Source organism: Rana temporaria, chromosome 2 (assembly GCF_905171775.1).
Source record: "Rana temporaria chromosome 2, aRanTem1.1, whole genome shotgun sequence".
NCBI classification, from domain to species: Eukaryota; Metazoa; Chordata; class Amphibia; order Anura; family Ranidae; genus Rana; species Rana temporaria.
Genome location: NC_053490.1, coordinates 419,287,702 through 419,359,790, shown reverse-complemented (window position 1 = coordinate 419,359,790; position 72,089 = coordinate 419,287,702).

Below are 72,089 nucleotides of genomic sequence, written 5' to 3'. Positions count from 1 at the left end.
TGATCTCTCCATAAAGAGGACCTTCCATTCTTATTTCTATTACAAGGGATGTTTAGATTATTAATACTAATACTAATGTAATAGTAATAAAAGTGATAAAAGTGATAAAAAAATGAAAAAATAAACATCCCGGCATTGGACCAGCATGCTGTATATCAAACGAGCTGGTCCAGGAAGCGGGACATCGCCAGACTGTGGCCGCCAGGCAATTCAAATCAATTCTGTCACAGTGGGCGATCCCCGCTCTGTGTAATGATCCAGCCGGCTCTTCTTTGACTCTCTTCTCTCGTCCCCTGGCCGATCGTTGTGAGAATGGCTCCCACTCAACCCCTCCTTCCTAAAGGTGCTTGCCCCTCCTGCCGGTGGTGCTTGCCCCTCCTCCGGAGGTGCTTTTTCTACTTGCCAAATGCAAGCAGGTAAGTGGAAAGTTTGAGGGCTGCCCTATAGGACATAGTACCTTCAAGATGGGATTAGAAATATTTAAAGGTATGGTAGAACAACACTTTAAAGGAAGCCTGTGCCAAGAAAAAAATAAGAAGGCTTCCATCACTTACACTTATCCTTCTAAAAAATATACTAAATGTAAGTTTCATTACTTACTGACTTGGTTGAAGCAAGCAGTTTAGAGGAGTCAAAGCAAAGTCATAACTCAAGATCTGTATTTTTGTTCTGTCAGTGACCCAGGGTGTGCTGCAGATATTAGATAACTATGACAGCCAATGTACTAGTTTTTTTCAGAATGCAAAGTCAGTCATAGATGCCTTATACTATCACAGCACAAGGTCCCTTTAATGACCAGGGATGAGCATGGGTTCAGTTCTATCTTGTTTAGGTGAAATTTGAAGAACTTTGGATGCCTAACTCGAACAACATTAAAATCAATAAGAACAGAATCTGCCAAATTAAAAATGACAATTTTTTTGAGCTAATAAGCAAGCAAGTATTAAAAAATAGCATGGGAGGTGGGGGGCAGGCACTTCCCTTGGGAACATGCACCAATACAAAAACATTTAATAAAAAAAGATCAATTCGAGCCAGGAGCAGTGATTTTGTACATGCCTAAAGTGAAACATTAAAAAAGCACAATGTTTGTCCAAAAAAAAAAAAAAATGTTTTTGCACGTGATTGGATGTTAGAAGTCAGCAGAGTTTTTATCCATTCACTAAGCTTAGTAAAAATTCTGTTGCAAAGTAAAAATGTCCTTGCAAACTGAGCAGCCTATTTGCTATTATTAAATCAGCCCCAAGGAGTGTGGAGTCAGTATTCTAATATGATAGGACCACAACGTCACATTTCATACAGCATTCATAATAGGGAAATGGATTGACTGTGTGGACCAAAAGATCTTAATAAAAAACGTTATGTAGTAGTTTTAAATATGGAATGACTTTTTCCTAAACTGTTAAGACTTTATTAAGAAGATTAAAACCTACTAAGTATTTTAATTCAATGTTTTGAAATCTGTATTTCAGAATAATTATATCTTGATGCTTTGTACTACATTACTATTAAATCTTAACTCATTGTGGATTTTGTTACTGTAATGTCACCAATGGCTTTTTCCCTGACTCTTTATTGCTATCATATTTATTAAAATGTTCAATTTTTAACATGAACGTTAACAATACAGGGCATAGCTAAACATAACTTTTATTGTGTAGATTGTATTTAAAATTGTTATTGAAATATTTCATGCACAGATATTTATACAGTGTTGGCTTAGGCAAATACAAATTGACAATTACATGTGTCATAACACAAATATGTGTGCATTGTTCAGCAATTTCAGCAAGGCACAGAGAAATTTCTAGCATGTTTAAAAACCTTTTTGATTATTACGTGATTCTTCCTGTTTCTCTGTAGAAGATGGATGGGTCCCTTTACTATGAACATGCTATATCTGAACAACGTTGGAATTGGGATAAAAGTATCAGACAGTAAGAGAAAGATGTTGGTGTAACTGTATAAATAGTTACTGGTAAATTTCTAGTGTAAAGCTAAATAGTGAAAGCATGTGGATGAGGCCAAGACTATTCAAGGACTGTATTATGATGAGGAAGTTTAAACTGAATTAGGGAATCAGGACAATGCCATCAATACCATAGTTCTTGATATTGCTATTGCTGAATAATTTCCTTTCCATTGGCTTCCTTGAAAGGAAGAATTTGAGGTGTATTATATCAGTAGATAGAGAAGACTTGGAAAGCAGAGTCCACAGAGCACTGATTTAATGGGTATACCCAAATAAAAAGAAACCAGCAACTCTATTCTTTCTATAAAATCACTCTTCTTTATTTGACCATGGTAAAGTTAAGGGTTTCAGAAATGTTGTACTTATTCAAAGTAAAGTCAAATGCATTGAAAACATGGATAAAATGGAAGAAATGTATTAAAGTGGTAGTAAAGACTCCTTTGTGATTTTAACCTACAGGTCAGCCTATAATAAGACTTACCTGTAGGTAAAATGAAGATCTCCTAAACGTGAACCATTTAGAAGATATTCATCCTGCATACAGCCAGTGACATCACAGGCACATGTTCTCTGAAGGTTTGGCGTACCTTGTCAGGGCTTTTAGAGCTACGTTCCGGTACAGAGGCTCCTGTGCGCATGCTTTGGAGTGACATCATTGTTGCTCCAGCCAATCACAATCGCTCCGGGGGAAGATGTCAGCCCTCTCAGCAGCGACAGCGGTCCACAGAGAGCTTTGTTGTAAGGTAAGTATTCCATAATGTGCTAGTATTAAATTATATATATATATATTTTTATCAGCCGCGATTTACAACTGCTTTAACTCCTTCCTTCTCTACGTCCCTGCCATAGTTCCTAACTTTACCTGCAAGTTAAAGGTAGGTAAGGGTAAAAGATGGCTTCAGCACCTGTTCTTCGCCTGTAGAGAACTCCTCACATGTGTTCCACCCTTTTTGAGGCTTAAAGTGGTTGTAACCCTCCTTCCTGACTTTTAACTATAGGCTAACTATAGAATAAGGCTTACCTATTGGTAGTGGAAATATCTCCTAAACGTGCGCCGTGCACTGTGAAGAAATGGACCTCCGTGTCATTTCTTCCCTAGCGTGTGCCATGAAAACCCATTAGGGTTTTCTTCCTCTTTAATCATATAGGTCTCTATGATTAAGCATCAAAAAGGGCAAAACTCATCTGAGGAGTTCTTTACAGGTAGAGGCAAGAGCTGAAGCCATCTTTAACCCTTACCCACATCTCTTGTTGAAATTACCCTAAAATAAGATAAACTATAAAATCCAACAGGGTGAGTCCCCACCTCATAAATGGCCACAGCAGGTAGGTAGGCCTGGGGACTCAAGGCAGATATCACTTGAATAGAGTCCCTGAAAGATATAAACAGTGTAAATTCAGCATCTACCAATATTTTTTTTTCTTAATGATGTTTCTGCATTGTGTCATCAGAAAGAGCCACATATAAGACCAGTCCAAGAGTGGTTGCTGTGCTTAAAGCCATATAGTTCTGCTTAAAGCTTTCATCAAGTTGTCATGGTGCTACTGATTTGAACCCACAGGCGAGCAGGTGACACGGGATCCCCCGGCGTGGAATCTAAGGGCCAGCTGTATTCTGCCAGGGACCCCCTCACAAGGGTTTGGGCTTAGCTGCATGCTGACCCCAGGTCACGACCCCCAGGTTCACATTCCTCGCAAGGAGAGTACCAGAAGACACTGTCAGACATGGATGATGAAGCAAAATGAGAGCCGGATAGAGAGCCAGGGTCAGGGCGGGCAGCAGACAATGTAATCAGGAGAACTAGCCGAGTCAGTACACAAGAGATCAGTTCATGAGAAGTCAGGTTAAGTAGGTTACACAAAGGGCGCTCAGGAACAAGTGTTGCTCAAGCAACCAGAAACTGGTCCGAGTGGAATTTAAATAGAGAGGCTCATGGGAGGCTGGACAGGAAGTAGCCTGAAGGAAGGATATATTAAGCAACAGGTGAAGCCGGCAACACCCATAGCTGCTGAGTGCAGAACAAGCTGAACACAAGATTGTGGAACCACAGGTGTCAGCCGACCTACAACAGTAAAAGGTGAGTGAGTGAGTGAGAGACTTGTAAAGCGAAACACATGCGAACTGAATCGCCTCTGGGCGCTGTATCCATTTCATGGGTAAGGAACCCCTTGACCTCAGAAGAGATGGGTTTTAATCTTTCTCCTGAAGGCCAAGTGGTCCGACTCCAGTCGGATGGTGGTTGGTAGTGCATTCCACAGGCGGGGTCCTTGGACTGCAAATCTTCGATCTCCTTTGGACTTGTATCTGGCTTTGGGTATCTGGAGGAGGTTTTGATTGGTGGATCGCAGAATGCGATTGGGGTTATGGGCTTTTATTTTTTCGCATAGATATTGGGGGGCGTTGCCTTGAATACACTTATGTATTAGACAGAGTGCCTTGAAAGTGATTCTGTCTTTTACTGGCAACCAATGAAGGGATCTCAGTGAAGGTGAGATTGATTCCCATGTTTTTTTCCCAGTCACTAGTCGAGCGGCCGTATTTTGAACGACTTGCAGACGAGTGATTTGGTATTTGGGGAGTCCTAGATAGAGGGCATTTGCGTAGTCGAGTCTGGAATTGATGATTGTTCCCACCACGACTGCAATGTCCTCTTCCGGGATAAAGGGCATGAGTCTGCGTAGTAGGCGCAGCAGATGGTGGGATCCGCTGACTACTGACCCTATTTGTGCGTCCATTGTCAAGTAGGTATCGAAAATGACTCCGAGACTTTTGACTTTGGTGCTAGGGGTGATAGTTTTACCCAGAATGGGTGGGGGAGTCCATGTTGACGCGGGGTGATTTTTCCGGTTAGCGTGAAACAGGAGAAGTTCTGTTTTCGAACCATTGAGTTTAAGATAACTGTTTGTTTTCCAGTTATCTATTAGAGTGAGGCATTTCTCTAGTCCAAGAGAATGATCCTTTTTGTTGCAGATGCGGAAATATAGTTGTGTGTCGTCTGCATAGGAGTGGTAAAGTAACTTCTGGTTACTGATGATTTCAAAGAGAGGGCGAAGATAGATAGTAAACAATACGGGCGATAAGGGAGATCCCTGAGGGACTCCGCATGACACCATACGTTTTTCAGAAGTGAAAGACCCCAGTTTCACTATTTGTGATCGGTTTTCCAAGAAGGAGTAGAACCAGGGTAAAACACCTTCAGCGACTCCGGCTACCTCAGCTAGCCTAGCCAGTAGTAGTCCGTGGTCTACAGTGTCAAAAGCCGCGCTTAGGTCCAGCAGTATCAGGAGACAAGATTCTGCTTCGTCTGCGGCCTCTTGAGCATCATCCCATATTTTGAGCAGCGCCGTTTCTGTTCCGTGACCCGGACGGAAGCCTGATTGAAAAGGATCGAGTAATTTATGGGTGTCTAAATGCAGTTGCAGCTGTTGTACAACTACTTTCTCCATTACCTTGGAGAAGACATTTAGAGCTGTTATGGGCCTCCGGTTGTTTGGGTCTTTGGGGTCAAGGGTAGTTTTACTACCCCTTTAATAGTGTTATTTCCTGTATCATTCTACTAGAACTAGGTGCTTACATTATTAGCCGACATTAACACTAAACTCTGGGCAAACAGGTGAATACAAAGATGAAATTCAAGGGAACTGTTTTATTTGCCAAAAATGTGTATCTGCCTGTATCTATAACAACAATGTATCATAGGTACAGTATACTGACAACAGTGCATGTGTATGCATACCAGGAACCTTAATCTAAGAGTTTTATTTTATAAAGTATGTAGCATGAAATAATAATTAATTTGACTAACAACAACCTGGATGCTTGATAATAAATTGGTACTTTTCAGTTTTTATATAACAATTTTCTTGTAGTTGTCTGTAAGTTAACTTGGGTAAAGCTGGTAATAAAAATGTCAAAATATAGGCTTTTTGGACAAAGTTCAGTGAGTTCACTCTCTCAGGAATTGTGACTGTGACCCCACTAAGACCTGTGTTCCAGTTCTTCCACTATGCACATGCATAACGCTAATTGCTTATGTAATAATAGGTACATTAACATAATATGTCATCAGCTGGGTGAATGGTCAGGGCAATTCCTAGTTTTTCCCCGTATTAATTGTGCTAAGTGTGCGGCATTTGAATGAATTCAATATTGTAATTAACTTATAAGTTTGTCATTTGATGTGTTTTAAACCCAGGCAGGTATATTTAATAAAGAATGTACTATTCTTTACAAAAAGCATTGGAGTGGGTTACAAAGCTCATCACCATGCAAAAAAAAAGAGAGTTGGTGTTAAAAAATGAATAGGTTTTAGTAGTGCAAAATCCTTTAAGTCAAAGAATCTCCCACAATGTGATTAAAACACAGATGACATTATCAGAAAATTTAAAAGGATAAAAGATTCTTGGTTTTCATTACTATTTCCAATATGGTACAGAAGTGTAATATCTTATTTGTACAGCACAGGACACCGGCTGGACATTCATTAAGCCTAGATTAAAGTGTTTGTAAAGCTTCCCCTTTTTCTATGAAAAATGATAAACATGTAATTCATACCTGCTTTATGCAATGGTTTTGCACAGAAGACCCTCGATCCTCCTCTTCTCGTGTCCAGATCCTCCTCTTCTCAGGTCCCCTGCTGTCGTTCCTGGCTCCTTCCCCCTGCCACTTGTGTCTACTTGCTCCTGAGCCCCTTGCTTTTTGTCCATTGACTCACAGGGCATGGCTCAGCCCCGCTCTCCACTCCCTCCTCACTGGCTGTGATTGACAGCCAATGGCTCCCACTGCTGTGTTTGAGCCAATAAGGAGGAAGAGAGCCCCTGCTCTCATGCACATCGCTGGATTGAGAACGGGCTCAGGTAAGTATTAGGAGGGTCTTGGGGGAGACCAGCATGCAGATGTTGTGGAGAATGCATAAACCCTGTGGGGCAGATCCACAAAGAAATTACGCCGGCGTATCTATTGATACGCCGTCGTAATTTCAAAATTCCCGCGTCGTATCTTTGTTTTGAATCCTCAAAACAAGATACAACGGCATCTCGACTAGATCCGACAGGCCTACGTCTTCGTACGCCGTCGGATCTAAGCTGCAATTTTTCGGCGGCCGCTAGGTGGCGTTCCCGTCGAAATCCGCGTTGAGTATGCAAATTAGCTATTTACGGCAATCCACGAACGTATGTCCGTTCGGCTTTTTCCGGCGTATAGTTAAAGCTGCTATTATGAAGCGTACTCAATGTTAAGTATGGCCGTCCTTCCCGCGTACAATTTTAAATTTTTTACGTCGTTTGCGTAAGTCGTTCGTGAATAGGAATTTGCGTAGAATGACGTCACCGTCGTAAGCATTGGCTGGTTCCGGTTTAATTTCGAGCATGCACACTGGGATACCCCCAGGGACGGCGCATGCGCAGTTTAAAAAAAACGTTGTTTACGTCGGGTCATGACGTATTAACATAAAACACGCCCCAATCACAGCCATTTGAATTCCGCGCCCTTACGCCACGAGAGATACACTACGCCGCCGTAACTTATGGCGCGGATTCGTTGTGGATTCAATTTAAAAAAGATAAGTTACGGCGGCGTAGCGTATCTTAGATACGCTGCGCCCGGCGCAGATGTATGTGGATCTGCCCCTGTGTGTATAGAACCACTTTAAAAGCTGCTCTGTTAAGATGATTGGACACTGCAAAACCTTGGTAATACCTTGAAAACTGTACCTGGAACCAAAGCTGTAATGTTGCTTCGGGCACTGGATGCTGGTTTGACTCTAGTTCCCAGACCATGAAGACCCCTTTAGGGGTATGCTCACTGTGACTGCCAAGGTCTGGGATGAGCAACACGGAAAGGTAATACAGGTTAATTCTGGTTATTGTCTTGATACTGTAGTTTCACAGCAAATATGAGACTCAATATTCCTATTGCTTGCAGTACACTTATGTACTGTAAATGTCCCAAATAGAAATCACTTTGTGCAAAACTATCAGGAAGCTGTAAATATGTTAGAGTTTATTCACTTATCAGGTGTTTAAATTTTCAAACATGGATGTTAAAAATCCATCATTTAGAGCTTAGTCTCAGGTGGATGAATAGGTGTTACAACACACCACAGGTTGCGCTTTTACTACAACCATCCTTAAATACTTAGGCACTTCCTTCCACAATGGCAGAAACAAGACGCAAGGGAACCACAGCAAAAACCCAGGCAAACACTTACTTTTTCAAAGGTTTGCAAGACACTCAAACTGTGTCTACCTACTCTGCAAAAGATTTCTAACCCACAGACTTCTATACACCAGATACTATGGCTTCATCCAAAATGCTTGTTAATGTAAATATTCTCAATTCTGCTGCCTGCAAAAGCCTCAACATAGTTACATTTGATTATTTTCCATCTCGCCATGTCCCTCTAGGTACTAAGAGACCTGGAAAATCAAAAGTATATTCCCCAGTTATAAACAAATAGAATAGACAATTTATGATGCTTGGAGAACTGAAAAGATTTTCACTTCTCTGAGAATCATTGCAGAGCTACAGTATATCAGATGAAAATTTGAGACACTCTTTGAAAAGTCTCAGGTTTTTTCTAACAACAAATGTGTTGCACTTACCTGCTCTGTGCAATGATATTGCACAGAGTGGCCTAAAACCTCGTCTTCTGGGGTTCCCCACTGGTGCTATACATTTTAGCTTTAGAACCACTTTAAAGGCTGTCTTTGCTCATGAAGGTGCAGTGCTGCAACTGGCTATTGCTACATTTTCGTTTTTGTCAAACTGCAGTTAATTAGACAAGGTCAATGAACAATCAACAGGATCCTATATTTCAGGATTGAGTTCTGGCAGAACACTTTCAAAAATTTATGTCTGCCATACCTTTCTGTGTTAAAGCCCTTTAAGAGGTTTTGACACAAATTTCAATAATAAATCAAATTTCAGCTGAAGTTTCCTGTAAGTATGCCTTTTGAGGTAGAATTTGAGCCACATCGACCAAGTACTTTTGTTACATAGTATCAGATGAGTGAGCCCCTGTGCATCAACACATTTCTCTGGTCAGCTTCATCAGGACACACGAAGGGGTGGTACAGGAGAAAACAGGTAAGGTTTTCTTAAGGCCTCTTACACACGATAGGTTAACCAGAGGACAACGGTCTCAAGGGCCGTTTTCATCAGTCAAAACCGATCGTGTGTGCGCCCCATAGGTTATTTAACCATAGGTTAAAAAAAAGACAACTTGCTTTAAAATTAACCTATGGATTGGTAACCGATAGGTCAAAAGCGATTGTTAGTAGGCACAACCATTGGTTAAAAATCCATGCATGCTCAGAATCAAGTCGACGCATGCTTGGAAGCATTGAACTTTGTTTTTTTCAGCACGTCGTTGTGTTTTACGTCACCGCATTCTGACACGATCGGTTATTTAACCTATGGTGTATAGGCGTGACGGACCATCAGTCAGCTTCATAGGTTAACCTATCGTGTGTACGAGGCTTTAGAGGGTAAACAGGGGTGCATCTGTTGCAGAGGATACATCTGTTGCAGTTTGCATCCCTCTGGGTCACAGATGTCCCAAACCTATGGCCTAATTGGTGGTCTCAAAGGGCACAAAATAAATTTTCAAATGCTGCATTTGAAAATCTCCTCCCCTTTTCTCAAAACATCCAATATCTGCCCAAAGACAGTAAAATTCGCAGACTACCCTGAACCATCGTTTGTTCCAGGGAGTGGCCATGTGATCTCTCTAGTGGACAGGTGAAACGGATTCTATTTAAACCTGTTCATGGTGCCAAAACCCAATGTGAGTATTTGTCCTATTCTGGACCTAAAATCCCTAAACAAGTTCCTTATTTTCCAAAGTTTTGCATGGAATTTGCAAGATCAGCTATTGCCTTTCTGAGACTGGGAATATCTGGCATCAGTAGACATTCCGATTTATTCAGTTCACCAGCACTTTCTACACTTCGCAATATGACACTTCTACCTTTGTGAACACTCTGACCCCTGGGCATTTCCAAAGGTGCTTGCACCCCTGCTTGCCCCCCGCAAAACTATCTGCAAATGTTAACGCAACTACCCCGATTCACCAGGCCTTCAGCTGGGTAATCATCTTTCAAAAGTCTGCTCTTCAGCTTTCCCTTCACCTAGAATTTGTAGACTTAATTCTGGAAATATCACAAGCAAAAGTTTTTCTTCCAGTAAACAAACTTGCCTCCTTAAGATCCCACATTCAGACCCTAAAATAAAACTATAGGTAAAAAGTTTTATTTAATTTTGGATTGAGCAAGGGAGGGTTATAACCCCTGTCAGGTGTTTTTTCCCCATCTGTGGACCATTGCAGAGATTTCCCTTCACTTCCTGTCTCAAACAGGAAGTGAGAGGAAATACCTACAAATTAAGGGAATTTCTTGGGGACCCCCAAGTCACCAGAACTAGTGTCCCCTTTTGAAGATTTCCCCTCTATTACTTTTCTGGGGACAACCCAAAATCTTACTTTCACTTTCAATGATAATGGTAAATAGGACAAATAGAGAGGGTGAATCTACGGGGGGGGGGGGGGGGCACAGACAGCAATTAAAACTAACAAGCATTCTAAATCCCTTTTGCCTTTAGTTATATTTTAAGCTTAAAAAGACCGCAAGGGTCTTGGTCCTTATGGTGGTCTCATACAAGGCTGTTCCTTTTACTCAGTGCCTCTCAAGGCTTCTTCAACACAACATTCTGTTTTTATAACAAACACACCAATTTTTTGATCTCCTTATGCATCTCTACAGTCAAGCAAGGAACTTAATAGCTTAGTGGCTTTCCAACCCAGCCTTGGAAATTGGAAAGTGCTTTCTTCCATAACATGGTCATAACAACAGATGCCAACCTCAGAGGCTAGGGAGGAGTGTTCCAATCTCTCATTGTTCAAGGATCCTAGCGAAGCTCCCCATCAATATCTTGGAATTTAGAGCAAGAAAACGATCTCTGTGTCACTGGACCACTTTTCTTCAGAAAGATGCGATAAGGGTGCAATCAGACAATGGTATCAAATCATAGGGGTAGGGAGGGGGTGTGCCAGGGGTCATGCAGCCTTAAAGAAAGACAGTCTGATTCTTTCATGGGTAGAAAATCACTGTTCAGCAATCTCTACCGTTCACATTCTGAGAGTGGACAATTAACAGGTAGAGTTCCTTAGCCCTCAGTGGCTGGACCAAGGGAAACACTCTCTTTATTCTGACATGGCCTCTAAGTTTAACAACAAATTACCCCTGATTGTGGCCAGGACCATGGATCAACACTTTCATTGCATGTCCTGGTAATTTCCTGGACTCCAGGTTAATATATACGTTGCCTCGAGTGTGTATTCTTCCTCGATTTCTGTGCAAAATAGAGGAAAAGAAAATATTGGTGATTGTCATTACACCAAAAACCTCCCAGAAGAACCTGGTACACAGACATACTCAAACTTATGGGAGATGACTCTTCAAAACAGGTTAAACCTGCAGTCTCAAGGATCACTATTAAATCCTGCTTCTTAGTCACTAGCTTTAACAGGATTACTTTCGAAACCCAGGTCTTGAAGGACAAGGGTATCTTTGACTTTGTCATTCCCACTTTACCCAGAGCACTGTGAGTTGGTTCTTCGACCCTTGTTCATTTTGTTTGGCTTGTTGGCACTGTTTTGCTGTTAAGGGACATCCCAGGGTCTATGAACATCCAGTCTGTGTCCTGTATGTACAGTTAAGATAATAGGAATTTTAATCTCCTGCATATTCCTTATCTTGAAGTACAGTACAGGACTCAGGCCGCCCTCCCCTCCCCTCTGTTCCTGTGTTGGAGGGGGTTATAGGAGTAGTTCAGTGGATGGGGGGGAGGGCATGGTAAACATTAGTGTCCAATTACCTGAGGGTAGCAGCCTGTAACTCAGGGTCTATGAATATCCAACCAGTGTTCTGTACTGTACTCTAAGACATGAAATTTACAGGTATGTCAAAATTCATAGCGTCCATTGACACAGAGAGCAGGACTCGGCCCCACCCCTGACTCCTGTGTCACTGGATTTGATTGACAGCAAGGGGAGTCAATGGCTTCTGGTGCTATCAATCTATCGTCCTCATACCCATCGCTGGAAGATCATGGTTCAGGTAAGAAACGGGGGGGGGGGGGGGGGGGGGGGCTCTGGCACAAAAGTTTTTTCAACTTAATGCATTCAATGCGTTAAGATGAAAAACCATGAGGGTTTACAACCCCTTTAAGTCAAATATGCAATAATCACTGATAGAGGTAGAAATAAACACCTACATTCGCTGACAAATTCACTTCTTTGTGCATCCAACACATATTTCAACAGTATTTCAACAGTAATAAAGCTGTGTTTGTGTAGCAATTCAGTGTAGTACAGTATACAGCATATGCAATCTTACTACTGCATAAAGATAAAGGCCAAGTAGTTATATTTAAATATGGCCCAGCAAGGTTCATCTTGACAAAATCTGCATGTAAGTAGGTGAAAAGCATCATAGCTTGCTGACAGGATATGCACATGTTGCCTGTGCACTGGCAAAATCTGTGCTTCATAGCATGATTTTCTTCTGGTCCTCAGAAATCCTTTGCTGTATCACTGCATCTGGAGCATTACTTCAGTCATGACGGTGGACCCAAATATTGCTTGCCAAAAGTTGGTTGATTAGTAAAGTGCAAGGTCAGTTCAGGCATACCCCACTTTTAAGTACACAATGGGGTTTATTTACTAAAGCTATAAAGCGCAAAATCAAGTTCACTTCTGCATAGAAACCAATGAGCTTCTAACCCCAGCTTGTTCAATTAAGCCAGGTAATAAAACCTGGAAGCTCATTGGTTTTTATGCAGAAGTGAGACTGATTTTGCACTTTCCAGCTTTAGTAAATAAACCCCCATTGTGTACTTAAAAGTGGGGTATGCCTGTAAACTACTTGTTTTTCTTTTTGTAGACCTTATTGGGCTAAATTCAACTGCAAGTGGGTAACCATTATCTTGCACAGTAGTAAAATTGGATATATGCTAAGAAAGGGCAGCACACTCAGTGCATGCTCCAATGCACCACTTATGGAACTTCTACATGCATTTAGCTTTATTGACATTGAAATAAATGTTGGATGCACAGAGAATGAATTTTTCAGTAACTGTGGGTGCTCATTTCCAACTTCCACCTCATTTTCACATGTATCAGTGATTACTGCATAATTTGAACTAATGCTTATAGGTCAATCATGGACTGTGTTTATACTATGTACACCATTATCGTTGCAGAAATAAATGATGGCTCTTTGGAGATATTGATCTTTTCAGGATTGTTGAAGACTGTTACTAATCCTGCAGAATATAAGTTACTGAGAAATTGAGAAGACAATTTAGGTGAGTTATAATGCAGGTTTGTGCTGTGGTAGAGATATTATTGTGCATGGGGCATATTTTGTTTTTTTCTGACAATGTTATCTGTATTTTAATCAGATTGTGGGAGATTCTTTGACTGGACGACACAGCTAGTATTCAATCATTGAATAGAAGAAAATCTTCTGCTCTGGCCAAAATGAATGATAAAGGATCTAAACCAGGGAAAATGTGTAATCTAATGGGAATGCTGCTCAAATCTAAAAGTGTACAAAACATAAAAAAATTGGAGTGAGAGAAAAAAGAGTGATGAACACAATCCCCTACACACTAAACGTGATAAATGATATGTATATATAAATATACACAGTACTATGTAAAAACAGTGAGTGTACCAATACAGTGCAACTAGCAGTTTGGAAGACAACAATGGCTATTAATTAGCCAGTTAAATGATGATGGTAGTAACAGCTACCAAATAGTGCTGATAACAAACAGAGTGTCGATGTATCAAAAAGAAAGCAAAACAGAATCCAAACAGTGAATAAAGTCCAATAAATGCTGTCAAATGCGTGCTTCAAATAGTTTCAGAACATATAATGCTTCAAATGCAGATCTTCTTTAATCAGTGGGCTCACAGAGCGCTTACCTCCAACATGAAAGACTTGGGCATGAAGTAACTGCAAACAAGCTTCCTGAGCAAATGATGTCTTAGGAACTGTATCCTCCCAATGTTCCTGATGGCAGTGTTGGTCTCTGGCAAAATGGAGGCTCACAGTGGAATGTGATGGTTAACCAGAAGAAAAAACAAAAAATATGCTCCCATCCTGAAGTACATTAAAAAACAGACAAATTTATTAGTATAAAATGGATGCTTACAAGCATAAAACCAACCAAACGCGGATATACAATGAAACTTTGGACGGACAGGCGGGCTCCATGTCACTTCCGGTCACGTGCTCCTTACACGTTGCGTCAAGTCGCGTGACTTCATCAGAGGTCCTCTGATGAAGTCACATGATGTGACCATATCATTTTTTCAGTACTTCGCTGTATTCTATACAAAGTTTAACCAAAAGTCCACCCAGAGTACACCAAAACACCTCAAGGAAGGAAACAAATGTGTAAATGGAGGGAGATTGCACAATGGTAGAGTTTGGCCAATTGAGAGGTGATCTGATCTATGCCATGTTAAAGAGGAAGGTTGATATGACAGCAGTAGAAATGCATTACTTCTTAAACAAAGTGGTTGGAGGACTTGGTTGGGTACATCCTCTAGACATGTTGAGTGTATTGGATTAGTGTATGCAAGACTATATTTGTCTGGGCAAGGGGCCATAGGTAACTCTAAAAGAGAGATTAGGCTTAGAGTGGTGAAGTCTTCCTCCAATTTGATCTAATGTCTTTTTTTTTTTTTGGGAACCAGTCTTTAATCCTAATTAGAGAGGTCCACCTTTACGTTTCAGTTGCGTGGGAATAATTTGTGTATCCTAGGTTTTTTAATTAACAATTTTTTGTAGTTCCCTTTAAAATTACTATTAAGGTCATTGACAGTTTATTTTGACTGGTCACATATGTTAGAGTTCTTATCCAATGCAATAGGTAAATGCTCCAAAAGTAAGGACTTAAAGCCAGGGTGACAAGGGACATCCCTGTTGGGTGTCAGTGAAAATCAGTAAGGAATCTGATAAAATCCCATTAGTGCGAATACCCACTGTCAGGTTATGATAGAATGCCATTATTTTCTGAAGCTTGTTTGGACCTAGACCAATCTGAGAAAGGGTTTCCCTAGAAATCCCCAGCCTTCCCTATTAAAGCCTTTCAGTGACTAGTGAAATAAGTCAGGTTGAGGTATGATTTTTCTTGGCGTATTCAATCAGAGAGATTGTTTTACTTCTGAATTGATTATATTAGGGATTCATGACTTAAGTCTGTTGGTCATGATTTTCAATTGTGGAAGAATGTCAATGCTGGTGAGAGTAATTTGCCTATAGCTGCCACAGGAGGAGGAGTCCTTACTGTGTTTTTTGTATAATATGAGTTTGTTTCGGAAAGGTCTCAGCTAGATTAATAGTTGTATCTTTTGATACGGATAGAAGCCAATACATCTTTAAACATTCTATATAAGCAAGGGTAGAAACCATTGGGGCCTGGTCTTTTGTCCATCTTTAATGTAGCAATCATAATTAGTACTCTGTCTCTCTAAAACTGTTGTCCCAATGTCTCTACTTTTATTGGAGAGATAGTAGGGAGAATAGTTTTCTATATATACAGTGTGTACTAAGCTTACATTCAAGGGAGGAAGGGTCAATATCATGGAAATGGCCCAAAATATTATAAAGCATTTTATAAAAGAAATGCAATAATTTAACTAATATAATTGGGTCATGAGCACTGCTGCTTTTTAAATACTTCAGCATAGGGCTAGCCACAATGCTGTTTTTAGCGTGAAGAGCCGTTTACCAGGTTTATCGCTTTCTTCATAAAAAAACCTGACAAGTGTGGTTGAAAATCTGCAGAAGATATTATCTAGCACCGAACATTTTAAAAGTGTAGTAGGATTAGGATATTTCTCATGTGACCTTTTTAGACCTGCAGTTTATTGGAGGAGGTCATTTATGTTGGTGGACCTTTTTTAAAAAAAAATTACAGCGTGTTTAATAAATGCATCTCAAAGGACACATTTCAATGTTTTCCATTGCAAGACTCGTGTAGTTTCTTGATGGTGATGGTCTGAGAGAAAATGAAGTTGATTTACTAAAATTGGAGAGTGCAAAATCTGGTGCAGCTCTGCATAGAAACCAATCAGCTTCCAGGTATTATTGTTAAAGCTTCATTGAACAAGCTGAAGTTAGAAGCTGATTGGATACCATGCAGAGCTGCACCAGATTTTGCACTCTCCAGTTTTAGTAAATCAACCCCAATGAGTCATGGTCATAGAGATGTTGGAAAGCACACAAGGCATTCAGCAAGAGATAGTAATTTAGGGCCAGATTCACAGAGCAGATACGACGGTGTATCTCCTGATACGCCGTCGTATCTGTTGTTCTATCTATGCGACTGATTCATAGAATCAGTTACGCATAGATAGCCATAAGATCCGACAGGTGTAATTGTTTTACACTGTCGGATCTTAAGATGCAATACCGCGGCCGCCGCTGGGGGGAGTTCGCGTCGTAAGCCAGCGTTGGGTATGCAAATTAGGAGTTACGGAGATCCCCGGCGGTTTTTCTCGTTCGCTATGCCGCCGCTAGTCTAGTTTCCCGTTGCAAATTTAGTCGTTTTTTTTGGTGCCTTAACTTTACACAGCAATCGTATTGCTGTATAAAGTATGGCTGTCGTTCCCGCGTCGAAATTTAAAAAATAACGTCGTTTGCGTAAGCCGTCCGAGAATACGGAATTACGCTACGCGCGTCGCCGTTCGAAAAAATGACGTCACTTTGCGCAAAGCACGGCGGGAATTCGGAAACGGAGCATGCGAGGTAGGTCCAGCGCGGGAGCGCGCCTAATTTAAATGGCACACGCCCATTTGAATTGGCCCGCCTTGCGCCGGAGGCCGCTGGCGTAGGTTTTCATCGCAAGTGCTTGGTGAATCAGGCACTTGCGATGAAAAATTGCGGCGGTGTAACGTATCTACGATACGTTACGCCGCCGCTCTTCTATGTGAATCTGGCCCAAAATCTCCAGGACCGTGTGCATTGTGGTTAAGTAAATCAGAGTATGGTCCAGCCAAAAAAATATTTCATATAACACAAGAAGGTGGAACCATTAAAGCATATTGGCTAGTAGTTAAAAGTCAATTCTGTTAAATGCATTGTGTGTTGCAGAATTGTGTTTGTAATGTTGATGCACCATAATGAAATGCAAACATTATTGGCCAATGTACTGTAATAGTAGCCAGCAAAAAAAAATATGGAAAAAAAAATTGTATTTAGCCTCCCGGGGCATCTTAGCTTTCTTGTTGGATTATCCCAAAACTACTTTTTAAAAGACAATAATAGTCTGTTCTTTTTCTAGAAATATTACTAGCTCCTGAAGAAGCGGTCTCTGCGAAACATGTCGAGCTTGGTTGTGATCTACTATGTATGATAGTCATCATATCTCTCCTGAGATTTTTTGATCCCTCTTCTGGATCATTATGGGATAATTTTGACTTGTTGCTGTTCAATACAGTCGTTTCTGTGTTAATTCTCTTGATTTAATGTTTTTATATGTATTTACTGTAATGTTGGTCCAATAACCCCTATGGGAATTGTATCAATAAACGTATTCATATTTTTATAATTGGTGCCTACAAAGTCCATTTTTGTCTTTCTCTAACAATTGCTATTCCAACGTATTTAGGACATGGCACTGCACTACCACAGACACCCACAGTCCACCCTGTGTGTGGTGTACTCTTTTCTGAATTTTAATACTTTTAAAAAGAACCATTATGGGTTAGGCTCATGGATAGGGATAGTCACTTATTATTGATTTACTAAAACTGGTACAGCTGTGCATGGCAGCCAATCAGCTTCTAACTTTAGCTTGTTCAATTAAGCTTTGACGAAAAACCCAGAAGCTGGTTTCTGTGCAGAGCTGCACCAGATTTTCCACTCCCCAGTTTTAGTAAATCAACCGCAATATGTGAGGTCAGGCAGTTAACCGGAAATCAAATTGTCTTTAGGTAACCTTTTACCTTTTGACTAAAAATTAAATGTCAGACACAGGCAAAGTAAATAAAGTTAAACAAAGGGCACAGGTAAATCTTTTATAAGTATGCTTCCAGCGATTTAGACTTATTATTTAGGCTTATTACGATTTAGGACCGAATGTGCAGTAAAAATCTTTTTAAGTATGCCTGCACAGTTATAACAATTTAGAACGCAATGTGCAGATTCTTACATAAGCCTAATCATGACTCTTCTCTTTGATATTGTAAATATGCATAGCTTTCTAAACATTCTATTGTCAAAGCCAGTACTTTCTTTCCCATAGTGAGGTGTAGGAGATATGTAAGCCTGCAGACACAGTCTACCGCTGGCTATACACTAGTAGAATTATGTTTAAAAAATAATCTTTTAAGAAAATGTGTTCGATTTTCTACTCATTAACGGGGACAAATTGGCATTCGCTTTCAATCAGTAACGAGAAAATTTTAAGGAGCAGGATGGAAAATGTCTCTTGAACAAACACATTTCTAACACTGTCATTTTTGCTTTGGAAAGTCCATTAATTCCAAAATCAAATATTAGAAGCAAACAAAATTTTAAAGTACTTTCAAATGACATTTTTTCATCAAATTATTGAATGAGAATTTTCATATGAATTTTCATTAGAATTTTTCTACAAATAGGGGAGGTGGTCTGGTAGTGGGCTAAATACATGCAATACTTAATAGACTGGTTAAGTTAAAAAAAAAAATGGGGACTGGTAGATGCTGCATGTGAGGCCCACTTGATTCATATTTTATTTTCTTGGATAATGAAATATATTTGGGTTGATTTTTTTTTTAAATAATCAGCATGATTCTTCTGTTTTTTTAATGAAAGAAGACCTGTCATGGAAAAAATATGTTGCTGGCCTCTTTCTGAAAATACTGGTTCACTGGCTGTTTCTAGCTTCAGCATTTTCAGACCTGAAACTAATCTGCAGCAGGTGATATCAGAACATCTCAGCTGTATATTTGTTCCAGGTCAAGATTCAGTTTCAGATTCAGATTACTTTACTAATCCTAAAGAGAAAATTATTAAGATATAGTTACATTTAATGAAGACAACACATAATCCACAATAACGAATGGAAACAAGACACAATAACAACAATAAAATTACTAATAGGAGCAATTAAAAGAGAAGTTCGGGTTTGTTTGTTTTTCCAAAATCACACTTACCTAGGTGGATGCAGTATCGGTCCAATTGCTGCATCTGTCTCCTGCCGGCTCTAAAACTGAAAACCAAGAGATCAAAGACAACCGATCGCTCGGTTCTCAGAGCTTTGTGAGCAGAGAGCTGGTGACTGTCAGTCACCGCTCTCTGCTCTGCTCCCCCCCAATCTCAGTGGAGTGCTGGGCTGTGGAGCAGCTGGCTCAGGCTCTCAGCAACTCATTGAGAGGCTGTGCTAGGTCCCGGTCCAGGGTTGTGGGCAGATCCCAACTTTATTAACACGATCTTACCTGAACTGGCTTTTTTTACATCAGCTGACAGTGGGCTTCAGCTGAAAACAGGTCATGGGAGTGCAGAACAACCTTTGGTTGTACTTTGCCTTCAATACCAAATAAAACTTAATTAATACTATACAGTAATAAACAAAACCATCCTTAGTAATACATAGAATAAATACCACTGATCATTTCTATATCATTACCCAAAAATCATCACACATAGTTAACTTAATGTCAACATAATATAAAAACTACATACACATATGGATCATAAACCAGAATAAATCCTCACATCCAGCACTCACATAGAAGAATTATATAATTTTATGGTCACAAGCATGATTTCCTGTGCCGCCCGGTGGTGCATCATGGTTGTAACAATCACTGAAGGTACTCCTCAGACTGACCAGTGTGAAGTGGGTGGCAGTAATTGTCTAAGATTGAACATACCTTGGACAACATTCTCTTCTCCAACACTGTTGTTAAAGACTCAAACACCAATCCATCAACATCACTGGCCTTGCGAATCAGTTTATTGAGTCTGTCTAGTCTGCCACCCTAAGTCTGCTCTCCAGCATGACATTGCATACAGGAGAGCATTGGCCACCACAGACACATAAAACATCTTCGACATCCTCCAGCAAATGTTAAAATACCTAAAAAAATAGAGGCAGCTCTGGCCCTTCCTATAGAGCACTTCAGTGTTCTTGCTCTAGTCCAGAAACACTGAAGCCATTGGATTAGCATGATTAGTCAGATAACTAGGTTTTCCGGAAGAAAAGTTCAGTAAATGCTGCTACATTTGCTATTTAATACAGCAATAATTGGCAGTGCAGACAACACAGGTGGGTATTCCAAGTCTTATTTACAACATTATTGCAATGTTTTATTTTGCCAAAAAAGTTACCAGTAGGTCTACACAGACATATATTCTGTTGCAGGTCCACACAGAATATTCTTTACATGGCTTTACAGTATTAACCATTTTTATACATTGCTGATATCAACAGGGACATAAACAATAGAAAGGTGTTTTCTGGAAATTGAAATTGAAAAGATTTTCGTTGTGTAAACATAACCTTTAAAACGCACAATGGAGCCAAATAAATACTCAATTTTTGCCCATGTCTTTTGATATTTCCTTGTAATTAAGAACCCTACCAATGCTCCCGTTCTGTGCTAAATTACTGCACCACCACATTATGCCCAAGTCAAAATGTACTGTGCGAAATGCTATTTAGATTATTTCAAATTTTTCTTTAATATGTTAACTTCTGGTTAAGAAATTCTAATAACCATTTGAGAAAACCACAGTTTTCACAGACAGAACAAAAGAATCTACTTATAAGGTATCAACTATGACACAAAGGCATACAGTTAGTTTCATTGTGGCAAGAGTTGTCAGAGACAGATAAAAAGTACTATTTCAGACCAATTATAGACCTTTTACCATATAATATAAAGTGACAGATACCGTGAAAGCTTTCTTAAAGAAGAATGGATTCACATTTACAGATAGTTTATGGCAACCATGATTATCCTTCAGAAGTGGATTATTTCCTCTTTCTAGATAAATCCAGAAAAGAAGAAACATATTTTCAACATAACTATTCTAAACTCTCTTTAATGAAAATATGAATAAATTATTTTGCAGCACAGGTCTTCTAGCAAACCCAACAAAGACAGAGCACTCATCTATTTTATGATAGGCATCACAAGTGTAAAGGCCTTGACATATGGCTTATTAATAAGTTATGATTATAGACACCTCTGTGCAGTGAATTGGTTACACTTGAAAAAGTTTAGTTGGACCAAGTAAATGACATATATTTGGAGGTTTGGCTAGTGTTTTTTTCCATCAGCTTATAGATCTACACATTATTCAATGTGTTAAAAACAAATCATTGTTTTTCTTTGTTCATTTAATTAATTTCCTTGCAAGTAGACAGTGTAAACTGTAAATATAGCCACTTTTGTATATTTTGAATTGTAATACCATGTTTATAGCACGTTTAAAGATTCAGTCAGTAAGTTGTAAGGACTCGCACTGATACAATGCAATATCATGAAGCCATTTATTCAAAACTGTTTTTCCTTGTCAAGAATATCTTTATTAAATGCAAGAATAAATTGTACATGAAGCATACATTCGTTACAGTAATCAGGTGGTTATTATAACATAAGATTGACTAACAGTATCATCTTTCTTAAACAACAATAAACGGGAATATTTTAGCCATGTTCTGTGTACTATCGCAGGAAGAGTTTAAGTAGTTAACAAAGCCAAATATGTAATCCTTACAACTTGTCCTAGTGGCTAATGGATAATATATCAAAGATAATACGTCCTTATTTAATGTAACCTTACTACCTATCAACTTTAAATTTCTAAAATGTGCTACCTTTTCCAAGTTAACGGTAGATACACGAGGGTACTACCTTATGCAGTATCAGATCAGGAAAAGGAAGAAGGGAAGAAAAGGAAGGAAAATGGGGGGGGGTCAGGTAAGGAAGTCTGCAGGGATGCGCTAGGATCCGTCGTCAAAGCATGAAATGTACAACGGTTATTTTTGTATAGGAAAGCTACCATGGCATCATTACACCTTTATTAAAAATTTCTGGTATAGCATATTGTATCCAAGGGTTCCATATTTTTTCAAAGTTGGCGATCGTGTCCGTTTCTAACGCTTCCATTTTGGCGTGCGTCATAGCAATATTCATTCTATTTTTTGTTTCCGTCGTTGATAAAATTGGAGTTTTCCAAGCTTTTGCTATGGTTTGTTTGGCTGCCGTAAAGAGTTGTGTTAGTAGCTTGAAGTGCGTGTGTGTTAGATTGATGGGCTTTAAATTCAGTAGTGCCAATTTAGGGTCTGGAAGTATTCTCAATTTAGTCACCGCATTTACCATCTTGAAAATCTTATCCCAGAATTTCTGTACTATTGGACACGTCCACCAAGTATGAAAATATGTACCTTCGGTGATGCAACCCCTATAGCAATGTCCGGTGCAGTTTGGTGCATATTTAGCTATTCTGCTTGGCACCAGGTACCATCTCATTAATACCTTATATCCCGCTTCCAATGCTATTATATTCGAGGAAGCCGATTTAGTGTTTCGCCATATTTGATTCCAATCCGAGGTATTTAGTTCTATACCCAGATCACTCTCCCATTTCTGAACATAAGGAAGCTTTGTTGTGTTATTGTGGGATAGTGACTGCAAGTACAGAACCGAAATTGTACCTCTTACATGTGGATTATCTTTACATATACTTTCAAAAGGTGACATCTGGTTTTTCAGAGCCGAAGAAGTCAGATGTGTTTCCACGAAATTTTTTATTTGGAGGTATCGAAACAATTCTGATTGAGGTATACCGTATTTTTTACATACTGTCGGGAAGGGCATGATACCCGATGAATCCAAAAATGTATAGACATATATACAGTCTTTCCTTACCCATTCCTTGAATGTGTTAGGGAAGATCCATGCCGGATAAAATGTTGGGTTTTTATAAAATGAAAGCAGTGGGTTGAGAGGGGACACCAGTGAATACTTGGATTTATAGCTATCCCATAGTGAGAGAGAATGTTTAATAATTGGATTGCAGATTTTCCCGCGTAGCTTGGGAAGAATCCATAGTAAGTTAGCTGGAGGGATGGGATCACACTCGGTTGCCTCAATCGCTACCCAGAGAGGTGTTTCCTTTTTTGCATGATATTTGGCCAAGGTTGAAATTTGCGCTGCCCTATAGTAGTTTGTAAAATTCGGATATCCTAACCCTCCTTGAGTTTTGGGGAGATGCAAGATTTTTGCCTTTATTCTGGGCCTAGATGTGCCCCATATAAAGGTCGTCATTCTGTTTTGTATTATCCTCAGAAAGTAAGCCGGTATTGGACTCGGGAGCACTCTAAAAAGATACAACAATTTTGGTAATATTGTCATCTTAACTGCGTTGATCCTACCTAACCAGGATAATGGGAGCTGGGACCAGGATTTGAGTAAGTTTGTTATCTGTTTAAGAAGAGGGGGATAATTATAAGAGAATAAATCAGATGTATCAGCCGTTACGTGTGTTCCTAAGTACGGGATGCTCTTATCCGACCATGTAAATGGAAGACCTACTGTGGCTGCACTTAATTCTAGTCTTGAGAGGGATATGTTTAGTGCTACACATTTCTTGGGATTAATGGCTAGACCTGAGAACGTCGCAAATCTATCAAGTATTGGGATGAGATTAGGGCCAGTTACTTGTGGGGAAGAAAGAAATAAAAGAATGTAATCCGCAAATAGGCATAATTTATGTTTATGACCTCCTAATTCTATACCTAGGATAGTGGGGTCTGATCTGATTTTCTGAGCAAGCGGTTCGATAAGGAGGGCAAATAATAACGGGGATAACGGGCAGCCCTGACGTGTTCCTCTTCTGATATCAAATGTGTCAGACTTATATCCTGCGTATTTAACATAAGCTTTAGGGTTATTATAAAGTTCCATAATCCAATTAGTGAAATTAGGGCCAAAGCCCCATTTCTGTAGAGTATATTTTAAATACGCCCATGAAACAGAATCAAAAGCTTGTTTGATGTCCAGAGAGAGAAGACACGCCGGTATACCCCTTTTCTTTGCTATGTTGGCCAAGAGGCATGCCCTGCGTATATTATCGCCCGCTTGTCTGGAAGCATTAAAACCTACTTGATCTCGATTGATTAGAGTACCGATAAAATTGTTAAGGCGGGTAGCTAGTATTTTACCTAATAGTTTTATATCTATGTTAAGCATAGATATGGGACGATAATTGCTACAAAGTGTGTCATCCGAATGTGGTTTGGGAATCATACAAACCGTTGCTAGCAACGTTTCAGGTCTGAAGGTTTTTTGCTCTAGTAAGTTGTTAAATGCCTCTGCCAGTCTGGGAGAAAGTAACTCAGTAAAAGTTTTGAGGTAGTTTGCCGAGAACCTGTCAGGTTCAAAACTGTTTTTGATTGGTTGACCATCACCTGTACAGAGCAACAAAAACATTGACATTTACAAAACAGGGATTGGAGAGCAACAAAGGAAATATATCCAGATAGGAGTTGGGCTCATAAGCCTGTCTAGTTATGCTTTAAATTTTCCCAAAATTAAGAATAAACCCCGTAGGCATGGCATGGCATGGCATGGCCTGGATGAGTATCTCCCTAAGGCTGCTTTTATTATAAACACTATCGGGCTTTGTGGGTTGTGCAGCATTTGGGAACTTTCTTCTTTCTTTCTATGCCCATATTTTTGTAGTTTGTGATAGAAGCAAGATATGCAGTTAAAACCATTTGCTTTAACAAGGGTCTACTATGTATTCGGGTTGGTGGAGGGCATTTTAGTTTTGTTTGGTCCACATCATTATAACCTGTCTGGTTATACTTTCTAGTTAAAACAATGGTTGGGAGTTTAGTTTTATTCCAAATGTTATGTCCTTACCCTTTTATATAGCCTCTATGTTTCTACTAACATTATTTATATAACAATATGATTCAACTTAAAAAAAAAAACGATTAATAAATATTAGATATACACAGAAACACGATGGGCAATATCTTACAGAGAATCTATTGGGTTTGTGTCAATTCAATTTTAATATGCAAACTTATTTTTCTACGTTTTTAAACTGATGTTTTATGTTTGTTTTCTAATATATAAAAAGCAGAGAAGCACTAAATTTGTTTGAATGATAAAAACTGCTCAGCTATAGTTTTATTATAACTTACATTTTGGTAAATTGGAGAAGCAGGCCAAAGGGCCCACACAACATTAAAGAAGAAATGAAGGGAGGCACTTGCAGGACTTGAATGATGAAAATAGTACAACTATAGTTAAATTGATGTCTTCCCAGAAAGTGTCGCTCGTGCTGCCATGCAGCAGTGCAATCTGCCACTGGCTGTGACTGGACACAGTCGATGACTGACCAGTGAACTGGCTCGCTGCCGGTACCGTGTGACTGCTGTGACCAATCACAGCAGGTCACATGCCAGTTGTAAACAATGGATGGCTTCCTTTTATGTCATCCATTGTGTACAATTGTGTTGCTAGCTGTGATTGATCAATGTTATCACATGTTACAGTCAGGGCAAATCACAGCCCATCTGTACCACGTGATTAGCTTGACCAATCACAGCTTATCACAACACAACAAACTGAGTGAATCAGTTTCATTCAGTAAAATGCTTGCTTATAGCAATGTAATGCACTGCTATAAGCAATGAAAATGTGTAAAAAATATAAATAAATTAAGATTGCTTCCCCAGAGTAGTAAAATGGCAAAATTATATTGCTCTGGTCACGGTGTGTTAAAAAGAAATCATAAACAAATTAAAAAAAGTGTAATAATAAAAATAAACAAAATTGAAAAAAATATATACATTTTTCTATTTCGTACTGTCACCAGTCAGAAACCCTACTTTTTTACTTTATTTCCCCCCCAAAAATTACAAAAAACTTGTCACGCTTCTTACTAAATACCTAGGACTGTCTATCTTCCAAAAACTGGTAATTTGGGGGGTATTTGTACTGTCCCTGGCATTTTAGGGCCTCATGAAATGAGACAGTCCATCAGCACATCAGGATTGATATATTTTTTTATATATACCATCGTTTGTGGACTCTATAACTTTCCTAGAGACTAAATAATATACACTGACTTGGGTTATTTCAACAAAGAAATGTAGCAGAATAAATGTTGCCCCAAATTTATGAAGATCAATAATTTATTTGCAAAATAAACAGAATCGAAGAAAAACACTTTTTTTTTTTCAAAATTCCAAAGTTTTTTTGTCTATTTAGCAAAAATGTTTAAATCCAGTGGTGATTAAATACCATGAAAAGAAATCTCTAGTTGTGTGAACAAAATGATAAAAATATAGTTTGGGTACACTGTTGCATGACCGCGCAAATTGTCATTCAAAGTGCGACAGTGCTGAAAGCTGAAAATTGGCCTAGGCAGGAAAGGGGTAAAAGTGTCATGTATTGAAGTGGTTAAATAGTTTGTTTCAACCAAGTTGGCTCAAACAAACTATTTAAACTTCACTAAATGTTGGGGATCATATCTTTTGGTCCTGCCCAAGACTGCAGAGCTTTTGGGATGATGTAAGTAACATAACACAAAGGTTTACGGACTATACAATTCCCTCAGATGCATCTTTCTTCCTACTACACTTATCCAAGATCTCAGTCAAAACGTATAAAAAATCACTACTACGACACCTACTAAACGCAGCTAAGGCATGCATACCCCTCTACTGGAAACAGCAGTGCCCTCCGACCATTGGTTGCTGGCTGAGAAAGGTGGAGGAAATAAAAAAAATGGAAGACCTGGTTCTCACGGCGCAACACAACCATGAGAAATATACACAGACCTGTAGCCTTTGGAATATTTTTATCTACTCCGATGAGGGGATCGCCTTCTTAGGGACATAGTACTATAGTGCCCCGGCGTGGCAACACCCCTTTATGCTCTCGCTCAGTCTCAGTCCTCCCGTTCTCTCTTTTCCCCCTTTCCCTGACTTATTCTCCACTCTTTTATAGTTTGGCTATCCCCAAGCTAGTGTTATTAAAGAAAAAGATTTAGGGAAGATCCTGTATTCTACCATGTCCACGAGTAACATATTGTACATGAATATTATACACATGCATTGATGATGTTGACGCAACGGGTTCAATGTTGTTGTGTGGTGACACCTGTACTTGTATTGTAATGATGGGATTTTCTCCCCTTGGTGCATACCTAATAAAACTTATATTTGAAAAAATAAAAGTTGGCGATCAGCATTAACCACTTACCCCCCGGAACATATTGCTGCCTAAAGACCAGAGTACTTTTTGCGATTCGGGACTGCGTCGTTTTAACAGACAATTGCGCGGTCGTGCGACGTGGCTCCCAAACAAAATTGGCGTCCTTTTTTTCCCACAAATAGAGCTTTCTTTTGGTGGTATTTGATCACCTCTGCGTTTTTTATTTTTTGCGCTATAAACAAAAATAGAGCGACAATTTTGAAAAAAATGAATATTTTTTACTTTTTGCTGTAATAAATATCCCCCAAAAATATATAAAAAAACATTTTTTTTCCTCAGTTTAGGCCGATACGTATTCTTCTACATATTTTTCGTAAAAAAAATCGCAATAAGCGTTTATTGATTGGTTTGCGCAAAAGTTATAGCGTTTACAAAATAGGGGGTATTTTTATGGCATTTTTATTAATATTTTTTTTACTAGTAATGGCGGCGATCAGCGATTTTTTTTTCGGTATTGCGACATTATGGCGGACACTTCGGACATTTTTGACACATTTTTGAGACCATTGGCATTTTTATAGCGATCAGTGCTATAAAAATGCATTAGATTACTATAAAAATGCCACTGGCAGTGAAGGGGTTAACACTAGGTGGCGGGGAAGGGGTTAAGTATGCCTGGGTGTGTTCTTACTGTGGAGGGGGGGGTGGCCTCACTAGGGGAAACACTGATTTTCTGTTCATACATTGTATGAACAGAAAATCAGCATTTCCCCTGCTGACAGGAACGAGAGCTGTGTGTTTACACACACAGCTCCCGTTCCCCGCTCTGTACCGAGCGATCGCGTGTGCCCGGCGGCGATCGCGCCCGCCGGGCACACGCACGGGAGTCGGGGGCGAGCGGGGAGCGCGCGCGCGCCTCCGGCGGCGCGCACGCGCCCCCTAGTGGCGGCTATACGATAGGACGTATAGCTACGGGCTCTCGCCCAGGAGAGCCGACCTGCCGCCGTATAATGACGGTGCGCGGTCGGCTACTAGTTAAATATAACAGATGCCCTGAGTGGATTGAACTAGGTGGAGAAAGTGCAGTCACATTGTATAAGAATATGTAAAACCACAGAAGCACTTGCGGAATTGACTGACCAAAATGAAAGTATAGTTTTACTATAACAAAATTTTCAGTGGATCACAGCTCATCTTGTTTAGGTTGGAGGTTGAAGGAATTGGGCTATAGACAATAGATTATTAGGATAGAGATCAGAGTGTGGTTCCTACTTCCAACCTTCTGACTTACTAACGACTCCTACTTACAAATGGAGGGAGACAACAGGAAGTGAGAGGAAATCTACCCCTAGGAAGGGAAATTCTCTCCTGTAAGAGTTAATATGGGAAAAAGGTGTCTCCACTGATGCTTTATCATCAATCCTTGTTTCCCTAATAACCCCAAATTTTCTAAATCCAATTGTCTTTGGGACAGAAAGTGAGCTAAAATCTTCTGAACAGGTGCACAGACAGCATACCAAATGTTATAGGGGTGATAACCCTTCCCTATTCTATTCAAAAAGCTGAAAAATAGATTTTTTTGGATGGAGTTACGCTTAAAAAATGTACCTGTTCCGACTTACAAACAGATTCAACTTAAGAACAAACCTACAGTCCCTATCTTGTTTGTAACCCAGGGACCGCCTGTATGAGGTTCACTCAGAACAGAGACCAATCACTATTGGTGTACCACAAGGCTATGTACTGGGTCCTGTTCTTTTTAATCTATATGTAATTGATATAACTAAAGGTTTGTTGGGCAAGGTATGTCTTTTTGCTGATGATACAAAGGTGTGTAATAGGGTTGATATCCCTGGAGATGTCTGTCCCATGGAACATGATTTGCTGGAAGATTGGTCAAAGCAGTGGAGACTGCAGTTCAATGTTTCTAAGGCTCCATTCACATCTCCGTGTTCCGAACTGTGGGCGTAATCTATGTGATTCTGCCCACCATGAGCAATAGCGGAAAATCACAGGATGCCTGTGTGTTCCCCATGCATTTCCCATCAATTTCAATAGCACCCCAAACACAGCATGATGTACCCATGATTCATTGGGCACCAATCGTGGTAAAATCAAGCAAAAAGAATTGCGGGGCGACTGTCACCCAAAAAAAGTGCATGAGCTTATTTTGGGCGACGGGAGTCCCACGATTCTATTTGCACGATTTTACCACGATTGTCACCCCCATAAGCCAAGATATGAATGTAGCCTAAATGTAAAATAATGCACCTAGGGAAATATAATCCCCTGAGAGAGTACAATATTGGGGGTACAGTGTTAGCCACCATTATAGATGAAAAAGATTTGGGGGTCTTTTTTTTCAGATGATTGCAAAATGAGCAAACGATGTGACCAGGCAGTGGGAAAATCAGATAGAATTCTAGGATGCATAACTAGAGAGATCACTAGCAGGAGGAAGGAGGTTCTGATTGCCCTATATAGATCTTTAGTGAGACCTCATTTAGAATACTGTGTCCAGTTCTGGAGACCTCACTTATACACAGATTTTGATAAGATAGAACGAGTCCAGAGACGGGTAACAAAAATGGTGAAAGGTTTGTGGGATAAAACATAGAGAGCGACTTCAGGAACTTAATATGTGCAGTCTGGAGGAAAGAAGGGAAAGGGGAGACATGATTGAAACCTTTAAATACATCAAGGGGGTGAATACGTTTTTTCAATATGATACCAAAATCAAGAACACAGGGACTTGACAGGGAAGTTCATGATGCTAGGAATAAACTACCAGCAGAGGTAGTGAGACAGTCAACATTAAATGGCTTCAAACATGCTTGGGATAAACATAGATCTATAGTCAGACAACAAAGTTAACAAAAAAAGCAAAACAACCCCCCCCAAAAAACAATACCCACCCCCAAAAAATAATAATATTTGCTGTCATTTTTTATGCTTCTGTGTAGAATTTGCTTGGTAATATACTGTAAATATGAATTCAGAGTAAATCATCTTGCGTAGGCCATCCACAAATGTTTTAGTGATAACCATGAACATGTATGTATTTAATAAATGTCTACCGGGGGTTGGTCATATCCCAGAATCTTCTGTTTTACCTGGACAGAATCATAGATTAAAATGTATTCACAATGGATAAACCACAGCTCCTGGTCTTGGGTATAAAGTGTGGGTGTAAAGGGCAGTTTTTGGGAGACCGCTATAAAAATAATCCTCATGACTGATAATTTCTGAAATAATTGCATTTGGCTGAACTGTATTTTAGTTTCCCAAACAAGACACAGGAAATGCTATTGGTGGTTAAAACAGTGGTTTTAGGAATAATTGGCCAAATGTACACAAACATCTAAAGTAAAAGGGGCAGATCCACAAAGAGAGTACGCCGGCGTATCTAGTGATACGCCGGCGTACTTTCAAATTTCCCACGTAGTATCTTTGTTTTGAATCCGTACGCCTTCGGATCTTAGATGCAATTCTTCGGTGTCCGCTGGGTGGCGTTCCCGTCGTATTCCGCATCGAGTATGCAAATTAGCTATTTCCGACGATCCACGAACATACGAGCGGCCGTCGCATTGTTTTACGTCGTTTCCGTATGGCTTTTTTTGGCGTATAGTTAAAGCTGTTATTTGGTGTCGTACGCAATGTTAAGTATGGCCGTCGTTCCCACGTCGAATTTGAAAATATTTTATTTTGTTTGCGTAAGTCGTCCGTGAATGCGGCTGGACGTAATTTACGTTCACGTCAAAACAATGACGTCCTTGCGACGTCATTTAGCGCAATGCACGGCGGGAAATTTAGGAACGGCGCATGCGCCGTTCGTTTGGCGCGGGGACGCATTTCATTTAAATGAAACACGCCCCCTACTCGCCCATTTGAATTACACGCTGTTACGCCACGAGAGATACACTACGCCGCCGTAACTTACGGCGCAAATTCTTTGTGGATTCAAAGATAAAAAAAGTAAGTTACAGTGGCGTAGCGTATCTCACATACGCTGCGCCCATGCAATTGTATGTGGATCTGCCCCAAAATGTGTATTGCCTTTAACATACAATCAGCCATGCCCTTCATTAAACATACGGCAAAGGAACTTTGAAAGGGAGAATCTGAATAGTTGCTAATGGACTCTTTTATACATGAGTGAGGAGCTCCTGATTGTGGTAGGAAGAGACATATTTGCAGATTGTAACTGCACCTATGATCCAGTTAGTCAGCTTATCATGTGCAGAGTTTAAATCATAAGGATAACTTGTTTTAAAATTTGGAACCTTGTTAGGAACATATATAGCTAAACAATTCTTTAGTGGCAAAGACAATTTTATACTTAGAAAAGAAAATAACACTGTGATATACTTTCCTAAATGTGTCTAAATCTTGTCTTGTTTTAATAATGCTTCCACAATAGCTAGGTCATATTCAAATCTAATTAATGCCATAGTGAATAGATAGGTCAAGAAGATCAATTTTATTGTTAGAGCCCATGAACCATGATTTAAGATCTTAGGATGATAAATTAATCATGTTTTACAGTATCTCAAATATATACTTACCGAAGATGAATATTTAATTGGTAATGGCTTCAAAGGCATTTAAGGACTGCTGAAAGGATAATTATGAAAACCACACATTATCTGAAAATATATGGATTTCTGATAAAAACCCTTTTAGTTGCTATGGTGAACAAAGGCTTCATTTTCTTAACCTCTGAATGATGACATGTTGTTGACACATTTGCTGATTGGAGCTCAATGGGTTTTCTTTCTTCCCTGCCTTCTAAGATCAAACCAACAATTCTGTATTTAAAATACATCAACTATATAATAAAGATATAATATATCTCTTTTCCGTATGATTCATTTGACATACGTTGCAAATGAAAAAATGTATGCTGTAGATGGAACAGTCAGATATCCCAGATCACAAATACGTTCAGTGTAAATACAAAGTAGTAGAATAAATTGATATATATATATATATATATATATATATATATATATATATATATATATATATACACAAAAGTGTGCCAGTTTGGTGAATGGAGATGAATATGGCAGGGAGTGCTACTGCAGTGGCAGAGAGCACAGAAGTGTGCATTGCTACAGTGATGGCAATAGATGAGGATGGCAATCAGGTATTGTAATGAGAAGGGGAGTGCTGGTACTGTGATGAAGGGGTTGGGGGGGTTGCAAGCACAATGGTGCCTCTGTGGGGATCCTTCATCTCTAACTCCAAGTGCAGTACTTCCGGCTAGCAGCAGAACCCAAATGGGAGGATTAATGGTGTGACCAGCCAGGATGGAGAATGCAGCAATGTAGGAAAGATTTATCTGTACTCCGGTTGCTGCTCTTAAAAAATCTTAGTTTTATTGAGAAGCCATAGTGCACAAATGCAGATAAGGAACATTGACATGTTTCAGCCTATAAGGCCTTAGTCATAACCCTTATGACTAAGGCCTTATAGGCTGAAATGCATCAACTGTTTTTTTTCCTGCTTTTTGTGCACTATGGCTTTTCAATAAGATTAAGACTTTTTTTAAGAGCAACAACCAAAGTGCAGATCATCATTCCTACATTACTCTACTCAGCCTACGACTGTGGATCGAGCACCTGGGAGCTCTGCTTTCTATATGTTGTATGGGTAGTAGCACTGACTTTTTTTGTTTATACTATGGAGAATTCAGAACCTGTGTAACCCAAAGCAGAAGCCAGGAGGTAGAGAAGTGGTGTGAACTTATAGGGCCACAAATTAGGTAATTACCACTGCAACATGGATTTACCTGCTGCAGGAACTACTGTGCTTCCCTTGGTATGGCTGCTGTTGGGAGGGGGGGTGACTTTAATAGCAATTTTTAATCTAGAGTGCATATGTAGCAGTGACACAGTTTTATTGCTACTGCACATGCGCCAGGTATTGGAGCCATTTTAGCCTATCCCAAAGACTCTACCCTACCTAATTTTATAACAGAAACTAAGAAAAACATTTTTTTTTTCAAAATTCAATTTTTTTTTGTTTATTTAGCAAAAAATAAAAAATACAGTGGTGATTAAATACCACCAAAATAAATCTCTAGTTATGTGAACAAAATTATATAAAAAAAATTGGGTACAGTGTTGCATTAATGTGTAAATTGACATTGAAAGTGCGACAGTGCTGAAAGCTGAAAATTAGCCTGGGCAGGAAGGGGGTATAAGTGCCATGTATTGAAGTGGTTAAATTTGTTGTTTGTTGTTTGAACCAAGCTAGCCAAAACAAACTATTTAAACTTCAGTAAAAGTTGGGGATAAGGGATTTGCAGCAGGGAGGTTGAGGGGAGAGCTCTGTACTGGAGAGGTGAGACGGGGAGAAGCTTTGTAGTGGAGGTGTTGAAGGAAGAGCTCTGGTTGAGGGTTGAGCTCTATACTGGGAAGGGAGTTTGGAGTGTAAGTAATATTTTCTTGTACACAGGCCTGTAAATCACCCTATCCTGATCCCTGCACCCTGCTCAATATACACTTGTGAGCCCTAAGCCTTACCCGTCCCTGCAGCCTGCGCAATACACAATACTGAGACCTGTGAAATACCCATTACTAATCCTTGACCCTTGTGCAATACCTGCCCTTGCACCCTGCACGATACACGCTCCTGGCCCCTGTACCTGCAACTACAGTAGAAAGTTTTTATATGCTGGCCTATGAAGAACCCTGTAAACCTGGCACTCTGAATCATAACATTGCATCCCAACATTGTATCTCCCTGTCACCCAGCAACCCTACAATTAAACCTTTCTATCAAATCTAGTACTGCATATTTCACATTATACCTTCATGTAGAGCCTGGAGTTTCTGGGCTTTTGGCTCACTTTCTCCATTCCTTGGTGACATCATATCCTCACAAGTGCAGATGTAGAGGCCAGTAGTCCCTCTGGTCTTCGTGAGCTCTGTGCACATTGTGTGTGTTTTCAGTGGGAACAGAACTCATCCAATGAAGCTGCCATTTTATAGAAGTCCAACATTAAAATGTATTCTCTATTTCATTTACTTTCATGGAAATACAAGCCAACTGCTTATCACTCACCCCCCCCCCAACTATTGATACATCTTTATTATTATTTGGAACACCTAATCTCTCTAGCAGGCTGAACCTAAAAGGGGGGGGTATATCTTTACCTCCTCATAGTTACAATGCTGTCTGACAATACAATGCTGTCTGACAATACAGCTCAGATAAAGAAGAATGTGATGTATCATGGAGTACAACCTTTTTTCCTGCTTCACTCACAAAATGAAAAATTCACCGCAGATTTCAGTAGTAGTTAGAAGAATGAAGACCATTGATACATACATTTTAGGTTTAGATTCCTTAAAAAAAATCAATACCCCAAATGAGCACCTGATTTTGGTATTACATGACTTTATGGGTTATTCCATCCAGTATGTGACACTCCAGGCTGACATTAGCGCAGTATAGTGGTACTATTTACTTTATAGAGCCATTATATAAAATATGCATTATATTTTGAAGCTGAAGGAAACATTATTGGTAGTTTTCTTGTATTGTAAGGACTTGACAGCACTAATCATTTAGATGACAGCTAAGGGCTGTCTAAAGGTTATCATCAGTATGTCAATTGGGCAATATGAGACGTCAAATTCACATCTTGCCCTTGTTCATATGTCAAACTACTACTCTTCAAATATTATATGACACAATTATACTTTCCTCTGTATCTATATTGTCCAAAATGTACTTTTACCACAACAAGAAAATAAAAAGTTCATCAGGACTCAATAATGAACAGATAACCTGTTGATACTTGAGTCCAGTAGATGTAATACATCTTATAGATCACAAAAATTTCTTCTGCAGCAATTTTAATTTTTGATGATATGTTACAAAGGAGTGGGGTCAGAAGAAGGATACACCATTTTGTAACACTGAAGGATGAAACCTGACCTTATACATTTAAAGTAAATATCACATCCACGTTTAATGTATGAAATCCATGACAACTTTAGGACTTGTTATTGTGGTAAGTAGGTATGATTGAACTTTAGGTATGTTGTGATATCCCAAGATATTTAAACTTGCTCTATAACAAGGCCAAATTGAAGATCTGTAATTGATGGCAATTTGTAGGAGAGCTGAAAGTAGCAGTATACATGTGTGAGCGCCTATAAGCTTATTAGCCTGAGCTTATTAGCCAGCTCTGTTTGAAACAAATTTTCATGTTGACTATATAAACTATACACATGGGCTTCACAACAACACAACAGTCAACAATAAGAGCCAGTTCACACAGGGGCGACCTGGGATCCGACTTGAAGTCTCCCCAAGTAGTCCCAAGTGACGTGGTTGAGAAAATCAATGGAAGTGAATGGAGCCGTCTTAATGTACACTACTGAAGTCGCTCCGACTTCAGAAAAGGTTCCTGTACTACTTTAATCCGACTTCTAGGCAACTTGTAGGCAACTTGTACCCATTGATTTCAATGGAAGTTGCCTCAGAAGTCTGATCACTGTCTTAACTGAAGCAACTTTCCAGGAAGATAACATACGTTTCTCAGGCAAACCCCTCCCTCCCCCTCCCTCCCACAGAGCTGATTGTTGTTTGATTGGCCACTGCAAAGCCTCCTGTCCTGGAGGCGATTTGAAGTTGCCTTGTACTGTTTAGGAGGCAACTTGAAGTTGCCTTGTAAGTTGCCTGATGATTCATACTCAAGTCGTGTCCAAGTTGCCTCCCAAAGTCGTGCTGGAAGTCGTGTTGCCCCTGTGTGAACCGACTCTAAGGCTGATAAATGCAGACATGATAAAATATGATATTACTTAATAAGGCTGGCCAGTAAATAAACATGTGTGGGAGGGTGTGTGTTGTATACCAGGGCTACTTTTTGCTGCAAATATGGCTCTGCCTCAAAAAAATACTAGAGGAATAATACAATGCTAAGACCTTTTGATAGGTATCATTATCATACCCTTTAACATCTGGATTTCCAGACATGCCCAGGGAATATAGCTTTTTCTGCTTACCTTTTTGAGGAGCTCAGAAGGGCCACACCTGATGAGACAAAGGTAGATGGACAAGTGATCTGCAGTCTCTCAATGTCAGAACTAATGTGCAGGCAGCCAGGTCAGAGCATAATAGCATGCAACTTCTCCAGAAGACCCAACTACTATGTGGAGCTACTCCATGATTGCTTTTAGACCACTCCAGGTCCAGTGGGCTAGCCCTTTATCCTTGTGCCTTGGATCCCACTAGCTGTTCACCTGTGTCACCAGAGCTACCCTTGACTTTACTGTGAAGGATGTTGTCTAGGATAACAGCAGGTAATTGCATAATTAGGATTATAAAATCCTAAATTATTTTTGAATCATCAATATTGCACCATTGTAGCCTGAACCTACAACATGCAAGTCAAGGGGTTATACACATATGTAATTAGTTTTATCTAGACAGGCATCAGACGGTTAATCTAGCAGAAAAGTCTATTAAATATATGGAAGGCATGCTATAAAATAACATGTAAAATGCTTTAGTTAGACAGGCACTAATGCACTGTGAAAGTTGAATACATTGTAAAATATTACATATAATGGATCTACTCAGACAAAAGTCAGTCTGCTAATGTGCTTTAACCTTATACAGCACATAGAAGGCACAATGAAAAGTCTTGCAGGTAAACATGCCCAAGTGAGAAAGGAATTTGAAAAGGACAGCTAGGGCAATCCAAATATAAGAACTTAAATGACTAATTTTCCAACTGTAGAATGCATAGGAAAATTACTGCTGCTTCAATCTCATAAATCAAGGGCATAAATTATATTCCATATATTATCGCAATAAAAAGCAAATCTTTCTTGCTTTTCACATCATTAACTTACTGATTCACATAGTGAAATATGGATAACACATAATGACCAGGTTAGGAAAATATGGTGGTGAGATTTATTTAACAGAAAACATATAACTTTTCTTAATTTAGAGGCATTATTGTAAAATTACCCTTATTTTTCCAGGCAAATATATTGGTGAAGATAAGATTCCTATGCAACATAATAATAATGATAATTAAATACATGATATTATTATTTTGCCTGATCCCATGATTGTTCCATGTTCTCCAAACGTGTTGATACAAATACACAATTTCTACGTCTCCAAAATGCACTGCAAAAAACGTCCTTTCTTAGTCAGTAAAGCTCAATTTAGACCCACTCAAGCGCATTTCCGCTTGCCCATTTCTGATAGGGAAGCCCATTCATTTCAATAAGCTACCCTACCTGCGAAGGACGCAAGGAAAGGAATCCCTAACCCTATTTTGAAACCATGCTGGGGCACCATGCAGTTAAGTGTTTGCGAAATTGCTTTATGGTTGCTGATTTGCTATAGTGCAGTGTGTTTCTCTGTGGGACAGGAATGTGAATGATTTCACGCATGTTCCCCACCTGCAGAGATGTGAACCTAGCGTAACAAACAAAAGACAAACGTTTTATGGGCCATACTTAAAAGTCATCATATATTGGGAAAATTATTTATTTTGAATTTTTTTGGTTAATTTTATGCTTTGCAGAAGTCCTAGTTTGAAGCTCATAAGTGGTTCTTATGTAAGTACCAGAATGATCAACATTCTCTACACTTGGGTACATGCTTTCACAGTTGCCTAACACAAACTGAAAGAACATTACATAATCTATATCCTTGCACCCTTTTCTTGTGTCTGTGGCAGAAAGAATATCTACAGTTGTTGGTAGGGGAAACTTTGAGCCAATAGGTGAGGTTTAGCACCAGCAATGGATTTTGTACCCAAAATTCCTATATAGATCTTCCTAACTTGCAAAATGCTCATACCTGTTGTCAAATGGCAATATCCATAAAGGTTAGGCATATGACAGGTTTCTATGCACAAATTGTAATCTATGCATTTTAGTGTTTACTACATAAGAACTATAACCAACTGGAATCTGTTGTAAATTTGTGTAGCATTATGCTAATAATTGCATCAGGAAACTATGTCACCATGAAATATACAATAGCTAAAACAGTGAACATGAACTGGCATACATATGAAAACATCATCTCAATGCTGAAGGCCCAATTTACTTACAACAGAATTCCATTAAAAAAAAAAAAAAATGTATATCCATATTGATCCAATCCAATCCAATATCCATATTGTATTGGAAATAAGAAATGCAAATTTTGCTGCAATACTTACCTCCAATACAACTTTATCCCTTTACAGAAAGAACACTTTGCCACTAGATAGTGCTCCTCTTCCAGTGAGTTGAGTCCATCAGAGACACATTATCAATACACAGGCCTGAGATAACAATACTACTGCACTGTGCACACTGGAGGAGATGAGAAAGGATCTGTAATACCACCATTTTTTTTTTATATTTGTACCAAAGATTTGCTTGCAAAACTATAGATGTAAAATCATGTTCACTTCAAACATTCAGTCATGAGAAAGAAAATGTGCATTTTTTTTTTCATTTCTACCGGACATGATTGTATGTTTGTGTTTCAGTATACTTCACTGCAGTTCAAATTTTAGTATTCGGGCCCTTTAATTGTCCAAATAAAAAGGTAAAATTATTTAGGAAGCAAGTGGTAAAAGCTGCTATCAATTTGACTGTTGCACACTTCCCCCCTTTTTCTCTGAGCTTGTAGGAGGTCTTCATTTTAACATATAGAAGCTGCTTTTTGATTTAAGGTAATTAATCAACAAAATTACAGGTAATTTTGACCTATGTGCGCTTTTGTGAGTTAGCAAGAAGAGTGTTGTCATCTCAGTTCTTTCAAATGACAAGGGGTTAATTTGATTGGCTCATAGTTGTGCATACTACATGCACTGTAAGCTGTCAAAGTATTAAGATAATTGTCAGCTGCAATCTAGCAATTAGAACTCAATTATCTGAGTTATTACTGCAGCATTATAGCTAATTTTTGTTAAACAGTGTGAACTAAATTTTACTTATTGAAAGTACCCATATTGAAAGCTTACCGTGATAAAATAATCATAAGTGTGTACCATAAGTAATTTAATATATCTTTTTTTCAAAAGATGTAGGATTTCAAGTATTTCTGCCACTATTAAAAGGTTCAATTGTGACAACGCAATATGAATTACTGTGAACAATAAGCATGAGAGAGGGCAGGTATTACAAATTGGTCTATGCAAATGAAGTGGGCTATACAGAATCAATATGATCCCCTAAGCTAGTAAAATAGCAACCCCATTAGAGAGTAACTAAATATAGAACCGATTTTTACAGGTTATAATTGTCGTATTAATAATGTCTGATGCCCTGTACACACGATAGGAATTTCCTATGGGCTAAAGTCTGATGAAATTTTCTGTCAGAATTCCGTTCAAGCTGTCTCCCATCAGTCTTGCATACACACTGTCAGACTAAATTCCGAAACACCGTGACGTAAAACACTACGATGAGCCGAGAAAAATTAGGTTTAATGCTTCCGAGCATGCGTCAACTTGATTCTGTGCATGCATGTTTTTTTCCACACAGACGATTGGAATTTCCCATAGGATTTTTTTCCATCAGAAAAAAAATAAAACATGTTTTATTTCCAAACTGCAACGGAAACAAATCCTATGGGGCCCACACACGATAGGAATCTATGATGACAAAAATCCATCAGACTTTTTTCATCTGAAATTCCTATTGTGTGTACAAGGCATTATACTTTGTTCTTCCAGCCCTTTACTGCAGAGTTATCCTTGGACCCACACATGCCCTATACAAACAGCTATATATCAAAGTAGGAACTTAGTTCCAGATTCACAGAACAGATACGATGGCGTATCTCCTGATACACCGTCGTATCTCTTGTCGTATCTATGCGGCTGATTCATAGAATCAGTTCCGCATAGATAGCCCTAAGATCCGACAGGTGTAATTGACTTACACCGTCGGATCTTAGGATGCAATACTTCGGCCGCCGCTGGGGGGAGTTTGCGTCGTATTCCAACGTCAGGTATGCAAATTAGCAGTTACGGCGATCCACAAAGGTTTTTCCCGTTGTTACGTCGGCGCTAGTCTTTTTTTCCCGTCGCAAAGTTAGGTGTGCTATTAACATGGTGTAAAATTACTCCACCATGTTAAAGTATGGCCGTCGTTCCCACGTCGCTTTTGAATTTTTTTTCTTCCCCGGCGTAAGTACGTTACGCACGTCGCGATTCACAAACACGTCGGGCCGCCGTAAGTTTGCGCAAAGCACGTCGGGAAAATTGCGAACGGAGCATGCGCAGAACGTCCGGCGCGGGAGCGCGCCTAATTTAAATGGTGCCCGCCCCATTTGAATTGGGCGGGCTTTTGCCGGATGAGTTTACGTTACACCGCCGCAAGTTTCCAGGTAAGTGCTTTGAGGATCAGGCACTTACACTGAAAACTTGCGGCGGTGTAACGTAAACGGGTTACGTTACACAGCCGCAATTATTCGTGAATTTGGCCCTTAGGTTTTATTTATTATGTGTTTCTTTATTTATAGTAATAAAGATATTCTGCCTTGAATTAAATATATGTGATACTAGCAGTATTGATTCTCTGTTGTCAGATTGTTTGACTAGTTATGGAATTTAGCTTTACAGTAAATGACAAATAGAATAGTTGCTGTTAACAGAGGTATTATGGTAGAAAGTGCTTGCCAGCTCATATTTAGGTAATATAAAATAAACAAATGCTCCTGCGCCTGAGAAATTGCTATGCGGCTGATTAAAAACAGATGTCTCTACTGGTCTAGCCACCGCATTGGGTGTGCTGCCACTCCCAACAGGTCAGGGAATACCCAAATGGAACTCTAAAAAGAAAAGAAACAGAGGGCGCATCAGCCTAGCGCATTATGTTTGCGACAATTATTATTTTAAAACATATATAATATACCCACAAACAAAGAATAAAATCAAGCAAGATGTTGAATCCACCAGATGCTTCATCTAGCATGGTCCACTGGCCAGTGACAATTGTGAAAGGAAGAGTCCAAATAAACTGACGCATTTCGAGGAGTGTCCCCTCTTCTTTAGAAGAAGAGGGGACACCCCTCAAAATGCATCAGCTTATTTGGACACTTCCTTCCGCATATTCAGGTAATTTCAGTATCTCTTATGAGAGGTAGATGGGCTGTTCCTGACATGAGGCCAGGGTAGAGTCTTGTCTTAGGCTCTGCTCTCCAGAATTGGCTTTTATTTTTATCATCTGCCTATTTCTATAATGGACACCAGGGAAACGGTGTACATTTCCAAAATTGTTTTTCTAAACTGTCACATTTGTTACATAGTTAGTCTGATTGAAAAAAGATACGTCCATCTAGTTCAACCAATAAAAAAATAAAAAATAAATCATACAACCCTATATACCCAATCCAATACCCACATTTGATCCACAGGAATGCAAAAAAAAATATACAGCAAACCATAAACCAATTTGCTCCAGCAGGGGAAAAAAATATTTCTGATACCCCCGAGAGGCATATGTGAACAAGGGCTAAATTTAACGTATATCCCTTCAGGGTGCTACTGAGGAAACACTGGTACCTGTGTGCCACCATCCCAATATTGTATGAATTCTTGACTAAGGGCTAGTGATTTTTGGACTTTGCAGGCACACGATAGTTATGATAAGAAACTAGATAATTTATTTATTGAAATGTCATAAAAAACTGTTACAAATATAAAATCAAAGAAATTAAATTAATAACTGGTCCACACAGGTTATCACAATCATAATACAGTTCTATCATAAAAGACTCAGAAAGGAGTATGATCAAGGTTTAGCTGTGTAATGTGTAACCAGGCGGTGGGTCCAGAGGAAAAGGAGGGCTCGCTCTACATGTTACGCATTTGGAAACAACGCTTCCTCAGGAGCATAGACATATCAATCTATTAAAAATTATACACACAGAAAAACAATAAGTTATTTATATAGGTAAATCAGTAAAAAAGTAGCAATACATATTTTATACATGAACATTAACAAGTATCAGTGTCATGTATAAAATATGTATTGCTATATTATGATTGTGATAACCTGTGTGGACCAGTTATTAATTTAATTTCTTTGATTTTATATTTGTAACTGTTTTTATGACATTTCTATAAATAAATTATCTAGTTTCTTATCATAACTATCGTGTGCCTGCAAAGTCCAAAAATCACTAGCCCTTAGTCAATAATTCATACCCCCGAGAGGCAATCAGATATTCCCTGGGTTAACTTTACCTATAAATGTTGACTCAACACCAAGTTAACTATATGGACCATTTATGAATTTATACAGTACATATTGACGATATCCCCCTTATTCTCCTCTTCTCAAAAAATAATAAATTCAGTTCCTCTAATCTTTCCCCATAGCTAAGCTCCTCCATGCCTCTTATCAGTTTGGTTGCCCTTCTCTGCACTTTCTCCAGTTCCCAGATATCCTTTTTGTGAACAGGTGCCCAAAACTGAGCTGTATATCCCAAATGAGGTCTTACTAATATTGTCCATGATAGCAGAAGTAACTGTCAAAGTAAAGCCCCATACACTTTATCAGTTTTCCTGCAGGTTTTTCTCTTCAGGTTTACCAAAACCATGTAGTGCAAGGGCCTGCCTGATTGCATACATATTGAAACTCTTAAGGTTTGACCTCATATTAGATGGTTTTGGTAAACCTGAAGAGAAAAACCTGCAGGAAAACTGATAGTGTATATGGGGCTTTAGGAATAAGATTTAATGGAAGGCAAGCAAGGCTTGCCTTAGATAGGAAAATACAGTAGATGCCTATAATGAAATCGGTTTACTCATGTTTTAACCACTTAAGCCCGGACCATCACGCTGGTCAAAGACCAGGCCACTTTTTGCGATTTGGCACGGCGTTGTTTTAACTGACAATTGCGCGGTCGTGCGTCTTGGTCTACCGAACAAAATTTACATCCTTTTTTTCCCACAAATAGAGCTTTCTTTTGGTGGTATTTGATCACCTCTGCGGTTTTTATTTTTTGCGCTATAAACAAAAATAGAGCGACAATTTTGAAAACAATTCAATATTTTTTACTTTTTGCTATAATAAATATCCCCAAAAATATAAAAAAACAATTTTTTCCTCAGTTTAGTCCGATATGTATTCTTCTACATATTTTTGGTAAAAAAAAATCGCAATAAGCGTTTATTGATCGGCTTGCGCAAAATTTATAGTGTCTACACAATAGGGGATAGTTTTATGGCATTTTTATTAATATTTTTTTTTTTACTAGTAATGGTGGCGATCAGCGATTTTTATCGTGACTGCAACATTATGGCAGACACATCGGACGCTTTTGACACATTTTTGGGACCATTGTAATTTTTACAGCGATCAGTGCTAAAAAATGCACCAATTACAGTGAAAATGACACTGGTAGTGAAGTGGTTAACCACTAGTTGGCGCGGTAGGGGTTAAGTGTTCCCTAGGGAGTGATTATTACTGTAGGGGGCATGGCTACACGTGACATGTCACTGATAACCATTCCCGATCACAGCCATCAGTGACAGTGTCACTAGGCGGAATAGGGGAATGCCTTGTTTACAAAGGCATCCCCCTGTTCTGCCTTTGCCGACCACAATCGCAGGCTGCCCGGGAACATCAAGTTCCGCGGACCCGCGAACACGCTCATGAGGCACACGGTGGGAGCACGCGTGCCTGCTGGGCAGCAGATTTAAAGGGACGTACCTGTACACAAATCTGCCTGCCCGTGCCATTCTGTTGACGTACATCTGCATGCGGTGGACGGCAAGCGGATGTTATGTAACTAATTGTCTTTGTTTACATTTTTACTAGTTTACTTTTTACTTATTTACAAGTTTCTTATAAAAAAAAAATGTAATGTGCAATCACAATCAGCGATACGTTACGCCGCCGCGATTCTACGTGAATCTGGGCCTTTATTTTTATTTACCAGTTGGCTTTATAGAACAATCTGGAAAAAGGTTTAGTACCTGTAGAGGGGAAAGGAGCTGGCCAAATGGCTAGAACATGCCTGTATAGTTTAGACAACAAGTCACACAGACTACTTATGTGCTACCTGTAAAAAGTCACCTGAATAAAGTAGCTAAACTGTCTTCTGTTCTGTACAAGAGAAACAAAATTAAAGATAAGAATTTCACTGTTCAGAATATTAAGTTTGTTGTTTGTTCTATTTTTCTTCTGGGTGACAAATGCTTGGTTCTGCTGTGCATGCTGATTTTTTGCACTGGAGCATTTGTACATTTAAGGTATTCTGACATTTCATTATTGCTCTGCTGCCTTCACTCCTCAGAGATATCTTGATCTCTACCAAATTACTGTCAGTGATTGTAACACCATGAACCCCTGCAGTTTGGTGGATTGGAATCAAGAGCCTGGACTGAAGTCAATTGACTCACAGTAACTACATCACACTGGAGATAATCCTGTTTAGGCGTAATAACACAACATCACTTCTGTAAAGTTGCCTGCAAGCCCAAGAAGCTTGGACTATACAAAATAATATATATATATTTTTATATTTAGTAATATTATAAGTATTTATGTCTTTGCTGTTTGTAGGAATTATAAGGATATTCTTAAAACATATGCGGGAAAGTTTCATTAGAATGCTTTTAAACCTGAGGTCAACATAAGGCAGACATACATTACATTGCACCTGTCTTAAGCTGTTCTGAGTTCAGGAAGAGTCAACACATAATGAGCTAAGGATCTGTTGAGCTTAGATGGAGTCTAATCAGTGTTCTTTTTAAAATTTAAATGTGATATGTGATATAATAAGTGATTGTACAACAACATTGCTAACTTTAACTATGTAGCTAGTTGGTTTGTCACATACAGTATAAATACCAACAATACAGAAGTAAGGAAGCTGAAATCAAATAAAAAAAAATATATTTACTAAAGTAATGTATAAAAGAAATTATGTATCATGTGCTGTAATCTATAGCAAAAAAATATGTTTTTGTTTGATCTGAAGACTGAAGTTAGATCAATAAAACATGAATTCGGATTGGTTGTTATGGGCTTGCATATCTCTCTTATTTTTATTACCTAGTAGGAGATATGTAAGAAACGAATAGTAATTCTCAATATTCTACACCATGACAGTTCTGATTACCTCTGGTATATCTCCAGCATACCTATAAGAGCCTTCTAAATTCTGCTTTCCCAGGAGTATCATACACGATTGGCAGCTTTGCATAACGGAAATTAACGATTTAGAGCCAATTATATTTAAATTGTTTTGCCTCAAGTTCATTAAAGTTTTAAGCTGATGTGTTTTTTTTTTTACTACATATTCATTCAATCTTTGTACTAAAAATAAACATTTTAAACATATGAAAAAGTATTCAGTAGGGAAATCAGCATGGGCTTTCTAAAGAGAGACCACAACGATAGTTGTGCCCTTCCAGACAGAATATCTCTTACTAAACTTTGGGCAGTGCCCTACAAAGGAAGGGGGAGTTATGAAGCAGAATCTGACTCATTGACTTGTGTCTGTAGAGTTGAGCTTGTGCTACTGAACTCTGTAAACAACATACTGTTTACAACAAAGATGCAACGGACATATTGGCAGGCATGTGTAAGGAAGCCTAAAGTTTCACCTCTTGTATGGATAGAATAATCTATCTTAATTATAATGCAATAATTCATATTTATTTGAAACTACCCCAACACCTTTCTGTACCGCTTGTCACAAAACACTTGCAACCAGCTCTGGAGCCATCCATGCTAATTTCCTGATCTTACATTTGTAGAGGAGAGCACTAAGCACAATAGGTCAGTAGGATTTGGGAGGAGAGTGCAGGGGTGTAGCTTGGTGTGTCTATGGACACAAACAACTCAGCAAAGGGCAGAAACAGGAGTGTGCATGCACCTGGCTAGCTAAAGGAGAAGCCCACAAACACACAGAGGGGCAGCAGCTTAGGGAGCAGCCTGGGGGAGACAGAAAGGGGCAATATTAAAGAACCAAAAACTATCATCTAAGGTAAGCATAGAGTAAGTATGAAATGACCACTAAACATTCTCTGATTTTGGCCTGGAAATTAGCATTTCTGTCTGGTAACTTAGAGGAAGCATGCCTACTCTTCCCATACCTTAGAAAATAAGATGATTTGGGGGTCTGGAATTGTGCTTAGAAGAGGTTTCTATGAATTCTAGGGTTATGCCGGTGAACTATACAGTACTGACTGTTGGTACATCTTTGCCTGCAGCTCTGTTATATTGGAATTTCAAAAGAAGTCTGTGTTGGAGAATATGTCATGGAAGCATGAACGTACGCTCCCTAATAAATAGTATTATTCAAATTTTGGTATTTGATTTAAGATATATAAAACTTCACTTGTAAAAAAAGGAACAAAGCACTTAAAAGTGGCAAAAACTAAGCTACCCAATAAACCTTTGCAGAGTAAGTTGTGTATATCGCATCTTTATTTTTGCCTTGATTATAATAATGTCAAGATGACATTCCTGCTTGTACTGAATGGTATTTACTCCTTTCAGATCTGTAACTCCCAAACGACTTAAGGCAGCCTGCAAATACGTTTTTTTTAATGCACTTTAATTAGTATAATAGCTTTCTTGACTATAAATGTATAATTTACAAAAAGAGCATTTGACCATTTTGATTCCATTTTTGCCTTTAGAAAGATGCAATTGATATTCCTACACTGACCCTCATGAATATAGAAATAATCATTGTTATCATCATCATTCTAGAAATGCTTATTTAAGCCCTTTTTGCTTATTATTACATATTTAATAGAATAAAAACTGTTGCAGACCAAGGATTCACAAGACAAAAAAATCTTCAGCAGTAACATGAGTATGCTCTGCCCTCTGCTGGCAGAAGGGGTGTATGCTAAAATCATTTCACCTCTACTCTGGAAATGAAAAGCGTTACATGTAATAGACATAGTAAGTAGAGTGTCATTTTGATGAGATGCTTTTCAATGGAGATTATTATTGCACTAAAAGATAGTAGATATAAATAATAATTTATGCTGGTTACTGCTAGTAGGCCATAAGCAGAGGATCAGAGCAGCTGACAGGCATCAAATCAGAATTACGAGATAGCATATTTAACATTTCCAGAGAGAGTAATAAGTGGCTTTTAAGGTCTTAAAATTAATATATAGATGGAATAAATGTTGGTTTTAATAAAGATAGAATTGCTTTAACAAATGTATGTGGGTTATTGCATGTAAAATAGACTCAGGGGTTCAGTAAGGAAAATGTGGAAACTCATAATAAAAGCCTTGGATTTACAAGGGTAGGGATTCAATGTCACTAATGAATCCTGATGCAACTTATTAAATATTCCAGAAATTTAAAAATGTACATATATTTACACTGTTCTGTCAAATCTGTCAGTGCCTGTAAAATTGACATGGCTCTGCCAAGTCTTTCAGCGTATGGTATAATATCATGCTATAAAATAAAAGGCAGTGATATATGTCACATCACATCAAAGTTCAAGTGATCAAGCCATGAGATGCATTGGGGCACCATCATTGGGCATGTCTTCTATGGAGAATCTTCTGCATGTATCTGGGTACTGGTATGGCCTGCATAGTTGCTATTTTTAATCTTCATGGCAATTAAAGTATATGTACCTCCCTTTTGGTCTAATAACTATGCCATTGAAATAATGCTTTTTATCTGTTTGATAGGTGAAAAACATACAGTTCCTTTTAATTCTACCATACATCTAGTTCTGTCATGTGTCTTGTGCACTGTAGTGCTGAACCAGTGTTATTAACCTGCCCAGTGCACCTCTGCTAATTAGAGAAATACCCCCATCCCATTTTATAAAGAGGAGAAGGTTTTCTTTATTCCAATGGAAAAAAAAAACGATAGGAAATTCCTATCGTCTGTGTGCAACTCCGACGGAGAAAAACCCACGCATGCTCAGAATCAAGTCGACGCATGCTCGGAAGCATTGAACATCATTTTTCTCGGCTCGTCGTAGTGTTTTACATCACCGCGTTTTATGCAAGACAGCTTGAATAGAATTCCGACTAAAAATGTCATCGGATTTTAGGTCATTGGAAATTCCGATTGTGTGTACGGAAGTTGTAGTATATTCTATTTGTGTTCTTAGGTTTTGCTACACCTTATATTTGATTGTATTCACAATTGGCGGAGTAGTTTTTCTTCTACCTGGAGATGTGGTCCTTACCACACTACACTAAACAATGTGCAGAGATTCTCATTCAATGCAATATTCTGCAATACAGTGCGGAAAGCTCCAGCACTGGAATATAGATTAAAAAAAGTGAAAGTAATTACTACCTTGTTTTAACTGGTTACTGTATATAAAATCGGTCTTCACTTTTTGATATATTTGATTTAATTAAACATAAAACTTCTTTAACCAGGGAGTCAAACTTAATTGTATTTATATTGGTATAGTCTCATATGTGTATCATTTCTAATTATACACAGCACTTTAAACCCTGCACATTTATTCTGTCAGTGCTGGGTGCTTGTCTCATATGAAGGGAATTGAATTTGTTTTTTGATAAGACTTGGTTTGTGACAGTTGACGTCTTTGTAGACGAAACGCGTCGAATTTGATGAGTAATTTCCATGCCATTGCGCCTTTTTGAATTCTATGCTTTTGTAATCACAAAGCAGAGTTTATAAATTGATGCAATACATCTTGGAATCTATGCCGTTTTAAGCCCCACACTATCAATCAGATGATGATGGCTTTAGAGTTTTTATTTGTGCTAATCACAATTTATGGTTATTTATTGATTCTTAGCACTGCACTGTTTTCACTTTATTCATTCACACATTTTTTGTTAAGCTTGTAGTGCTGGCTGCTATTGTTTATTTATGTTTTTATATTAATTCCTAAGACTTGGATTGTGACCTGGGCCCAGATTCAGATACATTTACGTATCTTTCGTCGGACATAGCGTATCTCAGATACACTACGCCGCCTTAACTTAGGGCGCAAGTTCCGTATTCAGAAAGAACTTGCGCCCTAAGTTACGGCGGCGTAGTGTAAATGTGTCGGCGTAAGCCCGCCTAATTCAAATGTGGCTAGTAGTGGGCGTGTTTTATGTAAAACTCTCATGACCCCACGTAATTGACGCTGTTTTCGAGCGGCGCATGCGCCGTCCAAGAACGTTTGCAAGTGCGCATGCTCCAAATTATGCCGCAAACTGTCAAAGCTTTCGACGTGAATGTAACTTACGTACAGCCCTATTCGCGAACGACTTACGCAAACGACGTCAATACTTAACATGACTTACCCCTGCTTTATGAGGGGTAACTTTACGCCGGAAAAAGCCGGAGATACGCCGTCGTAACTTCTATCTGAATCCGGGCCCTGGTGTCCAAAGACTTTGTATAGACCTAGGAGAGATGAAATCTCCGATCCTGGGTCCAGGGTTTGTGGACAATCAACACACAAATTGGGCAGGTGCACATATTTTTATTAAAGACATGCTGAATGTTTAAGGCTCAAACCTGGTGGACATAGGGGACCTCTACAAGAAAAGCTCTAAAAAGAGTATTGTCCTATCAGCACAGGAATCAGCTTATTCAAAACCAGTGCATATGTAGTGCATTCTTTTCCTCTCTGTTGCAGCAGTGGCTGGGCTTAGCATTGTGCAACAGAGGCAGAGAGAGGGGGCACTGCGCATGCACAGGTTATAAACTAGCAAGAACGTTAATTCCTTTGCTGATGGGGGAACATGTCCAACAGCCAGCAGTAAAGAGGGGCGTCCACTCTAGAAGTTGTGTGGAGTAATTTTTGGTAAACTAGAGAAGCTGGAATGTATAGGTAAGTTTTTTTGGAAAGGTGATATAAAGGTTAACACAATGTTCAAATAAAGGTAAATCTACATCCAAATCTGAGAACCATAATGTAATATATTACAGCTTTCCATTCATTAGATGTGTTGGCTGCCTTCATTTCCATTGTTTAGGCTAAGTACAATTTCTTCAAGTACAGACAAATTCCTGTGGATCCTGCAAAAAAATCCAGTGTTCTTGTAATTTCATCAAATCGCAAACAAAGGCCAGCCTTCCCAGTTCTACTGTGTAGACTATGGAACCCTCCAATGTTTTTAGGATAAAGAGGGGGGATGTTCTGCAGTTCTAACACACTTCCTGTCCCAGGATGACAATGGTTCTTCATAGATTTAGGAAAGAAAGTATGCTACTGCCAGGATCCCCAGGTAAAAAAAGACAAGAAAATACAAAAAGAGAAAAACCCAGCCCCAATTTATAGGCACTGGGAGCTGCAATAAAATGCAGTTTGTTCTTGAATTTAGATGCACTTTTACACCAACTTTGTATCTGAATAGGATAGCTATGGGTTACAAACAGAAAATAGTCGGCATATACACTGTTTTCGCAAACTGCAGGCTTACTGTTTTCTCTAAACCAGCCTGAGGTAGAGTCCCCCCACTTATCTTGCAGTTTGTAGATACAGTGGAGGCATAGCACTCATCATAGGCATAACATGACAGGCTGTGAAGATACATAGGCTGTGCAGTGCAAAGGTACTGTTGCAGGAGAGACAATGCACTTATTTTTTTATTGACAAGGCATATTGCCGATTTAGGGTCTTTATTTAATTGTACAGCTATCCTTTAAACATTAAAAAGAAAAAAAATACTGCTTACATATCAGAATTGTGTTTCTCTATGGTACATGCGGTGGTTTGTTTTTACATTTTCGATCATGTTTCCCCATCAATAAAATGTCTTTTACAAACACTTTTTTTCCCTACACACATCAATGATGTTTCCACACCACTTGCTACAATCTTTTCCTCTAGTTCCTGGATCAATACACACTGCCCTATTGAAAATTATGTTAACTTATTTTCTAAAGAAAACGGCAAATTATTTCAAACACAAAAATAAGTTCCACGCGCACATAGTACATAGTGCTTGTCAAAAGCGAGAAATAATCAATGATCATGTGTGATTATAACAATCGCTGCACAATGCATAGATGGGCTATTTATCCCTTCCTGTAATTACTTTTCTCTGTTACTGACACATTTACAGTACATTCACATATGTATTTTAGGATGCATTTAAAACATAAATGCTTTATTGTGTGAAGAATTGTCTTTGCTTTGAATTTAGCTGTTATGTATTTGTTAAAGTGCAATGTTTTCCAAGCTATGCTTAGTTCCTTACCACTTTTACCATTCACATATTCTGCTCTATCAAAAAAAAAAAAAAAACTCTGATTCTGCCTGCTTTACAGATTACTCATCTTTAATTAGACATTTGCAGTGTCTTGAGCCCACCTGTACTATTAAAAACTGTCACACATTCCTCTCCAATGCTGCCATCCAGGTAGGGTAACTAAGTGAATTTGCTAAAGCAGCAGAATGGAAAATTAGTCCAGTGAAGCTGTGTTCACAAAAACCCAATCATTTGCAGGAGAATTTATTAAACTAAAAGGTTACCGTGACAGAACCATCCAACAACCAGCTTGGGTGCCTCTCTCAAGATATGCTGCAGCTTCCTCCAGTAGGGAACCAGGAATCAGGTATTATAATGTAGCTGAATATTGCACCCAAGGACTAGACAACACTAGCTTAGGTGAAAACTGGAACTCAAACCGACTTTTTGCTTTTTTTTGTTTTCAAAAAAGTTTTATTTGGATGACAAGTAATAATACAGTACAATACAATGCATTGGGTTATGAATAACATAAGGAAAATGTGAATGGGGGAATCAATGAGAAGGAGATATTGGTAGAAGGGGCATACAAAGTGGGAGGGTAATGACTTGTGTACATATTTAAGTAGAGACATGAGTTATAAACAAAGCATATAGGAATAATGAACTTAGTTTCGACTAAACATATGGGTGAGGGTAGATAGTCAGAAAACCATAGTGTTGTAGAAGGATGGGGGATGGGGAAATTTGTTAAGGTGGCATAGAACAATAGAGCCATTTATTAGTAAAAATATGCATGCTATCAAGTAAAGTGTGGTGAATTATTTCCGAGAGTCTGATGGATTCCATTCTGGATACAACCTGGGGCCATGGAAGGTTTTGTGATTTCCAGTTACACGCTATTAGACATGTGCACAGAAAAAAATTTTGTTTTTTTTTGTTCTGTTTCGTATCGTTCCGTAGGTTCGTTTCCGTTCGTTTTTCGTAAGACGCCCGTTTTCCTGTTCATTCCCGTTCGTTTTTCGTATGACGAGATTTTTTCGTATTCCGATCGTTTCGTATTTTCGTTACCGTTTTATTTTCGTACATGCGGGATGGTTCGTTATTCTGTTTAATTTATGTTCGTTACTTGTTAGACAATAATTTTCGTGAATTTTTGTCAATGATTTGCATTCTGTGTTTTGGATTCCTTTTTCTGTTCGTGTTTTCGGTCGTGTGTTCGTGTGACATCTATGACAATTTGTTGTGGATGTCATGTGGGCATGCGACTGAAGATACGAACAGAAAAAGGATTTTCGTCATTTTGTACTTTCGTAAATATATCGCAGGGATTCACGGCACTTTCAACACGCGGCTCATCCATATTAACGATTGTTAAGCCCCATACACTTGGTCAGACTTTTTTAACAACAAACATAAAAACGATCGTTTTCCGTTCGTTCTCAGAAAATTTGTTCGTTTTTAAACTCCATCAGAAAACCATTTTTGGGTTCAAAAGTCTGGCCAACTGATCTCCCTTCAGATGAAAATCCACAGAAAAGTTTATTTGGCTTTACTGTACTACTCAGCACAAAAGAGAAGCTGCTTTACTAACTACACTCACTGCCCATTCAAAAAAACAAAAATGACATCTATAATAAAAGATTTCTATTCTGTATTTTGGGTCCTTTTTCTTTTGGTGTTCTGTGGCAAAAGATTTGCATTCTGTTGAATCCAAAATACAAACAGAAAAAAGGAATTCAAAATACAGGGTGCGGGTCTTTTGTTGTGGATGTCGTGTGAGCATACGACTGAGGGTGCGAACAGAGAAGGGATGCAAACAGGATACAGAATGCAACTCTTTTGTTGTGGATGTCGTGTGAACATACGGCTGAGGATACGAACAGAGAGGGGATTCAAACAGGATACAGAATGCAAATCTTTTATTATAGATGTAATTTTTGTTCTTTTGCCGTTTTCGTTTTGTCGTATTTTCGTCAGATCGTTCATTCGTATTTGCGGTTGTTCGTTATGCGGCTCATTCGTAATCCTGTCGTTTTCGTATTTTGGTGCTTTATTTTTTTCGTATGTACACATTATTCTGCGGGTACGAAAATGAACATTTTCGTACGAAAATAACATTCGTACGAACGGGAATGCACATATCTACACGCTATCATCCATTGCACTGCGCTGATAAGAGAATGGATCAATCTATTACATGGAAGGGGAACATCTGGGGCCGTGGCATATAATAAACATATATGTGGGGTAAGGGAGATTCTTTTTTTGAGGATATTTTCAAGTCTATTTACTAATGCGAGCCATATGGGTTTCAGTAATTTACAATCCCAAAAAATGTGGTTGCTAAGAAATCTATCCGCTTGAATCGGGTCCAGCGGATTGATCCGGTGGTCTGTACAGACTCACCGGATCAATCCGTCCGCTCCCCTCCCTCGCATGCGTCGTAATGATTAGACGCATGCGTGGAAGTACTTACCTTCCCGTCATCATCGCGGCAATGGCGCGACACGTCACCGCGGATGAATTCCGCGTGGATTTTGATCAAAATTGGGCGGAGGTTCTGAGGTAGAGAATGGCCTTTTTGGTGTTTGGGTATCAGGGAAAGATTTTCTAGCAGCATGTCCTCTGGAAAGTGGCCTCCCTGAAGGATATAGTTAAAAAGTTTAGTAAGGTACTAGTAGGAGGGCAAATTTTTTGTAGTATATAGCTGAAAAGCCATCTGGGCCGGGGGCTGTTGACATTTTAATAGATTTGATGATATCTGAGATCTCAGCCTCAGTACAAGGCTCATTTAAAGAGGAGACCTGAGCATCATCTAGTTTAGGGAGATGTAAAGAGTTTAGCCAGTCTAAAGAGGAGGGTTTAGGGTGAGTTTGGGGGCCAGAGAAGAGGTTCTTGTAGAAGGAGGTGAAAATTTGGAGAACATCTTGGGGGTGGGTAACCAAATTACCCTTTTGGTCTCTCAATTTGTATACAAGGGGGGGTTTAGTGTCATGATTTAATTTGCGGGCAAACATTGCAGAGGCAGAGTTGCCTTGTAGCAAAAATTTGGCCTTGGAGAATCTAAGTGATTTTTCAGTGTCCTCAGAAAGCAACGTATTTAGGGCTTGGCATTTTAAGTGAATAAGGTCAGTCAGTGCCTGTGAGGGGGAGGAATTCAATTTATTGTATAAGTCGTTTAATTCTCTAGTAAGACACTTTATGTTGGTTTGTTTAGCCGCGGCTATATTAATAATGTGTCCCCTCAGGACTGCTTTATGAGCAGCCCATGTAGAAGTGGGGAGCACCTCTCCAGGGATGTTTTCCTGAAAATAGTTCTCATTGTGGGATCTAATTTGTTGGAAGGTGGAGGGGTCAGAGAGAAGGGAGTCAATAAGGCGCCATTTAAAGGTGGTTGGGGCCAGTCCAATGTGGGAGGTCTCAAAAGCTGCAATTTTGGGGTCAGACCAAGGGCAGGGATGAATTGTTTCTTTAGAAGAGTTGGCCAAAAGTATAGGAGTGCAGAAAACATAGTCTAACCTGGCAAAGCAATCATGAGGATAAGAATAGTGTGTGTAGGCCCTAATTCCAACGTTATGAACTTTCCAAGTGTCGATCAATTGGGATTTATTGAGAAAGAGGTTTATAGTTTTGGTGAAGGCCTTAGAAGAGGGGGATGTCCTATTCCTGTCTAGTGTGGGGTGGGCGGCCAGATTAAAGTCACCGCCTATAACCATATGTGGGGAGTCATAAAGATCAAGAGTGTCGAAGAATTTAGTAAAAAATGAAGTTTGAGCTTCGTTAGGGGTGTATAATGAACCAATAGTTATTTTGCGTTGGTTAATGCTGCCCTTCATAATAATAAATCTACTATCAACATCTTTAAAGACAGACTGTAGTTCAAAAATCACGGTATTTCTTATAAAAATTGCCACACCGCATGATTTATTGGAAAATGTGGTGTAGTGAAATTGGTTGAAAGTTTTATCGAAGTATTGGGGGTGATTAACCGCAGCAAAATGGGTTTCTTGCATTAAGATGATGTCTGCACCTAATCTTTTATAGTGTCTAAATGCTTTCTTACGCTTATTGGGGGAATTAAAGTCCTGAACGTTGTGTGAAAACAATTTTAGTCCCAAAGGGGGAGGGTAGGGAATGATCAGTAAATGTCCTAAGGAAAGGAAATTTGAATACAATAAACGATAAACAAAAAAAATTATCAATACAATAGAAAAGCAGATTACCCAATAAAGTCTTGACGAGAGGACAGTACACAGAGGATAAAGGCATTGTATGCAGTATGTTACCCAATAGAAAAAACATTGAACTAAGAGAAAAAATTAGTCTTCCGGAAAAAAATTGTTTATAATTAACCACTTGCCCACTGCGCCATAGACATTTTACTGCTACAGCGCGGTGGAGTTATTCTGGGAGGACGTTTACCACGTGATCGCTCTGTCAAATGACGGAGCGATCACTTGTAAACAAACCGGCGTCATTTGATCAAATGACGCCGGTTCCTCCCTCTCCTCTCTGTACCGTTCGGTACAGTGTGAGAGGGGGGGGCGGGTGTCAGCAGCAGCACTGAGCTGGATCTGTGACAACTGCAGTCACAGATCCAGCCATCCATCCATCCCAGCTCAGCTATCCCTGCGCAATACTCTGCAATACCCCAATATTCTGCAATACCCCAATATTCTGCAATACCCTGCGCCATACTCTGCAATACCCCAATACTCTGCACGATACTCTGCAATACCTCAATACTCTGCAATACCCTGCGCGATACTCTGCAATACCCCAATACTCTGCAATACCCTGCGCGATAATCTGCAATACCCCAATACTCTGCAATACCTTGCGCGATACTCTGCAATACCCCAATACTCTGCAATAGCCTGCGCGATACTCTGCAATACCCCAATACTCTGCAATACCCTGCGCGATACTCTGCAATACCCCAATACTCTGCAATACCCTGCGCGATACTCTGCAATACCCCAATACTCTGCAATACCCTGCGCGATACTCTGCAATACCCCAATACCCTGCGCGATACTCTGCAATACCCCAATACTCTGCAATACCCTGCGCGATACTCTGCAATACCCCAATACTCTGCAATACCCCAATACTCTGCAATACCCCAATACTCTGCAATACCCCCCATACTCTGCAATACCCCAATACTCTGCAATACCCTGTGCGATACTCTGCAATACCCCAATACTCTGCAATACCCCAATACTCTGCAATACCCAAATACTCTGCAATACCCATTTTTTAAAGCGCCCCTGTCCCCGTGTGCTCGCATGCAGAAGCGAACGCATACGTAAGTCCCGCCCACATATGAAAACGGTGTTCAAGCTACACATGTTAGAGCGAGAGCAATCATTTTGGCCCTAGACCTCCTCTGTAACTAAAAACATGTAACCAATAAAAATATTTAAAGCGTCACCTATGGGGATTTTTAAGTAGCGATGTTTGGCGTCATTCCATGAGTGTGCGCAATTTTGAAGGGTGACATGTTGGGTATCTATTTACTCGGCGTAACTTCATCTTTCACATTATGAAAAAAAATTGGGCTAACTTTACTTTTTTTTTTTTTTAAGCACAAAACATTTTTTTTAAAAACACGCGTTCAAAAATTTCTGCGAAAATACCATGCAAGATAAAAAGTTGTAACGGCCACCATTGTATTCTCTAGGGTCTTTGCTAAAAAAGCATATATAATGTTTTGGGTTTCTATGTAATTTTCTAGCAAATAAATGATGATTTTTACGTGTAGGAGAGAAATGTCAGAATTGGCCTGGGTGCTTTAGAACGCCGGATGGTGCTCCCTGCATGTCGGGCCTCTGTATGTGGCCACGCTGTGTAAAAGTCGCACACATGTGGTATCGTCATACATGGGAGGAATAGCAGAATGTGTTTTGGGGTGTAATTTGTGGTATGTATATGCTGTGTGTGAGAAATAACCTGCTAATATGACAGAAACTAGATATTTTTTTTACAGAATTTTCAGTAGTTTTTCTTTTATAGCACAAAAAATAAAAAACCCAGAGGTGATCAAATACCACCAAAAGAAAGCTCTATTTGTGTGAAAAAAAGGACAAAAATTTCAAATGGGTACAATGTTGTATGACTGAGTAATTGTCATTCAAATTGTGAGAGCACCGAAAGCTGAAAATTGGTCTGGTCGGGAAGGGGGTTTAAGTGCCCAGTGGTCAAGAGGTTAAATGCCATTAGGGCAAAGAAGCTGGCAACTAAAAAGTGCCAGGAAAAGGGGACAGGGGGTCCCCTGGTTCAGTCAAAATAAAAGTGGACAACCAAGTCCAATTTCCACCAGCAGGGCCAGCAGACAAGCCCAGAAATCAGGCAAGCCTGCGGACCACGCAGGGGGAATGGCGGACAATCCAACAGCGGCAGACGAGCCAGGAGTTTCAAAAGTGAGAACTAGTCTGGCAAAAACATGTGAATGTATGAGCAAACATATTATACAACATAATACAAAACGTCTTAGGGAGGGTTTCAGTAGGATTTACACGGGGTGGGTATAGCAAACCGTGCCACTGAGCCCAAGGGGTTATTGGCACAAACAATGGCAGATGGGGGAGAAAATGGGGGGGGGAGAGAGTTCCTTGTTATTATTATTAAAGAAGTGTTACCCGTGAGTCCAGTCACAACATGGAGGGCATCATATCTTTAAATAACGGGTATACAAGCAAGGGAGGAATGGCAGGGGGATAGGGGTGGGGGGCCCCCAATTAGTGGAGGGTGCAAACCTGCAATACAGAGCAACCCACGGGGAAGTCCAGATAGAGCTGATTGTAGAACGGGGGACCCCAAAACCAAGGTGCATAATCTAGCCATTCACCTCCGGACAGTCATTTTGTTTCCGGTCACAATGGTTCTAGCCATCAGGGGTGGACCTTCAAGTGTAGCTGTCCAGACGGGACCACCGTAATGTAGAATCACCTATAAGGAAGAGTGAGAGAAAAAAAAAACAGGGAGGAAGGGGGGGGGGAATTGACCCCCAAACAGAGTTCAGTGATGCAAGCCTGAAAAACATGAAGAATCTGAAAAACTTGAAAAACTTGAAAAGCCTAAAAAACCCAAACAGTCAGAATAGCTTAAGCAGCTCGGTCCTGGATGGGGTGTTGGATCCATCTTCTCTGTTCCCTCTGACTGCGTCTGGTCGATGGGGTTGACCAGATGGGAGAAGATCTTGGGGTCACAGGAAAGTGCTGCTGGGGTTCCTGGTCTAATAGGCCCAGTTTGATCAGCAGATCCTTTCCTTCTATTACATTATAAACGGTGTATGTAGTACCATGCATTAGAGACAGCTTGAAAGGAAAGCCCCATCTGTATTTAATTCTGGCTGATTGAAGAATACTTGTGACCTCCTTCATCCTGCGTCTGCGATCCAAGGTCGCAGGGGAGATATCAGGGTAGATCTGTAGTTTAACTCCATCCAAATTGATATTTGGAGTGTTTCTGGAGGCCCTCATAATATCTTCTTTAGTGACATAGGGCCAGATTCATAGAAGAAATATGCCGGAGTATCTACTGATACTCCGACGTATTTTCAAATTTGCCGCGTCGTATCTTAATTTGTGATTCACAAACAAGATACAACGGCATTTGGCTAAGAACCGACAGGCTTACGGCTTCGTACGCCTTCGGATCTTGGGCTGCAATTCTTCGGCCGCCGCTGGGTGGTGTTCGTGTCGTTTTCCAGCGTCGGATATGCAAATTAGCTTTTACAGCGATCCACGAAGCTACTCGCGTTGCGTTACGTCGTCGCAAGTCGTTTTTTCCCATCGCAAAGTTAAACCTGCTTTTTCATGGCTTAACTTTACACCAGCCATGTTAAATTATGGCCGTCGTTCCCGCGTCGAATTTTAAATTATTTTTTTCGGCGTACGTTACGCACGTCGCCATTCACAAACACGTCGGGCGCCGTAATTTCGCGCAAAGCACGTCGGGAAATTTACTAACGGAGCATGCGCAGAATGTTCGGCGCGGGAGCGCACCTAATTTAAATGGTACACGCCCCATTTGAATTAGGCGGGCTTGCGCCGGACGGCTTTACGTTACACCGCCGTAAGTTTACATGCAAGTGTTTGGTGAATCAGGCACTTGAGCTGAAAACTTGCGGCGGTGTAACGTAAAGACGATACGTTACGCCGCCGCGATTCTTTCTGAATCTGGCCCATAGTCTTTTAGGCACATTATTACATCTCTAGGAGGTTTATCTGGAGTCGGTTTGGGGCGCAGTGCTCTGTGCAATCTGTCACAGGCAAATGCAGACGTTGGTCTGTCAGGTACTAGACTATGGAACAACTTAGTGATCGCCTGGTTAAGATCAGTGATCGATTCTGGGATGCCACGCACTCTTATATTATTGCGTCTGTTTCTATTGTCCAAATCCTCCACGTGTGCTTGCATGAAAGAAAAACTATCAGCCAATAATTCATAATCCTTTCTCAGATCATTATGTGCAAGGGCTAGTTCATCATGCTTAATTTTTCAATATGTCTGTGCGGCCCCCAATACTAGCAATCTCTTGTGTAAGGGCACTGGTAGATTTATGCAGTTCCTGTTCCAATTTACCCACAAGCTTTTCATATATTGCTGTTAAACTTGCATCCAGATCAGCCTTGGAGAGAGGCTGTGTGTACTCACTGTTGGAAGAATGCAGGGCAGGAGCCTGTGAAGAGCTGTTGGAGGCCGCATGGTGACCAGCGCCATTTTGGGACATCTTACTCTCTAGGTCTAGAAGATAGTTGGTTATGGTGTGAGGGGAGCGGTGTTTGCGCCCCTTCTTGCCAGAGGACATGCACGGTCTCCCGCAGGAGTGCTGGGTGAATTTTGGGAGTTTTTCGCTGCAGGATGGCCCCGGGATCCGTGCCTGGCTCTCCTGGTCAGACAAAGCTCACACTAGCAGCGTCTGTCCAGCATCGCGCCGTGCATGCGCCCCCAAACCGACTTTATTGTAAATTCTCACAGAATATATACCATGCAAGATCAGATAAGAATTTGATCACATTATCCTAACCAAAGCAAACTTTAGACAACACATCTAAGGAACAGCCAACATAAAAAGTATGCTATTCCACATCTAGCAACTAAAGGTGACAGTGATCTAATTAACATGAACTAATTAACAACTAGTCACTTAAACAAACCTAGGTGCCCAGGCTGTTCGGCACATAGCCCACAACCTTGGATACATTAAGTAAATTACACATTATCATAAGCATAAACACATAACATCCCACAATAGTTAGGTAACAAGGTAAAGTGGTCACAATATTAATCACATCTCCAAGAGAAGAGCAGACAGACAGACAGAAAAAATAAATGACTCAATTAACAATAGGGAGGCACACAATGGGAGAGACATACTTAACAATAAACACATAACACCTTAAACAGTAGACAGACTATAGCAGGAGACCCCAGTATCAGGTTGGTCTGAGCTGACTATATTACATTAACTCTGAGTCTTACAGTCTAAAGCAGTCATTGCTGGTTTGGGCACAACGGACCCAAATATGTATCCCAGGCCTAGATTCTGTGTGTTTCCAATCTGAAGCAAGACCACTCCAACGGTACCCCAGGTACACACCTCCCAAGAATAGAACCCCCCTTAAAAGTCAGGGCCCATAGTCAGTAGGCAAGAGGCTACACTGCATTCCCCTCCAAAAGCCCCTGTCCCGGTTGGGTCTGTCACAGGTACCTTGTACATTACTTGATAAATAAAGTGAACACAGCTTCACTAGACTAAGTAAATGTTCTATGCTATACTATCCCCAATGTATTCTCACAATCTTCATGTGGACACTCACAGACCAATGCAACCTGTTTCATCATGAGCTGTATGCTCTATGCCACCTATGGGCTGACAGTAATATAAGTGCATTGTTCTACAAATTAGTTCCACACAGAAAACCTAAATTCTAAAGTATCTCACCTACAGTGAGGGTAAGTAACACCAGTGGTACATAACCAGCAGTTTGGGAATTTTTTAGGGCATAGGGGTCATTGTTTTGTTTTAACACAATCACCAATTTTACTCTTATGCCGCGTACACACGATCAGTCCATCCGATGAGAACGGACCGATGGACCGTTTTCATCGGTTAACCGATGAAGCTGACTGATGGGCTGTCGCGCCTACACACTATCGGTTGAAAAAACGATCGTGTCAGAAGGCGGTGACGTAAAACACAACGATGTGCTGAAAAAAACAAAGTTCAATGCTTCCAAGCATGCGTCGACTTGATTCTGAGCATGCATGGATTTTTAACCGATGGTTGTGCCTACTAACGATCGTTTTTTTTCCTATCGGTTAGGAAACCATTGGTTAAATTTAAAGCAAGTTGGCTTTTTTTAACCGATGGTTAAATAACCTATGGGGCCCACACACGATCGGTTTTGACCGATGAAAACGGTCTATCAGACCGTTGTCCTCTGTTTAACCTATCGTGTGTACGATGCCTTAGAGCTTCACTTTTTACTATTTATTTTTAAATTCATAAGCTTATAAGATAAAAAAGCAACTGTGATACTCCCCCTTCTCTTCAGTGCATTCTTAAAGTACCATTGGTCCCAGCTTTCCAATAAAAATGCTGCAGTTGAGGCACTCCTCTCACTGCAGTGTCATAGAAGGGGCATGTGTCTAAAAGAAAATGCTCCCTTCCAGCCCAGCCCATTTATGTACAAGGAAATACATTTGTTTATGTGTATAAGATTTACCCATAATGATATGTTTTTCTCACACAGTTAAAAGGGATAAACTGATTCTGTTGAAAAGGTACTGTTATATTCAAGCTAAATCATATTTTTTTATGCTATATTTTCTAACATAATAATTTATTATTTATCTATTTACTGTGAAATTGCTGGTTGGAAGTTATAACTTTGTAATTTGTCCATTAAGCCCCCTACTGATTTTGAAAATATAGTAAATGACCTTAAAAACAATATGTAATAATTATTTGTATATTACTTACTTATGGTAATTAACCACTTGCAACTCAGACCAATTCTGACATTTCTCTCCTACATATAAAAATCATATTTTTTTTCTAGAAAATTACTCAGAACCCCCAAACATTATATATATTGTTTCAGCAGACACCCTAGGGAATAAAATGGTGGTCGTTGCTAATTTTTGTATGTCACAAAAATTTTAAAACATTTTAAACGTGTTTTTTTGGGGGGGGGGGAAACTGTTTCATGAATAAAAAAACATTAGCCCTATTTTTTGATATAATGTGAAAGATAAAGTTACGCCGAGTAAATAGATACCTAACATGTCACATTTAAAATTGCACACACTTGTGGAATGACACTAAACTTCAGTACTTATAGATCTCCATAGGTGTCGTGTTAATTTTTTTTACAGGTTACATGTTTACAGTTGCAGAGAAAGTCTAGTGCTAGAATTATTGCTCTCACTCTAATGATCTAATGATCTAATGTAACCTGTGTGTATCTGGCTCTGATACTAGCCAGTGCCTCACCAGCCACTGACCTCCCCGCACATCCCTGCTGTAACTGCAGAAATCATGGACCCACCTCTAAGGGGGTGCCACAGGGGCCCATTACACTTATCGTGTAAAGATGCAGAGAGTGCCACAGAGAGAGCCATCACATCAATAATGGCGTCTACATCCAGGAAAACCAAAAAGGAAGAAGTCCCCAGCTTGTCACATGACTGCCCTAAAGACATCTGAAAAAGGTGAGTGTGACGGAACAGTCCCACACTCCGCTTGAGTGAGTATACTGCTTCCTCCAGTCTGAACATAGATATCAGATATTACAGCTGCATATTGCAACCAAGAACTAAATAGGACTAGCTCAGCTGCAAAACTGGAACTTTTATTGAACAAACACCCACTGAATATATACTCCACAGGAGGACATCTCCCTCCTGATAATATTACCCTAACAATACAAACTGTACACAGGAATATAATTACAACAATCAAAATATACTATAAACCAGACCTCAAATTTTGCACTCGCTTACTCACATTTTGCGAGTGAAAAAACAGGTCTGGCGAGGAGCTGGGCTGCCTGGGAGAGGGGGGGCGAGCACTGTGGCTGGCGGGGTCAGGAGCTGTTCTCCCAGCGATCCTCCCGATGGCTGAGAACACGGAGGAAGAGGAGAGACACGGATCGCAGAGCTGTATAGCCCGCTGTTAGAACTTACATTTCCTCCGCTCTGCTCGTTCACACAGCCCCGCCTCCTCCTGACCCCGTACCTGTGATAGACAGAATGCGGTTCCAATGCTGGGATGTGTTGTCTATCACAGGCGTGGGGTCAGGAGGAGGCGGGGCTGTGTGAACGAGCAGAGCGGAGGAAATGTAAGTTCTAACGGGCTATACAGCTCTGCGATCTGCTTCTCTCCTCTTCATTCTCTCATGATCTGGCCACCAGGGGGGGGCTCTCAATGACTCTGCAATCGGGGGAGGGGGGCACAATGACTCTGCAATCTGGGGGGCACAATGACTCCGCAATCTGGGGGGCACAAAGAGTGTGCAATTTGGGGGGCACAATGACTCTGCAATCTGGGGGGCACAATGACTCTGCAATCTGGGGGGCACAATGACTCTGCAATCTGGGGGGCACAATGACTGCAATCGGGGGGCACAATGACTCTGCAATCGGAGGCACAATGACTCTGCAATCTGGGGGGGGCACAAAGACTCTGCAATTTGGGGGGGCACAATGACTCTGCAATCGGGGGGGGCACAAGGACTCTGCAATCGGGGGGCACAATGACTCTGCAATTGGGGGGGCACAATGACTCTGCAATCTGGGGGGCACAATGACTCTGCAATCGGGGGGCACAATGACTCTGCAATCAGGGGCACAATGACTCTGCAATCTGGGGGGGCACAATGACTCTGCAATCGGGGGGCACATTGACTCTGCAATTGGGGGGGCACAATGACTCTGCTATCGGGGGGGAGCACAATGACTCTGCAATCGGGGGGGGCACAATGACTCTGCAATCCGGGGATACAATGACTCTGCAATCGGGGGTACAATGAGCCCGCAATGTGGGGCACAGTGAGGCTGCATTGATAAGCACAGGTGAGGCTGTGCTGAAGGGAACTGATAATATTTATTTCTGTAACTTAATTCTGCATAAAACATTTAAGTGTCATTTCATGAGATCATTTATGAGGGTGTGATTAGCGACAGAATTAGGGGCGGAGCAGGGTATGAGTTGGGTTGGGTTGGGCAACTGGTGGCGAGTGACCCTTGAGGCCTGGCTAGTGGCTCAAGACTTGAAATTTTGAGCCCTGCTATAAACATTACGTTAATTAAACAACTAGCCAACTGGACAATATTGTGACTAATCAGATATCTCATTGCAAGGCAGACTGGCCGGCGTCAAGCTCACAAAGTACAATACACATTATTACAAGTATAAAAACATCCCCACAGTAGTTTGCTAGCAGACAATAGGTGAGTTAATTAGTCAATTAGCACAATCAACAATACAAACAAAGATCTCCCCTCCTCCTCAGACTAGTAGACAACAAAAGACCCAGGGCTTTTCAGATCTCATTACTCAGCTTTCTTTTCACATACATCTGTTTACTGAGTTTCAGGCTGGGAGAGACCATCATGGCTTCCCTGATTATTAAATGTAATAATGTCCTTTTGCATTACATAACAGAACATCTCCCTAAATGCTTTTAGCTCAAATGCCAGGGCCCATAGTTGGTAGGCAAGAGACTAGCACTCAGTCCCCATAGAAGGAGACCCCAGACGGGTTGACTTCGAAGTTAGTCCATAGTTCCTGTCCCCCAATGCACGTAGCCACACAGTACTCTAACAAATTGTCCCGAACAGAGCATTACTCACCCAGCCAACCTCTTGTAGAACATTCCTGCCTCTGGGGAGAAGTGAGGACTGCCCCTTCTCCCTGGAGTCCTTTCACCCGGTGAAGAGAAGATAGAGTGGCTGGGCTCACTCCGCCATGCTGTTGGGGATCTGGGCTGACTGCCCAGCATCCCTGGAGTATACAGGTGGAGACTGTGGTCCCATCCACTATCACAGGAAATCCATTGTTCATTAGTTGAGGGTAGGGATGAGCCCGATGTTCGAGTCGAACGTAAGTTTCGACTCGAACATCAGGTGTTTGCCTTTTTGCTGAATAGCGAACCTTATGCAAATTTGAATGCAGCGGACACCATTTAAAAGTCTATGGGAGATTAACATGACAAAACAAAAGTGCTAATTTTAAAGGCTTATATGCATGGTATTGTCATAAAAAGTGTTTGGGGACCTGGTCCCTGCCCCAGGGGATATGAATCAATGCAGTTTTTTCGGGAGCAGTGATAATAGTGTTTAAAGTGAAAAAATAAAAACAAAATATTCCTTTAAATATTGTGCCTGGGGGGTGTCTATAGTATATAAAAGAAATGCTACTGGCGCAAAGAAAATAAATAGATCTCTATTGATTCAGTCTTCTGCAATCAGATGTATGCCATGTGGATTGCACTGACTACTCAGATTTAAATAATAATTTTTTATCGTGACAAAAAACGTATATGCATATGTGTGTAAATATCCCCTGCCGCTTAAATCGGACTTAGTAGTCAGCGCAATCCACAATTGGTGTCTATAGTATTCCTGTAAAGTGGCGCATTTTTCCCGTGTTTTGAACAGTCCCGCAGCAATATGACATTATGACAATATGACAGAAAAAAATGTCATTTAAAACTGTTCGAGGCTGTAATGAATTGTTGGGTCTCGGCAATACAGATAAAGTTCATTGAAAAAACCGACATTTAATAAAAAAATTGCGTGGCACGGGTTGGTGGAACTTGGACCCAGTGCAAACACCTTGGCAGGTAGCATAATCCATAACATCCTCAGATGAAAAGTCAATTAAATCCATACATTCTGTGATCTGTGGCTAGGAGATGAGGATGGCTTCCGATTCTCCCGAGTCCTGGAACTGCAAATGGGAAGATAAGCCGGCTGCTCAATCCCCATACCTTTACCGGGCAGCTGGACAGATGCATTCCTTCATCCATGCTCATCCAGTGCAGAAACAGGTTCATCAAGGTCAGTCAACACTCGCTGCATCCGCCTCTATAGCCGCGGCTGCAGGTGGGCAAATAGCACTGTTACTCTGCCCCTTTGGAAACACTTCAGCCAGGAATTCAGCCAGGATTTCGGGATTATAGGCTGACCTATAGGTGCAACTTACCAATGAAGGTTTACAAACTCATTAAATGTAATAATGTATTTTTGCATTATATAACAGAACATCTTCCTAAATGCTTGTAGCTCCCTCAAATGCCAGGCCCCATTGTGTCCCCTCCATAAGCCCCTGCCCTGGATTAGTCTGTCACAGTAAGTATTAACTAAACAAGTATATCATACATGCAGGGGGATCTTCAATGGTAGGGAGCAGAAGAAAAAGCCAGAAGTTGGTCTTTACAAGTTTAGAGTGTCTGCATTTGACCCATGCTGTAGTACTTTGCTAGCATTGTGCCATATTGATATGGCTTTAGGGATTGCGACTAAAGACATCTTATGTCCGTACCTTTGTATCTTGAATAGCAAGTTAGAGGAAATCTCAATAATAGAACACAGAATGCAATAAAAACCTAAAAGAGATTGTAAACTCTACTCTGCTAATGAGTGTAAATAGCCAATACCTCTCTTCCTAATAATAACTACTAAAAAACTACTGTCTAGACCCAGAGGATGCAAAGGCATCATGATAAACCAATTAAGAAACTGCTGACGCTATCCTAAATGCATTGCAATTCTAGAAAACATGTTGGAGGACAAAGTCATATTCAAGTCTATAGAGCGCCCATTGAGCAGGCCTGACCAGTACTAAAAAGTATTTTGTGCCAAAGGAGGTAAACATCATAGGAGGCCACAGCTGTCATGGTTAAGCCTAGTACACATGGGCCGAATGTTGGGTGACATTCAGCCTGTGCGTATTGCAGCCAGTCAACTGGCTTCGGTCGATGGGGCATGACCAAAAAAGGTTTTACGATCAGCTGACCAAAGTGTTCTGGCGGGGGGCTTCCCCCCTGTCAGAACACAATAGCACAGCAGGAGAGATCGCTGTACTAAAAGTGAATTGTTAGTCCAGAGGCTCCTCCGGAGCTGTCAGTTTTTTTCACTCAGCCCTGCTGGGTGTGTACTATGCTTTAGGATGTGTTGAGGGAATCTTGATTAGTTTAAGTTAGGCACATAGGGCCAGATTCACAGAATAGATAAGACGGCGTATCTCCTCATACACCGTCGTATCTCTTGGCGTATCTATGCGGCTGATTCATAGAATCAGTTCCGCATAGATAGCCTTAAGATCCGACATGTGTAATTGACTTACACCGTCGGATCTTAGGATGCAATACTTCGGCCGCCGCTGGGTGGAGTTTGCGTCGTTTTCCTGCGTCGGGTATGCTAATGAGCATTTACGGCGATCCACAAAGGTTTTCGCGTTCGTTAAGTCGTCGCTAGTAATTTTTTCCCGTCGCAAAGTTAGTCATGATTTTACATGCCTTAACTTTACACGAGCCATGTAAATGTATGGCCGTTGTTCCCGCTTCGAATTTCAATTTTTTTTTATTGCGTAAGACGTCTGGGAATACGAAACGCCGTAACTCACATTGCCGTTAAAAAAAATGACGTCACATCGCGCAAAGCACATCGGGAATTTCAAAACTGAGCATGCGCAGTATGTCCGGTGTGGGAGCGCGCCTAATTTAAATGGTACACGCCCCATTTGAATTGGGCGGGCTTGCGCCGGACATGTTTACGATACACCGCTGCAAGTTTACAGGTAAGTGCTTTGTGGATCAGGCACTTACACTGAAAACTTGCGGCGGTGTAACGTAAACGGGTTATGTTGCGCCGCCGCAATTGTACCTGAATCTGGCCCATAGAGAATAGGGGACTAAAGTAGTTTTTAGTAAAGATAAGCTTGCACTTTAAATCAATCAAGGAATTGCTAAGACTACTTGTAAAGTATTACAACTCCAAGAAATTATACCAATCTTCCCATCAGTGTGAGTCTAGCTAGTGCTAATTGCTACACTCTGATCCACTATTTTCCTTTCTGAAAGATGATGACGCAACATGTTCCATCTGAAATGTTGTTTAGAGCCTTCTCCCTGGTTGAAAGCAGCATCAGACAATGAGTTGGTTGGATCTACAATATTTTTGCTAACACCAAACTTAAGTGCTGATTAGTGAAATGAGTGATAATAACTGCGCTGTGTGGGTATGGAGGGATAGGGCAAGAAAAACTAAACAGTGATCAAATAAGTCCCACCAAATGGGCGGGGTGAACTCTACAAGCAGTGTGCAAAATGAACTGTGAAGGTGGGTGATCTGGAAAAGGTTAACACTATGCAGCAAAATCCTTATAAGGAAATAAAATAAACATGGAAGTACAGTTATCAAAATAAATGTCCAAGATTGGTACTAAAGACCAAAGGTAAGTGATCCCAACACATAATAAAGGGTAAAAATCCAGTGAAATCAAGTGCAAATACAAATCTCGCATCCAAAAAAGCATATATTTAAAGGTGCAGTCCTTGATAGCTGTGAGTAATAAGTGATGAGAAACCAGGAAATCCAATATTTCAGAGAAGAGCAAGCTTCGGTGCGCACACCTCTAGTGGTATGGAATGCTCACCTCAAGGCCATAGCACGAATAGCCTGGATACCACTCAGGGTGTACTCAAAGATCCAGCAGGATGAGGGCTAGATGTAGTCTCCACATTAAATAACCATATTGGAAGAAACAAGAAAAAGATATGGCTGGAAGCAAGGGTCTAAAAAACGATCAATCACATGCACATGCACTCACATGGAGGCCGTGAGCAGTGGGCCTATCTCCTACGAACGGCGAGTTCGTGCGACCCAGTCTGAGATCTTGATTGTATGCTGATCCTCTCTCTTTGGCCTCCACCTAAACATCCACCGATACTGGCACTAAATGCTCAGCAGGTATAGATGGGCAAAGAGAGAAGAAGGCACATAGTACAGCTCCGCTTTAAAAGGTATTTAATATAAAAACATATAAAAAACTCACATGTAAAATGTCAGAAATATCCAAACAAAACGAGCAGCGAGCTCATATCTCTCTCTTCTGAGTGTGTGAGGTCTGGTACTTCCTGTCCCTACTAGTGGCGTCATGTCACATGACTTCATCAGGGGATAGTGATGGGAGTACTGAAGGATCTTAAATAGGCCGTCAAAATGTCTGCAAACATGGGTGTCCGTCGGCCATTTTGTCGGAGCCCATAGAGAACAATGTCACCACCGTCATGGATTAACATTGGAACACAGTTGGTGTGCAGACAGTATGTATTGGCGTATAAATCAGCAAAGAGGATAAGATATGGATTGGTAAGCTATTAGAAACATGAAAGGAGAAGTTTTAAAGGACGGATGGGGACAACACTATAGGCATGGAAGGCGTTGTGTCAAAACACTGGATGGCTGACCAGTCGAGACACAGCTGCCAGGTGCATTATAATAGTTTGTAACTATTCTGGAAGCTGAACGCTAAACTGGATGGGAGAGACTTAGTTAACACCGAAGACACCATACAATGGATCATATATGGGATATGATTAGGCTCTAAAAGATAATTAAAAATAAGTGTAAAAAAGGGATAAAAAATAGGGATAAAGAGAGGTTTGCACGTATGGGAGGGGGAGGGGTCCCAGTCGATGAGCCATTTCAGACTACTAGCATGTAAAAGAAGAGAAGACCGAGTCTAATATGTGGAAGTGCTAGAACCCACACACCCACCATATGTCGAGTGTGTGGGTTCTAGCACTTCCACATATTAGACTCGGTCTTCTCTTCTTTTACATGCTAGTAGTCTGAAATGGCTCATCGACTGGGACCCCTCCCCCTCCCATACGTGGAAACACCCCTTTATCCCTATTTTTTATCCCTTTTTTACACTTATTTTTAATTATCTTTTAGAGCCTAATCATATCCCATATATGATCCATTGTATGGCGTCTTCGGTGTTAACTAAGTCTCTCCCATCCAGTTTAGCGTTCGGCTTCCAGAATAGTTACAAACTATTATAATGCACCTGGCAGCTGTGTCTCGACTGGTCAGCCATCCAGTGTTTTGACACAACGCCTTCCATGCCTATAGTGTTGTCCCCATCCGTCCTTTAAAACTTCTCCTTTCATGTTTCTAATAGCTTACCAATCCATATCTTATCCTCTTTGCTGATTTATACGCCAATACATACTGTCTGCACACCAACTGTGTTCCAATGTTAATCCATGACGGTGGTGACATTGTTCTCTATGGGCTCCGACAAAATGGCCGACGGACACCCATGTTTGCAGACATTTTGATGGCCTATTTAAGATCCTTCAGTACTCCCATCAATATCCCCTGATGAAGTCATGTGACATGACGCCACTAGTAGGGACAGGAAGTACCAGACCTCACACACTCTGAAGAGAGAGATATGAGCTCGCTGCTCGTTTTGTTTGGATATTTCTGACATTTTACATGTGAGTTTTTTATATGTTTTTATATTAAATACCTTTTGAAGCGGAGCTGTACTATGTGCCTTCTTCTCTCTTTGCCCATCTATACCTGCTGAGCATTTAGTGCCAGTATCCGTGGATGTTTAGGTGGAGGCCAAAGAGAGAGGATCAGCATACAATCAAGATCTCAGACTGGGTCGCACAAACTCGCCGTTCGTAGGAGATAGGCCCACTGCTCACGGCCTCCATGTGAGTGCATGTGCATGTGATTGATCGTTTTTTAGACCCTTGCTTCCAGCCATATCTTTTTCTTGTTTCTTCCAATATGGTTATTTAATGTGGAGACTACATCTAGCCCTCATCCTGCTGGATCTTTGAGTACACCCTGAGTGGTATCCAGGCTATTCGTGCTATGGCCTTGAGGTGAGCATTCCATACCACTAGAGGTGTGCGCACCGAAGCTTGCTCTTCTCTGAAATATTGGATTTCCTGGTTTCTCATCACTTATTACTCACAGCTATCAAGGACTGCACCTTTAAATATATGCTTTTTTGGATGCGAGATTTGTATTTGCACTTGATTTCACTGGATTTTTACCCTTTATTATGTGTTGGGATCACTTACCTTTGGTCTTTAGTACCAATCTTGGACATTTATTTTGATAACTGTACTTCCATGTTTATTTTATTTCCTTATAAGGATTTTGCTGCAAAGTGTTAACCTTTTCCAGATCACCCACCTTCACAGTTCAGATTGCACACTGCTTGTAGAGTTCACCCCGCCCATTTGGTGGGACTTATTTGATCACTGTTTAGTTTTTTTTTTTTTTTTTGCCCTATCCCTCCATACCCACACAGCGCAGTTATTATCACTCATTTCATTTGTTTTCATTTTTGGCTGGGACCAATTTCAGGTAACTGCAGCAGTGCCCCCTAGGTTTAGAATATCGATAGCGCGAGAGCCCTTCCATTGCATCAAGTGTTGATCAGTACTTCAAGTAAAAGAGACCATCACAGGAAGCTGCATGTGGAAATAGATTCTGTTTTTGGATGCATTTTTTGTTAAAAGAACTAACAATATACAATGTTAGAGAGTATTATAAGCACATGCTTTCTGAAATGTTCTCTTATCTACATTCTCTGAACATTGCTCAGCTCTTGCTAGCATAGTCATCAACATAGAAAATATGTGTGAGGTAA